Source organism: Arachis ipaensis, chromosome B2, assembly GCF_059453495.1.
Source record: "Arachis ipaensis isolate K30076 ecotype BB chromosome B2, ASM5945349v1, whole genome shotgun sequence".
In the NCBI taxonomy this organism is placed as follows: Eukaryota; Viridiplantae; Streptophyta; class Magnoliopsida; order Fabales; family Fabaceae; genus Arachis; species Arachis ipaensis.
In genome coordinates this window covers 38455373-38527461 of record NC_142437.1, presented here as the reverse complement: position 1 = coordinate 38527461, position 72089 = coordinate 38455373, and the positions used below count along the sequence as shown (strand labels likewise).

The 72089-nt window shown below is 38.2% G+C and overlaps 2 protein-coding genes and 1 non-coding gene across 3 annotated transcripts; 1 reads left to right on the top strand and 2 right to left on the bottom strand.

The window, feature by feature from the left end:
• The first annotated feature begins 13485 nt into the window (after window positions 1–13485).
• LOC148573650 (syntaxin-22-like) lies at window positions 13486–39602 on the top strand. Its single transcript, XM_088505811.1, has 4 exons — window positions 13486–13542; window positions 38704–38840; window positions 39039–39113; window positions 39515–39602. The coding sequence occupies exons 1-4, from the start codon at window positions 13486–13488 to the stop codon at window positions 39600–39602; spliced, it is 357 nt and encodes a 118-aa protein (XP_088361937.1).
• A 5284-nt stretch (window positions 39603–44886) lies between these two features.
• LOC148573649 (small nucleolar RNA R71) lies at window positions 44887–44994 on the bottom strand. Its single transcript, XR_015906613.1, has one exon. It is a non-coding gene; the product is annotated as a small nucleolar RNA R71 (small nucleolar RNA).
• An 11368-nt stretch (window positions 44995–56362) lies between these two features.
• Window positions 56363–56842, bottom strand: LOC107627178 (pathogenesis-related protein PR-1 type-like). The gene has a single exon (XM_016330032.1). It carries the CDS (start codon window positions 56840–56842, stop codon window positions 56363–56365), a length of 480 nt encoding a protein of 159 aa, XP_016185518.1.
• Between the last annotated feature and the right edge of the window lie 15247 nt (window positions 56843–72089).

Genomic DNA, 72089 nt, shown 5'->3' with positions numbered 1-72089 from the left:
GTAAGAGGATAGCTCATGAAAGCAGGGAACATAGAATCAAGCATTGAACCCTCACTGGTAGTGTATGCACTCTAATCTCTCAAGTGTCTAGGGTTAATCACTCTACTCTTCTCTAGTCATGCTTTCTAAAACTTTGTTCTTCATCTAACCAATCAACAAATATCTATTATAGCAATGCAAACATCAGGAGGTCTTTTCAGGGTTGTAATGGGGCTAAGGTAAGGGTGAGGATATATGTATGTGCAAGTGAGCTAAAATATGAATCTTTGACTAACCTAAGTTCTCACCTAACATACATACACTTTATATAATTCTAAAATCATGCCTAGCTACCCATAATTCCCACTTTTGTATCACATACTCATGTACCAAATTTTTCTTCAATTTCACCACGTATGCATTGATCTTTTATTAAACTTAGCATTGGGATAATTTTGTCTCCTTATTTATTTATTTACTTATAATTGTTTGAATAAATTTTTTTTGGAAGAGTAAAAGTAAATATAACATATCAATGTACATGGTATTTTAATTTTTTTTTTTTTGGTCTCACATGAGTAGGTACCCAAATTCCCAATATTTTGTCAATAAAATTCAACACTTTCTTATCAACCCAAGTTCCCACAGTTTCCCACACTTAATTGACACACAATCTCTATCTTAAGCAAACCAAAGATTCACTTGGGGTAATTAATTATTTTTTTGCTTAAGGCTAGTGATGTGGTAAAATATAGAACAAATGGGGATTAAAAGGCTCAAAGTGGCTAATAAGGGTAAATAGAATGGTAGGCTATTTGGGATAAGTGGGCTGATAACAAATGATGGCCTCAATCATATGTATGCATGCAAATACACTAAACAATGGACATATAGAATGGAGCAAAATATAGATTGCAATCATAGAGAAAAAAACACACAAGAATAAAATATTATGGTTAAATAATGTAACCATGTAATTAAGCTCAAATCTCACAGGTTGTGTATTCTTAGCTCAAAAATCATGTTCCAAATTAAAATCTTCAAACAAGTTTATCACAGAGTTTTAATTCGAATTAGTGAAATTTTTCTTTCAAAAATAGGGTCTTAAAAAGAAACTTATTATTTTTCAACCGAGTAGAGCATACATGCAAACACTTATTATTATGCAATCTATCCTATTTAACAAAAGAAAGAAAAAATATAACCTATTGGTGTTAAGAAAAAGAAATTACCTCTGGAAGTCAGGTACTGACCGACCTCCCCACACTTAAAGCTTGGCACCGTGCCATCAGTCAGGAACAAAGGGGGGCTAGTAACAGCATTTCCACAGTCGGGGTCATCATGGCTCCCAGTGCTGGTAGGTGAGGTGGAGTCCGGAGTTTCTGGATCTTCCTCAGGTGGGTGGTTGCCAACAATCAGCTCCTTGAGGTATGTAAATCGTCGCTTGTTACGGCGCTCCATTCGCTTTGCCTACCGGTCTAGCCGATCCAACCTCTGAAGTATCTGAAGGAGCAGCTGATTTGTTTAAGGTGCTTGTGCTTTTTGTTCTTCTCCTCACCGGTGGCTTGTTAGAGGCTCTCTCTGTACCCTTCCTGGTGGCCATCCTGAAAAGGGAGAAGAGAAAGGGACATGAAATCAAATATCTAGAACCGGGAGGAGGAAAATACAAGTGATAATCAATGCCAAGGTAAAGAAGAATTTCGTAAACACATGGTCACGATTCCATGCAGTTAGGACATCAATGGAAATATAGCATGATATATTGAGGCAATTAGATGCAAGATGTTTATTAGCATGCCGGCAAAGGCATGAGTATCATAGATCAAGCATTAATAGCTCAATTTGATTATCAAATGTAACAAACTAACAATCACGTTTGTGTTGACAATTATATTTAATCAATAAAAGATTGCAAGGGTTTTGTGAAAAATAGGCAGTATAGTAGAAGAATAGAATAATGAAGAATTCATAATGCCATACGAACTTTTCAAAAGCACTTGGTATGCATGTAAAGTATGTTAAGAAAAGTAAGAACTCCAAACATGCATGCAACCCAAAAATTGATATTAATTGTCAAATCACTCTCTCATATATCCACAAGCTCAATTACAATAAGGTAATATCCAAATAAAGCTCAAACACCAACAGAAAAATGCATAAAAAAGGAGTGAAAAAGAAACCAAAAGAAATTAAGCTAAGATGAAATTGAGAAGAAAGAAAAATAATTAAATACAATAATTAAATGAAGAATGAGAGAGTAAAGGGGAGAGAAGAAAAGAAACCTGATGAGGAAGATGGAAAGAGGAGGAAGAAGGAAGTAGGAAGTAAGAAGAAAGAAAGAAAGGAGAATTGAAAAACGGGGCGCGACGCGCGCGCGGGCATCACGCGTACGCGTCAAAACTGAGTTGGCCGTATGACGCGTAAGCGTCGCCCACACGTACGCGTGGGTGGTCTGGAAGCAAAAGGACGCACACGCGTACGCGTAGGTGATGTTGTGCCTCTAGCACAGTACTAGCCCCAGACCATCACAACTCTCTGTTCAACTCGCTTTTACGCCGATTTTTCATGCCCACGCGTACGCATCGCTGACGCTTACGCGTGGGTTGAACTTTTTGCAGGAGACGCGTACGCGTGAGGTACGCATACGCGTGGGGTGGCTTGTGCGCCACGCACCCCTCCCGCGCGTCCCTCGCTCAACTCTCTGTTCAGGTGCGCATACGCAAATGACGCGCGCGCGTTATGGACCTTTGCGCGTCGATTCCCCCTCCCCCTTTTATGCAGAATGCAAAATGCAGAATGTAGAATGTAGATAATTATGCAAAAATTATGAGTGAAACTGTGAAAAACAAAATAAAATAAAACTTGGAATGAAAAGGGACGATTATACCATGGTGGGTTGTCTCCCACCTAGCACTTTTAGTTAAAGTCCTTAAGTTGGACATTTGGTGAGCTCCTTGTCAGGGCGGCTTATGCTTGAACTCTTGTAGGAATCCCCACCAATGTTTGTACTTCCAGTAGCCTCCGGGGTCCCAAACTAGGCGCAAAAAGCTTTCAAGCAGGTTAAATCAAGTGACAAGACCCCAAGAGTATTGATTTCTAGACTGAATTCTGGGGTCCCAGACCTTGCTTTTGCACCCATCTTCTTGTTGATCATCATTTTTTCAACCGGGTGGCAAGCAATCTGAATTCTCAATGAAGTACCCAAACAACTCTCTAGACCCATTCAATCGAGCTCTGCACCAATCCTTACACTTAGACTTTGAGCTCCTAACCATAACGAACCTAGGATTGTGTTGCCAACCACCAACCATCTTCCTCTTACTCTTAAAGCCCCAAAGAGCTCTAAGTTGACCATCCGTTTCCAGTAAACCATATTCAAGTGGGAAAGTAAAGGTTAAGGATAAGAATTTTACCCACTTGAATGTTGTATTGGATGGTAATGGCTTTGGGGGGGAAGTCTCTAACAACTTTGGCAAGGTGATTTCAAGATTCATTCCCTTGTGCTCTTCCTTGACAACTTCCACCTCTTTGCAATCTTCTTCAATTCCTACCTCTTCCTCTTGGTAGCTTTCTTCCAATGTAATCTCTTTTTCATTGCTTACCAAGGGCATGGGTGGTTGTGCTTCTTCTTTGTTGATCCCTGTCTCTTGAGCAGCCTCTGAAAAGTCTTCAACCATGATATGCCTTGGAGGTTGTACATTGACATGGCAGAAATTAGCGAGTTAGAAATTATTATAAGAGATACGTTGCAAGTATAGTTCTTAACCAACCAAAAATCCACTTATCAATTTAGAAGGGGTTGTCACAAAATTAGAATTAAAATACTGGGAGTATGAATCCCAGGTCGTCTCCCAATGAGTTGCAGAAAGGTGTGCTATTTTATTAATAAGATGTTTTCTAAAATGGTTTGAGTTGATAAACAGGAAATTAAATCAGAGAAATTATGTAATTTAAATAAAAACCTTGACCGGGAGTAGATTAGTTGGAAGCCCTATCCTTGATGGAGTTCTCTCAAGATCAATTGATAATTGAAGGTTTTCTGCTCAGTTATCCTTTACCGGATAAAGGAAAGTCAAGCAAGTCGGAAGTCAGTTTCTATTCACAAGTTCTAATCTTCTCCCTTGGGAAGGACTAGTGTCAGTGATTAGAGGGCGACCCAACGCTAATCCCAATTATAATTTTACTCTTGAAGATCCAACTCAAGGTCTTCCTCTCAATCAACTCCCAATCAAGTTATGGAACTACTCGCTCATTATGAATGTAAACTTCACAAAATAAGAAAGGGAAATAAGGAAAGACATGATAGATAATAATCAAAAGGATTAATAAAAATAAAAATAGTTCTTGTATTAATAAATTCTAAAGATAATCCAATAGTAACTTTGAATAAATTGAGGATATGAAAGAGTAAATGACAAGTAAAGAAACAAACTAGAATGATGAAGTCTTGACGGAGGTAATAACTCTTCTCAATATCCCAATCCGAAAAGCAATAAAATCAAAATCCTAAGAACTATGAATGTGTAGAGAAAAAACCTAGAGGATGAGTAAAATCAGATCTAAAACTAGAATTATGCAGAATGAATGTTGTCTCTGGTCTCTGCATGTTCCCTGGCTCTAGTCTGCTTTTCTGGGCCAAAAACTGGGTCAAAACAGGGCCCAAAATTGCCCCCAGCGAATTCTACAGATTCTGCAGATCGCACACGTCACGCGATCGCGTCATCCAGCGTTTTGCCTTACCACGCGTGCGCGTCGTCCACGCATTCGCGTCATGTGTGCAGCTTACAATCCATGCGTTCGCGTCAGGCACGCGAGCGCGTCACTGCGATTTCTTCTATTCCGCGGGTCGCATGAGCCATGCGTCCGCGTCACTTCTTGCTGGTCATCTCCTCAGTTTCTTGTGTTCCTTCCATTTTTGCAAGCTTACTTTCCAATCTCCAAGTCATTCATGCCCTATAAAGCCTGAAACACTTAACACATAGATCACGGCAGCGAATTGAATAAAGGAGAATTAAAATACATAATTAAAAGTCTCTAGGAAGCAAGTTTTCAATCATGGGGTAATTTTGGGAAGGAATTGTAAATACATGCTAATTTAATGAATAAATGGGTAAAGATTTGATAAAACCACACAATTAAACACAATATAAACCATAAAATAATGGTTTATCAACCTCTCCATACTTAGACATTAGCATGTCCTCATGCTTAGTTGAAGGAGATGAAATAAATGAGTAGGAACATGTAAAACTCATGCAATGCAATGCAACCTATATATGTGAATGCATCTATATGATCCATGTCCACTTGGTTAAAAGTAAATAAGCTCTTCAATATAATCACAAATCAAATTCCACTAATTTAATTCTTATACAGTAACAACAGATAAAAATGCAAGAAGGTAGCTCATGAAAGCAGGGAACATAGAATTTAAGCATTAAACCCTCACTGATGATGTATGTACACTCTAGTCTCTCTAGTGTATAGGGTAATCACTCTATCCTTCTCTAATCATGCTTTCTAATTTTTTTTTGTTCTTCTCCTAACCAATCAACAACATTTGATATACCAATGCAAACATCATGAGGTCTTTTAAAGGTTGCAATGGGGCGAAGGTTTTTCAGTAACATCATGTGTGTTTTTCAGCTTAAGGCTAGTGATGTGGTAAAATGCAGAAGAAATGGGATTTAAAGGCTCAAAGTGACTAACAAAGGTAACTTAAGGGGTAGGCTTAATTTGGGTAAGTGAGCTGAACAAATAATGGCCTCAATCATATGCAAGCATATAAATATATTAAATATTAGACATATAGGATGAAACAAAATATAGATTACAATCATAGAGAAGTAAACACACAAGATTAAAATAATTATGGTTAAATAATGTAACCATGTGTTTAGGCTCAAAGTCTCACAGGTTGTGTGTTCTTTAGCTCAAAAATCATGTTCCAAATACAACTTCAAGCAAATTTAACATAAAAATTTTTAATTAAAATTAGTGAAATTTTGTTCTAAAAATAGGGTCTTAGAAGAAACTTACTGTCTTTTCAATCAAGTAGAACATGCATGCAACTAACCTATTACTATGCAATTTATCCTATTCTACAAAAGAAAAAAAACTATCTAAATATCCTATTTTATTGGTGTTAGGGAAGAGAAATTACCTCCGAAAAGTCAGGTACTGGCCGACCTCCCCACACTTAAGGCTTTACACCGTCCTCGGTGCCATCTGTCAGGAACAAAGGTGTGCTGGTAGCAGTATCTCCACAGTCGGGACCGTCATGGCTCCCTGTGCTGGTAAACGAAGTGGAGTCCGGGGTGTATGAGTCTCTGTATTTTCCTTTAAGTAGCTCCTTGAGGTATGTGAATCGGCGCTTGTTACGGTGCTCTCTTAGCTTTGCTTTGTGTTTCTGCTGATCCAACCTCTCAAGTATTTGATGGAGCAGTTGGTTTGTTATAGGTGCTTGTGATGTTGAAGGAGGAATGTCTTCAGTCGGGTCAGTAGGCTGGCTTGTAGTGGCTGCTGGAAGTATGATATATTTCCCGTAAGGGACGTACTGATCATCCCGTGGAAGCATGGCTTTGGTGTCCCCAGCTCTGTAAGAGACACCGGCTGCTGAGACAAGATCTGAGACCAGGGCGGGAAAAGGTAAGTTGCCCGCAATTTGTACGTATCCCATGGCATTCCGGATGTGTCTTGGTAGGTTTAGAGGCTGGTCTGTAAGGAGGCACCATAGTAGAACGGCCATGTCTGCAGTGAAGGAGGACTCGTGGGTTCTCGGAAAGACGTAATGGGACATAATCTGTGCCCATACGCGAGCCTCCAAGGTAAGTGCAGAAGCCGATATTCCCTTAGGGCGAGAACGATGGTATCCGTAGATCCATCTGCTGCCAGGTAGTGCGATAACTCTGAGAACAGCGTCCCAGTCAAATTGGTACATCTGGCGCTTGAGTGAGGCTTCTTGAAATGCGTCCAGTCCTTCTGGAGTAGGGGGAAGATCTAAAGCTCGCCGAATGACCTCTTCTGTAATGGGAACTTGCTTTTGAGGAACATAGACAGACTGCAGGGTTGGCAGGTGGAAATTAGAGTAGAACTCGACTACCCAGGAAAGATTAACTTGCCGTGGCTGTCTCTGTAGGAAACTCCATTGTCTTCGTTCAATTTGCGGCTCAACAAATTTAGCAATATGGGTCGGGAGGATAAGAAGGTATTCATTGTTGTAACTCCTTTCTGCCAGGATAGGGAACATCTGTTCACAGTAGCAATTGGTAAATCGTGCAGTGTCCTTTGCTGGGAATACTTTCTCTTTTTCATCAACCTTTACAATCCTCTTAATTCTTTTTGTTGAGGGCTTAACTGCAGTTGAAGATGGCTCTACCACTAAAGCTCATTTGGTTCCTCTCCTTACTGTTAATTTGGGAGTAGCTTTCTCCTTGCTTTTCTTGGTGGCCATCCTAAAAGAAAGAAAAGAGAAAGTATGTTAAAATGTCACGGGATAGAGCAAGGAAGAGGGCGGGGAAGGTGGTAATCAATGCACAGTAAAAGATGAATGATGGTAACACATGGTCATGACTACATGTGAAAAATCATCAACGGAAAATAGCAATTGCATCTGATGACAATTAAATGCAAGGTGTTTATTGGCATGCCGGCAAAGGCATGAGTAGCATAGATCAAGCATTCAATGTCTAAGTTAGATTACCAAGTCTGTCATACTAACAATCTGTTTGTATTAACAAATATATTTAACTAATGAAATATTAAAAAGGGTTTTGTGAAAAGCAATCATATAGAGTGGTAGATTAAAAGAAATCCAAAAATAGTGCACAATGCCATACGGGCGTTTTCACAAACACATAGCATGCATGATAAAAAGCTAATGAAAATAATAAATTGAACATGCAAGCAACCCTTAAAAATTAATATATAATTGCCAAACAAGTCCTTAACAATCCACGAGCAAATCATAAGGAATAATAATGATCCTAATAAATTTCCAACACCAATTAAAAGAAAAAGAAAGAAAAGGAAAACATGGATAATGCAAGTAAAAAGAAAAAGAAAAGGAGAAGAAAACATAAAAATAAAAAGAAGAATAGAAAAGTAAGGAGGGATGAAGAAAAGAAAAACCTTGATAATGGTGGTGAGAGAGAGAAAGTAGAAAGTGAGAAAGAAGGAAGGAGGAAGAAAGGGGAAGAAAATAATGAGGGAAAACAAAAAGTAGGATTAAGGGAAAAGAAAGATAAGATATTTTCGCAGATTAGGATAAGCTGTGTGGCGCTAGCGGCGCGGACGCGTGTGGTAAGCGTTCACGCAGATGGTGCTTATATGAAACGACGCGGTCGCATCGGTCACGCGGACGCGTGACTCGTTTATGCTACTGGCGCGAGGGCAGCCTCGCGCTCGCACAACTCACTGTTCAAAACTCATTGTTGCCAAATTCCAGGGTGACGCGGTCGCGTGGTTGACGCGATCGCGTGTGTGGCCAATACTGGAATACGACGCGGACGCGTGGGGTACGCGTTCGCGTGGTAAGGCTTGTGCGTCCAGCACCAGTCCAGCCTCACTCCAGCACAACTTTCGGCCATGCACCTTTTTTTACGTAGATTTTTAGGTCACGTGTCCGCATGGGTGACGCGGACGCGTGGGAGGCATTATTCCCATATGACGCAGACGAATTAGCGATGCAGTCGCGTGGGGCGATTTGTGCCTAAGGCACGACTCCAGCCACGCTCCCGCGTGACTCTCTGTTTGATTTCTTTTTCTTCTTTACTCACCTGCGACGCGGACGCGTCGGCAACGCTGTCGCGTCGCGTCCCTCTTTCTTTTTTTCTTTTTTTTTATGCAAATGAATATGTGAACTGAATGTGCTAATAATGAGAAGAGTTATTGAAAAAGAAAACTAAGAAGAAAGGAAGGAACGATCATACCATGGTGGGTTGTCTCCCACCTAGCACTTTACTTTAACGTCCGTAAGTTGGACGCTCCACTAGCTCAATCTTCTGCTGTGGGTAGATCCTTCAAGAGGAAGATCTCTAGCTCCTTGGGTTTCATTGCCTTCTCACCATGATATAGCTTCAAGCGATGTCCATTAACTTTGATGAATTCAGAGCTTGAAGGATGACTTAGGTGGAAGACTCCGTATGGCTCAGCTTTCTCTACTCTGTATGGACCTTCCCACCTTGATCTCAACTTGCCTAGCATGAGCCTCAGTCTAGAGTTGTAAAGGATGACAAAGTCCCCAGGTTGGAACTCTCTCCTCTTGATGTGCTTATCATGCACAGCCTTCATCTTTTCCTTGTACAGCCTTGAGTTCTCATAAGCTTCTAGGCGAAGGCTTTCTAATTCTTGTAGTGGCAACTTCCTTTCAGCTCCGGCTTTCTCAAATTCCATATTGCACTCCTTTACTGCCCAAAAGGCTTTGTACTCTACCTCAACTGGGAGGTGACAGGCTTTTCCATAAACTAAGCGGAAGGGGCTCATCCCAATGGGCGTCTTGTATGCTGTTCTGTATGCCCAGAGTGCATCTTGTAGCCTGGTGCTCCAGTCTCTTCTATGAGGTTTGACTATCTTCTGTAATATACTCTTTATCTCTCTATTAGACACCTCAGCTTACCCATTAGTCTGGGGATGGTAGGCTGTTGCCACTTTATGAACTATCCCATGCTTCTTCAGTAATCCTGTTAGTCTCCTGTTGCAGAAATGGGTGCCTTGATCACTCACGATTGCTCGTGGTGATCCAAAGCGACAAATAATATGGGTTCTAACAAAGGAAACAACAGTGTTAGCATCATCAGTGCAAGTAGGAATTGCTTCCACCCATTTAGAAACGTAATCTACAGCTAACATTACATAAAAATAACCATTAGAATTTGGAAAAGGACCCATGAAGTCAATGCCCCAAACATCAAAAATTTCACAGAAAAGCATAGTCTGTTGAAGCATCTCATCCTTCTTGGATATATTACCAAACCTTTGGCATAGGGAACAAGATTTACAAAATTCAGCAGCGTCTTTAAAAGGGGTAGGCCACCAGAATCCATAGTCTAGAATTTTTCTAGCTGTTCTTTGAGGGCCAAAATATCCTCCACTCTCAGATGAGTGGCAGGCCTCTAAAATAGACTGGAATTCTGATTGAGACACACACCGTCTAATTACCTGGTCAGCGCCACATCTCCATAAATATGGGTCATCCCATATATAATATTTGGACTCGCTTTTCAGCTTGTCTCTTTGATGCTTATTAAAGTTTGGAGGGAAGTTGCGGCTAACTAGATAATTAGCTATAGGCGCATACCAAGGGACTACTTCAGATACTGCTTGTAAGTTATCAAACGGAAAATTATCATTTATAGGAGTGGCAGTATCCTTAATGTGCTCAAGGCGACTCAAGTGGTCTGCCACTAGATTCTGGTTACCACTCCTATCCTTAATTTCTAAATCAAATTCTTGTAGTAGCAGTATCCAACGTATAAGCCTTGGTTTGGACTCCTTTTTAGCTAATAAATACTTTAGAGCTGCGTGGTCTGAGTACACTACTACTTTAATACCAAATAAATAGGCTCAAAATTTATCCAGAGCAAAAACAATAGCAAGAAGCTCTTTCTCAGTAGTAGTGTAATTAAACTGAGCTGTGTCTAAAGTCTTAGACGCATAAGCAATTACAAAAGGATCCTTACCTTCACGCTGAACCAGCGCTGCTCCTACTGCATGGTTGGAAGCATCGCACATGATTACAAATGGCTGGCTCCAGTCTGGTCCTCTCACAATTGGAGCTTGAGTTAGGGCAGTCTTCAGCTTATCAAACGCTTGTTTGTAATCCTCACTGAACTCGAACTTGATATCTTTTTGCAGTAGTCTGGATAAGGGTAGTGCTACCTTACTGAAGTCCTTAATGAATCTCCGGTAGAAACCTGCATTGCCAAGGAACGAATGGACTTCCCTCACAGAGGAGGGGTAAGGTAAACTAGAAATGACATCCACCTTTGCTGGATCTACAGAAATGCCAGTATTAGACACAACATGTCCTAGTACAATCCCTTGTTTAACCATAAAGTGACATTTTTCAAAATTCAATACAAGGTTTGTACTGACACATCTATCTAATACTCTAGATAAACTATCCAAGAAAAGGCTCACCATAAACACTAAAATCATCCATAAAAACCTCCATACAGTCCTCAATAAGGTCAGAGAAAAGACTCATCATGCACCTTTGGAAAGTAGCTGGTGTATTGCATAAGCCAAAGGTCATTCTCTTATAAGCATAAGTGCCAAAAGGACATGTAAAGGTAGTCTTTTCCTGATCTTCAGGAGCTATATGGATTTGAAAATATCCTGTATAACCATCTAAAAAACAATAATGGGATTTACCTGACAGGCGATCAAGCATCTGATCAATGAATGGCAAGGGGTAATGATCCTTGCGAGTGGCTTGGTTGAGACGCCTATAGTCAATGCAAACTCTCCATGAATTCTGCACTCTAGTTGTCAGAAGCTCTCCATGCTCATTTCTTATTGTTGTGATTCCAGACTTCTTGGGCACCACTTGTACTGGACTGACCCATTCGCTATCTGAGATAGGGTAAATGATATCTGCTTCAAGTAGCCTGGTAACTTCTTTCTTGACAACTTCTAAAATGGTGGGATTCAGTCTTCTCTGAGGTTGATGTACAGGTTTTTCTCCCTCTTCTAGGAATATTCTGTGCTCACAAACTTGAGGGTTAATGCCTACTATATCCGCCAGGCTCCATCCAATTGCTTTCTTGTGTTTCCTCAGCATACTGAGTAGCTGTTCTTCTTGTTGGGAAGTGAGTTCCCTTGCAATAATAACTGAAAACTTTTGCTTGTCCTCAAGATAAGCATACTTGAGGTGTGGAGGGAGGGGCTTTAATTCCAAATTCTGCTCATGGTCAGGCTCTGGATTATCTGGAGCTGGTGATAATGGCAAAGTGCCCTCATTATCCTCTGAAAGTGTCTCCACACTTGGACCTTGTCCTGTGTACTTCTCTTCTAATTCCTCCTGGTGAACTTCAGCCACGGTTTCATCTATGATGTCACACTGGAAGATAGAATGATCATCCGGAGGGTGCTCTATAGCTCCATTTAAACTGAACTTCACTATTCTGCCATCTATTTCAAAAGAATAAGTTTTGGAAAATGCGTCCAGCTTGAACTTTAAAGTCTTCAGGAATGGTCTTCCAAGCAGGATTGATGATGGCCTTCCTGAGTCATTAGGGGGCATTTCCAGAATATAGAAGTCAATGGGAAATGTGAGTCCCTTAATGCTCATTAATACATCTTCAGCAATTCCAACCACTGTAATAATGCTTTTATCTGCTAACACAAAACGAGCTGCTGACCTTTTTAAGGGAGGGAGCCTCAAAGTATCATATATAGACAAAGGCATTATACTAACACATGCTCCTAAACCACACATGCAGTCAGAAAATATCACACCATCAATAGTACAATTAACCATACATGGACCTGGATCACTACACTTTTTAGGTATACTTCCCATTAAAGCAGATATAGAACTACCTAAAGGAATAGTTTCTAATTCATTAATTTTGTCTTTATGTATACATAAATCTTTTAGAAACCTTGCGTATTTAGGTACCTGCTGAATAACATAAAAAAGGGGAACAGTTACCTCAACCTTTTTGAATATTTCTACGATTTTGGGATCAAGTTCCATCTGCTTCCTGGGCTTCCTTGCAATTTGTGGAAATGGAATAGGAAGGGCGTTTTCTGCAGGGTCTGCCTCCTTTGGTGCTTCCTTCTGTGGTTGAGCTTCTTCTTCTTCAACCATGTCTTGTATCTCCACTTCCTCTTCAGCATCCTCTACTTCCACCACCTCTTCAGCTGAGGCATGTTCTGATGGGATTAGCTCCTCCTGATTCCTCTCTTGCAGTGTGGTTCCAGACCTTAGGGTGATGGCATTGATGCCACCTTTTGGATTGGGTAAGGGTTGAGAAGGAATCCCACTGGAGCTTGCAGGTTGAGTATTTGAAGTATTGGGTGATGCCAGCTGAGAGATGAGAGCTTGTATAGCGGATGCTAGGCCATTAACTGAACTCTCCACATTCCTTTGTCCTTGCGCAATGGATTGAAGCGCCTCGTCACTCGGAGAGGAATTAGATTGAGTGATCTGCGGAACTTGTTGCTGGTTGTGCTGTGGTCCTTGGAACTGCCTCAGGTGAGGTGCTCTGTAAGGCTGGTTTTGGTTCTGCTGCTTGTTGTTGTTATTAATCCACCTCTGATATCCTTGATTGTCTCTGCCTCCTCTGTTATTGTTATCCCTCCAATTCTGGTTAGAATTATCTCTCCAACCTTGGTTGGAATTGTCCTGCCATCCATAGTTGTAGCTCCCACCTTGATTGTATCCTAGGTTGGGACGGTCATAGAAGTTATGAGTGGCTGCCACAGTGTTGTCTTCCTGCTGGAGATGCGGACATTCATCAGTATAATGGCTATAATCAGCACAGATCTCGCACACTCTCTATGGGACTAACTGTTGGCTTTGCTGCACTTGCTATTGACTCAACTGCATCTGCTTCAGTAAGTTGGTCATTTCACATATACTCTGAGTCAGAGCAGTAGTCTCCTTGCTAGAAGATACCTCTACAACAGCTTTTGATCGGCCTTGTTTCTGCCTGTGATTCCTAGTAGATTCAACCAAATCGCTGATCAATTGCCATGCCTCATCAATGGTCTTGTACTTTTTCATAGACCCATTGATAGCACTTTCCAATGTGGTCTTATCTTGGGACCTCATGCCCTGTGTGACATAGCCGAGCAACACTATCTTGTCAATCATATGGTGGGGACATGCTTCCAGAAGGTTGTTGAAGCGCTCCCAGTATTCGTAGAGAGTCTCGGACTCGTCCTGAACAATCATGGAAATGTCTTTCCGTAGTTTATCAGTAACTTCAGCTGGAAAGAATTTTTCCAAAAATTCTCTTCTAAGCGTATCCCAGTCAGAAACAGTTGCTGCAGGTTGAGTGTAGTACCACTCCATCGCCTTTCCCTCAAGAGAGAACGGGAAAGCTTTTAACAAAATAAAAATTTCATCTGCACCATCATGCCTGACAGTAGAGCAGGCTGCTTGGAAATCCCTAAGGTGCTTGATAGGCTCTTGAGCAGGTAAGTGATGAGCGGATAATTTATACGCTTTTTGGCATTGCTTTTACATAGTTTTTAGTATGATTTAGTTAGTTTTTAGTATATTTTACTAGTTTTTAAGCAAAATTCACATTTCTAGACTTTACTATGAGTTTGTGTGTTTTTTTGTGATTTCAGGTATTTTCTGGCTGAAATTGAGGGACCTGAGCAAAAATCTGATTCAGAGGCTGAAGAGGGACTGCAGATGCTATTGGATTCTGACCTCCCTGCACTCAAAGTGGATTTTTTGGAGCTACAGAAGTCTAAATGGAATGCTCTCAATTGCGTTGGAAAGTAGACATCCAGGGCTTTCCAGTAATATAAAATAGTTCATACTTTGCTCAAAGATAAACGACACAAACTGGCGTTCAATGCCAGTTCTCTACCCTATTCTGGTGTTAAACGCCAGAAACAGGTTACAAGTTGGAGTTAAACGCCTAAAACAGGTTACAACCTGGCGTTTAACTCCAGAAATAGCCTAGGCACGTATAAAGCTCAAGTCTCAGCCCCAGCACACACCAAGTTGGCCCCGAAAGTGGATTTCTGCACTATCTATCGTAGTTTACTCATTTTCTGAAAACCTAGGTTACTAGTTTAGTATTTAAACAACTTTTAGAGATTTATTTTGTATCTCATAACATTTTTTTTATCTGAACTTTGTACTCTTTGATGGCATGAGTCTCTAAACTCCATTGTTGGGGGTGAGGAGCTCTGCTGTGTCTCGATGAATTAATGCAATTATTTCTGTTTTCTATTCAAACACGCTTGTTTCTATCTAAGATGTTCATTCGCACTTCAATATGATGGATGTGATGATCCATGACACTCATCATCATTCTCAACCTATGAACGCATGCCTGACAACCACCTCCGTTCTACCTCCGATTGAATGAGTATCTCTTGGATTCCTTAATCAGAATCTTCGTGGTATAAGCTAGAATCCATTGGCAGCATTCTTGAGAATTCGGAAAGTCTAAACCTTGTCTGTGGTATTTCAAGTAGGATTCAGCGATTGAATGACTGTGACGAGCTTCAAACTCCCAAGGGTTGGGCGTAGTGACAGACGCAAAAGGATCAATGGATCCTATTCCAGCATGAGTGAGAACCGACAGATGATTAGCCGTGCGGTGACAGCGCACCTGGACCATTTTCACTGAGAGGACGGATGGTAGCCATTGACAATGGTGATCCACCAACACACAGCTTGCCATAGGAGGAACCTTGCGTGCGTGAAGAAGAAGACAGGGGAAAAGCAGAGATTCAGAAGACAAAGCATCTCCAAAACTCCAACATATTCTCCATTACTGCGTAATAAGTATCATTTATTTTATGCTATTTACTCTTCATAAATATAATCACTCTTATCATTGATTTCCTGACTAAGAATTACAAAATAACCATAGCTTGCTTCAAGCCGACAATCTCCGTGGGATCGACCCTTACTCACGTAAGGTATTACTTGGACGACCCAGTGCACTTGCTGGTTAGTGGTAGGAGTTGTGAAAAGTGTGATTCACAATTCGTGCACCAAGTTTTTGGCGCCATTGCCGGGGATTGTTCGAGTTTGGACAACTGACGGTTTATTTTGTTGCTTAGATTAGGAAAAATTTTTCTTTTTGGTTTAGAGTCTTCTATTATTGTTTTTGGTTGAATTTTTTTTTTAAATCCTTATTTTCTCTTTTTAAATTTTTTGAAAATTTTATAAACTAATAATTGAGTTTTTCTGTTTGAGTTTAGTTTCATATTTTAAGTTTGGTGTTAATTGCATGTTTTTATTTTCTTTTAAATTTTCGAATTTGTGTTCATTGTTCCCTCTTAATCTTCAAGTTGTTCTTGTTTATTTTTCTTGTTTGATCTTTAGTTTTTCCTGTTTTGTGATTTTTCTTGTTTTTCTTGTGTATTTTCGAATTATTAGTATTCAAAAAAAAAAGAAAAAGAAAAATAATAATAGTTTTTCTCTGTTTAATCCTTGCATTTGTTGAATGTGTCTATGTTCTTGTGAATAGTTGCTCCTTTAAGTCTTTCTTTCTAAAATCTTTTCAAAAATAATCTTTCTTTGATTAAATCTTGTGTCAAGCTTTAAGTTTGGTATTTTCTTGTTAGTTCTTAAAATAAGAAAATTTATTTTTGGTTTTCTAAAAATTTTAAGTTTGGTGTTCTTTTTTTATGTTCTTGAGTCCTTTGAGTCTTTGAATTTTTGTTCTTCGTGTTCTTGTGAATCTTCAAGGTGTTCTTGAGTCTTTCTTGCGTTTTGATCTTAAAATTTTTATGTTTGGTGTTTCTTGGTGTTTTTCCTCCAAATTTTCGAAAATAAGGAGCATTAGATCTAAAAATTTTAAGTTTTGTGTCTTTTTATTGTTTTTCTCTTTCCTCATTGAATTCAAAAAATATCTTTTTCTTTTATTTTAATTGATTTTTCGAATTTTCCTTTAAAAAATTCAGATTTTATTTTAAAATTTTTTATTTTATCTTATCTTAGTTTTAAAATTTCAAAATTCAAATCTTTTTCAAAAAAAATCATATCTTTTTCAAAATCTTATCTTATCTTATTTCAAATTTCAAATTTCAACTTCCAAAATTCAAAATTCAATTTTCAAAATTCAAATTTCAAAATTCGAATTTTAAAACTTTTTAATTTAAATTCCTTATCTTCTCTTATCTTTTCCAATCTCAAATCTTAAAATCAAATCTTTTTCATATCTTTTCTTTTTTTTTTCTTACAAGTATCTTTAATTTTAAGACATATCTTTTTCAAAACTTCCTAACCAATTTCTCTCTCTTCATTTTTTTCGAAAATCCTCACCCACATCTTTTTTTCAAATATTTTTAATTAATTAAATTAGTTTTCAATTTTCTTTTATTTCTTTTTCTTTAAATTTTCGAAATTATAGTCAATTTTTCATTTATTTTATTTTAATTTCGGTTTTCAAAAAAAATATTTTATTTGCAATCCGCATCATCTCCCTCTCTCCATCATGGACCTAAGTGGAAATGAACAGTCCAGAAGGACTCTGGGGTCATATACTAACCCCATTACTGCTGCATATGGGAGTAGCATCTGTATACCTCCCATCAAAGCAAGCAGTTTTGAGCTAAATCCTCAGCTCATTGTCATGGTGCAGCAAAATTGCCAGTATTCCGGTCTTCCACAGGAAGAACCTATTGAGTTTCTGACGTAGTTCTTGCAAATTGCTGACACAGTGCATGACAAGGAGGTAGATCAGGATGTATATAGATTGTTACTATTTTCGTTTGCTATAAAAGACCAAGCTAAAAGGTGGTTAAATAACCAACCCACAGCAAGCATAAGGACATGGAAACAGTTATCAGACAAATTCTTGAATCAATATTTCCCTCTAAAAAGGATGACACAACTAAGGCTGGACATCCAAGGCTTTAAACAAGAAGATGAGGAATCCCTTTATAATGCCTGGGAAAGGTACAGAGGGATGCTAAGGAAATGCCCCTCTGAAATATTTTCAGAGTGGGTGCAATTAGACATTTTCTACTATGGGCTTACAGAAGGAGCTCAGATGTTCCTAGACCACTCAGCTGGTGGATCTATACACATGAGAAAAACTATTGAAGAGGCTCAAGAGCTTATTGATATAGTTGCTAGAAACCAGCATCTGTACATAAGTAATGGATCCTCCATACAAGAAGAAGCCAAAGCAGTGTCTACTGAACTTGGTTCTCCAGAACAAGTTGCTGAACTCAATCAATAATTGTGCTTTCTAACAAAACAGCAAGTGGAATTCAAGAAGATGCTACAAGACACTAAAAATGCTAATAAAAATATGGAAGCACAATTGAATCAGACAAGACAGCAGTTATCAAAGCAGATAACAGAAGAGTGCCAGGCAGTTCAATTAAGAAGTGGGAAAACATTAAATACCTCACTTCAGAGCAGCAGAAAGCCAAGAAAAGAACAACTGACAGAAAATGAGCAAAATATTATACAAAATCCCTCTGAAGACAGTAAGAGCCCAGAGAGGAACAACTCTGGCGTTCAAACGCCAGAAAAGGATGCAAAGTTGGCGTTAAACGCCTAACCCACGCACAGTTTTAGCGTTCAAACGCCAGAAATAGGTAGGGAGTTAGTGTCAAACACCCAATGGAAGCTCAGTTCTGGCGTTCAAATGCCAGAAACAAGTAAGGAGTTGGCGTCCAACGCCAATCCAGCTTCTAACCCTGGTATTCAAATGCCAGTAAGGGATCAGACACACACAAGTGCTGATAACAACCCCTCTAAAAAGGCTTCTCCAACCACCTCTGTAGGAAATAAACCTGCAGCAACTAAGGTTGAGGAATACAAAGCCAAGATGCCTTATCCTCAAAAACTCTACAAAGAGGAGCAGGATAAGCAATTTGCTCGCTTTGCAGACTATCTCAGGACTCTTGAAACAAAGATTCCATTTGCAGAGACACTTGAGCAAATACCCTCTTATGCCAAGTTCATGAAAGACATCTTGAGTCATAAGAAGGATTGGAGAGAAACTGAAAGAGTTTTCCTCACTGAAGAATGTAGTACAGTCATTCTGAAAAGCTTCCTAGAAAAGCTTAAAGATCCCGGGAGCTTTATGATACCATGCACATTAGAGGGTAATTGCACCAAGATAGCTTTATGTGATCTTGGGGCAAGCATCAACCTAATACCTGCATCTACTATTAGAAATCTTGGTTTAACTAAAGAAGTCAAACCAACCCGGATATGTCTCCAACTTGCTGATGGCTCTATTAAATACCCATCAGGCGTGATTGAAGACATGATTGTCAGGGTTGGGCCATTCGCCTTTCCTACTGACTTTGTAGTGCTGGAAATGGAGGAGCACAAGAGTGCTACTCTCATTCTAGGAAGACCTTTCCTAGGAACTGGACGAGCTCTTATTGACCTCCAAAAGGGGAAAGTAACCCTGAGGGTCAATGAGGATGAGTTCAAGTTAAATACTGTCAAAGCCATGCAGCATCCAGACACAGCAAAAGACTGCATGAAAGTTGATCTTATTGACTCTTTGGTAGAGGAGATCAACATGGCTGAGAGTCTTGAATCAGAGCTAGAAGACATCTTTAAAGATGCTCATCCTGATTTGGAGGATTCAGAGGAAATAAAAGAGCCTCTGGAAATTCCTCAGGAAGAGGAAAAACCCCCTAAACCCGAGCTCAAACCTTTACCACCATCCCTGAAATATTTATTTCTGGGAGAAGGTGACACTTTTCCGATGATCATAAGCTCTGCTTTAAATTCCCTGGAAGAGGAAGTGCTACTTCAAGTGCTAAGGACACACAAGACAGCTCTTGGGTGGTCCATAAGGTAGCGTTTGGTGGAGAGACAGAGACGGAAAGACTGAGACTGAGAGACAGAGACTAAGAGACAGGGATTGAAATAAATCTTAGTATTTTGTTTGGTGCAAAATGGGAGACAGGAATTGAAACAAGAATGAAACTCTAATTTAATTTGCACAAAGGGTAAAATTGGAATTAATTAATTGAAATGAAAGTATTTTAGGTATAAAATGTTATTAAAGTTTCAGTCTCCATCTTTAAAAATTTCAGTCCCCTGTGTCCTTACTTTTTGAAGGTACTGAAATACTGAAATTTTAGAGACAGAGACAGAAATTTTAGTACCAGTCTCTGAACTAACAAACACGATACTGAGTCTCAGTCTCTTAGTCTCTGTCTCAGTACCTCAAAACAAACGCTACCTAAGTGTTCTTAAGGGCATCAGCCAAGCAAGATGCATGCACAAGATCCTATTGGAGGATGATGCTAAGCCAGTGGTTCAACCACAGAGGTGGCTAAATCCAGCCATGAAGGAAGTGGTGCAGAAAGAGGTCACCAAGTTACTGGAGGCTGGGATTATTTATCCTATTTCTGATAGCCCCTGGGTGAGCCCTGTCCAAGTTGTCCCCAAAAAGAGAGGCATGACAGTAGTTCATAATGAAAAAAATGAACTGGTTCCTACAAGAACAGTTACAGGGTGGCGCATGTGTATTGACTACAGAAGGCTCAATACAGCCACCAGAAAGGATCATTTCCCTTTACCATTCATAGACCAGATGCTAGAAAGACTAGCAGGTCATGATTATTACTACTTTTTGGATGGCTATTCAGACTACAACCAAATTGCAGTAGATCCCCAAGATCAAGAGAAAATAGCATTCACATGTCCATCTGGAGTATTTGCCTACAGAAGGAAGCCATTTGGGCTATGTAATGCACCTGCAACTTTTCAGAGATGCATGCTCTCTATTTTCTCTGATATGGTGGAAAAATTTCTGGAAGTCTTCATGGATGACTTCTCAGTATATGGAGACTCATTCAGCTCCTGTATTGATCACCTGACACTGGTTCTAAAAAGATGCCAATAGACTAACTTGGTTTTAAACTGGGAAAAATGTCACTTTATGGTGACTGAAGGGATTGTCCTTGGGCACAAGATTTCGAACAAGGGAATAGAGGTGGATCAAGCTAAGGTAGAGGTAATTGAAAAATTACCACCACCTACTAATATTAAGGCAATCAGAAGCTTCCTGGGGCATGCAGGATTTTATAGGAGGTTTATAAAGGATTTTTCAAAAATTGCAAAACCTCTGAATAACCTGCTAGCTGCTGACACGCCATTTGTATTTGACACAGAGTGTCTGCAGGCATTTGAAACTCTGAAAATTAAGCTGGTCACAGCACCAGTTATTTCTGCACCAGACTGGACATTACCATTTGAACTAATGTGTGATGTCATTGACTATGCCATTGGTGCAGTATTGGGGCAGAGGCATGACAAGCTTCTGCATGTCATTTATAATGCTAGCCGTGTTTTAAATGATACCCAGAAAAATTACACAACCACAGAAAAAGAATTGCTTGCAGTGGTTTATGCCATTGATAAGTTAGATCATACTTAGTAGGATCAAAAGTAAATGTGTACACCGACCATGCTGCTCTTAAATATCTACTTACAAAGCAGGATTCAAAACCCAGGCTCATAAGATGGGTGTTGCTTCTACAAGAGTTTGATATAGAAATAAGAGACAGAAAATGGACAGAAAACCAAGTGGCTGATCATCTGTCTCGGATAGAACCAGTAGAAGGGGCGTTCTTTCCCTCTATTGAGATCTCTGAAACCTTTCCAGATGAGCATTTGTTCGTCATTCAGGAAACACCATGGTTTGCAGACATTGCAAACTATAAAGCTGCAAGGTTCATACCCAAGGAGTACAGCAGGCAACAAAAGAAAAAATTAATTACGGATGCAAAGTACTACTTGTGGGATGAACCCTATCTCTTTAAGAGATGTGCAGACGGAATAATCCGTAGGTGTGTGCCTAGAGAAGAAGCACAGAGGATCTTATGGAATTGCCATGGATCACAATATGGAGGCCATTTCGGAGGTGAGCGAACAGCCACCAAGGTCTTCCAGTGTGGCTTCTACTGGCCTACCCTCTATAGAGATTCCCGAGAGTTTGTACGTAACTGTAACAGTTGCCAGAGATCTGGTAATCTGCCTCATGGTTACGCCATGCCTCAACAAGGAATCTTGGAGATTGAGTTGTTTGATGTATGGGGTATTGATTTCATGGGGCCTTTCCCACCATCATACTCAAATACTTATATTCTGGTTGCAGTCGACTATGTATTCAAATGGGTAGAGGCCATTTCCACACTCACTAATGATACTAAGACAGTGCTGAAGTTCCTCCAGAAACATATCTTCAGCAGGTTTGGTGTCCCTAGAGCACTAATTAGTGATGGGGGCACTCACTTCTGCAACAAACAGCTTTACTCTGCTATGGTCCGGTATGGAATTAGTCACAAGGTGGCAACTCCATATCATCCACAGACAAACGGGCAAGCTGAAGTCTCTAATAGAGAACTAAAAAGAATCATGGAACGGACTGTAAGTACCCGTAGAAAGGATTGGGCGAGAAGCTTGGATGATGCTCTGTGGGCTTACAGAACAGCATTCAAGACTCCTATAGGGACCTCTCCATACCAGCTTGTGTATGGTAAGGCCTGTCATCTGCCCGTGGAACTGGAGCATGAGGCCTACTGGGCAACCAGATTCCTAAACTTTGATGCCAAATTAGCTGGAGAAAAAAGATTGCTCCAGCTGAATGAGCTAGAGGAATTCAGACTCACTACTTTCGAAAATGCCAAGCTTTACAAAGAGAAAGCAAAAAGGTGGCATGACAGAAAGCTGTCATCTAGAGTCTTTGAACCAGGACAGAAGGTTCTGCTGTTTAACTCTAGGCTCATGCTATTCCCCGGGAAACTGAAATCCCGGTGGAGGGGACCATATATGATTACAAGTGTGTCACCATATGGCTATGTGGAGCTTCAAGACATTGATTCTAATAAGAAGTTCATTGTTAATAGACAGAGAATCAAGCATTATCTTGAAGGCAATGTTGAGCAAGAGTGCTCAAGGCTGAGGTTAGATTAAAAGCTCAGCAAGGTCTAGCTAAAGACAATAAAGAAGCGCTTGTTCGGAGGCAACCCAATGTTATTTAACTATATCTATTTAGTTTCCATTGCTATTTTATGTTTTCTGTAGGTTGATGATCATGTGAAGTCACAAAAACTACTGAAAAATCAAAAATAGAATGAAAAACAGCATTAAAAATAGCTCACCCTGGAGGAAGAGCTTACTGGCGTTTAAACACCAGTAAGAAGCAACAAGCTGGTGTTAAACGCCAGAAACAAGCACCAGACTGGCGTTTAACACCAGAACAGAGCATGGAATTGGCGTTAAATGCCAGAAACAAGCAGCAAGCTGGCGTTTAACGCCAGACATGCATTCTAAGGGCATTTTGCACGCCTAAATGGAGCAGGGATGCTAAGTCCTTGACCCCTCTAGATCTGTGGACCCCACAGGATCCCCACCTACCTCACCATTCAAATTCAAACTATTTTCCTCCCAAACCCACCCATTCACACACCTCCATCTCCTCCATCTTCTCCACTTCTTTCTTCTTTTGCTCGAGGACGAGAAAACCTTTTAAGTTTGGTGTGGTAAAAGCATTGCTTTTTATTTTTCCATAACCATTTATGGCACCTAAGGCCGGAGAAACCTCTAGAAGGAGGAAAGGGAAGGCAAAAGCTTCCACCTTTGAGTCATGGGAGATGGAGAGATTCATCACAAGGGTCCATAATTCAGCGGTAGAGCAATTGACTGTAGATCAAAGAGCTATGAGGGAAGAGCAACAAAGGCAAGGAAGAGACATAGAGGAACTTAAGAACACTATTGGTTCTTCAAGAAGAAGAAGACGCCACCCTCAATAAGGTGGACCCGTTCCTTAATCTCCTTGTTCTTATTTTCCTGTTTTTCGTTTACTATGCTTTATGTTTAATTATGTTTGTGTCTTTACTATATGATCATTAGTGTCTGAATGTCTATGTCTTAAAGCTATGAATATCCTATGAATCCATCACCTCTCTTAAATGAAAAATGTTTTAATTACAAAAGAACAAGAAGTACATGGTTTCGAATTCATCCTTGAAAATAGTTTAATTATTTTGATGTGGTGACAATACTTTTTGTTTTCTGAATGAATGCTTGAACAATGCATATGTCTTTTGATATTGAGGTTTATGAATGTTAAATATGTTGGCTCTTGAAAGAATGATGAAAAGGAGAAATGTTATTTGATAATCTGAAAAATCATAAAAATGATTCTTGAAGCAAGAAAAAGCAGTGAAGAACAAAGCTTGCAAAAAATAAAATAAAATAAATGCAAAAAAAATTAGAAAGAAAAAGAAAAAGAAAGCAGAAAAAGCCAAAAGCTCTTAAAACCAAAAGGCAAGAGCAAAAAGCCAATAGCCCTTAAAACCAAAAGGCAAGGGTAATAAAAGGGATCCAAGGCTTTGAGCATCAGTGGATAGGAGGGCCTAAAGGAATAAAATCCTGGCCTAAGCGGCTAAACCAAGCTGTCCCTAACCATGTGCTTGTGGCGTGAAGGTGTCAAGTGAAAACTTGAGACTGAGCGGTTAAAGTCGAGGTCCAAAGTAAAAAAAAAGAGTGTGCTTAAGAACCCTAGACACCTCTAATTGGGGACTCTAGCAAAGCTGAGTCACAATCTGAAAAGGTTCACCCAGTTATGTATCTGTGGCATTTATGTATCCGGTGGTAATACTGGAAAACAAAGTGCTTAGGGCCACGGCCAAGACTCATAAAATAGCTGTGTTCAAGAATCAACATACTGAACTAGGAGAATCAATAACACTATCTGAATTCTGAGTTCCTATAGATGCCAATCATTCTGAACTTCAGTGAATAAAGTTAGATGCCAAAACTATTCAAGAGGCAAAAAGCTACTAGTCCCGCTCATCTGATTGGAGCTAAGTTTCATTGATATTTTGGAATTTATAGTATATTCTCTTCTTTTTATCTTATTTGATTTTCAGTTGCTTGGGGACAAGCAACAATTTAAGTTTGGTGTTGTGATGAGCGGATAATTTAACAAAATAAAAATTTCATCTGCACTATCACGCCTGACAGTAGAGCAGGCTACTTGGAAATCCCTAAGGTGCTTGATAGGCTCTTGAGCAGGTAAGTGATGAGCGAATAATTTATACGCTTTTTGGCATTGCTTTTACATAGTTTTTAGTATGATTTAGTTAGTTTTTAGTATATTTTTATTAGTTTTTAAGCAAAATTCACATTTCTGGACTTTACTATGAGTTTGTGTGTTTTTCTGTGATTTCAGGTATTTTCTGGTTGAAATTGAGGGACCTGAGCAAAAATCTGATTCAGAGGCTGAAGAGGGACTGCAGATGCTGTTGGATTCTGACCTCCGTGCACTCAAAGTGGATTTTTTGGAGCTACAAAAGTCCAAATGGCGCGCTCTGATGGGTATTTTGGTGGAAAAATGAATTTCTCCCAAAACACACAGATCTAACCGGCAAGTGCACCGGGTCGCATCAAGTAATAATAACTCACGGGAGTGAGGTCGATCCCACAGGGATTGATGGATCAAGCAATTTTAGTGGGTGATTAGTTTAGTCAAGCTGACATTTAGTGAATTGTGTGAAATTGTAGCCAACAGAAAGTAAATGACAATGAATTTAAAGTTGCAGAATGTAAATTGGCAAGTAACTTAAAGAGCAAGAAATGTAAATTGCAAGAATCTTAAATGACAAGAAATATAAATTGCATTAAATGTAAAGGGAATTGGGAATTGGATTTGCAGAAATTAAACAAGAAAAAGTTAAATTGCAACAAGCAGAGAAGTAAAAGATGGATTTGATTGATTCGGAACCAAAACAGAAATGTAAATAAACATGAAAAGCAATAAACAGAGAATGTAAAATTGGAATTAAGATCTCAGGACCCAAGAGACTAGATAACCAAGTCTAGATCTCAATGCCTTCCTAGATCCAACAAGTACAATTGCAAAGGAAATGTAAATTGCAGAGAAAGTAGATGAAGAGCAATTAACAGAAAATTCGATTCAATTAAGCAGTAAAGAAAGCAGAGAGAAATCTCAGAGGGAGAATGAAACAGAACACCTTCAATTCTCCACCCAAGACTCAAAAACAAAGAAAAGAAAATTAAAGAGAGCTCTCAAATCCTCGTGCTCCCTAGTGGAGCCAGCCTCCTCACAAATATGAAAATGATGCCTTATATAGGCTTTACAAAATGGAAATGAAAATAAAATTAAAAACAAATTACAATTAAATGAAATTCCTATTGTATCTATTTCTTGTGCCTTTGAGTAATGATCATGGGCCCTTGCTCTTGATGGAATTGGGTTGATAGAGGCCTTAGTTGATTGCTCCTGGAGTTTGAGGAGGAACCGAAGTGAACCGGGTTTGAATTTGCAAAAGTTGGAGTAAAAGTTTGAGCAAAAACACCAAACTTAAACCTTGCTTGTCCCCAAGCAAGAAAAGAATCATGCAATAAAGATTGACAATCCAAGGCAAGAAGAATAGCAACTCAATGTTCATGGTAAGCTAGTTTTCTAAGCATGCTACAATCACAAAAGAAATGTAAATGATTGATGCTTCCATCTAGCTCAATTTATGAAATCTTTTTCTTATATTTCTTCCTTGAAACAAGCTTTTGATTTTCTTATTAGCTTCTCCTTTTGGGTGCTTTGCCCCATGAGTTGATAACAAAGCTACGACTTCTAAATGCTTTGTTTTCAAGTATTACCACTTGATACATAAGCACCACAAGCATTTGATTAGAGGACTTCATTAAGCTCATTTTTCTTTTCTTTTCTTGACTCTCTAATCATTGATGCTCAGAGCCTTGAGCTTTGAGGGAGTGCTTTTGCACTTTGAGCCTAACCTTGACTTCTAAGTGTTTTGTTTTCAAGCATTTGGCTTGATACATAAACACCACAAGCACTTAACAAATAAATTGCCATTGGTATTCAGAGCCTTCAGCTTTCTCATTCTTTCCCTTTTTCTTTTCTTGCTCTATTTTGGTTTTTCTTTCAAGGTTTTCATGATTTTCAAAAGATTTCACCAAATGTACTAGATGAAAACTTCAATTAAATAAAATCCAATGCAATTGAGCAACAATTAATCATACTAGCTTTCCAACACTTGTATGCACATGCTAAACTCTTCTTTAATTCCTTGTTTGTTTATGATCATGATACTTTGTTGCTTTTGAATTCACAAAACTCAAGTTGATAATCATAATGACACAGCACCATGTTACAAATCAAGATTCAAGCTATGCTTTATTCATACGCACATGTAAACAGAAAGGATAAAGACAATCATGCAATTTAAGTGTTGGAAATAAATGAGAGGAGAAGGAACTCTACAACCTTGTAGTTAATCTTTCGTCATTATTGTTGTCCTTTTTCCTCTATTCTTCCTCTTTCCCTTGCCAAAATCAGAATGCTTGCTCATCCTCAAGCAACAATTAGAACAATGGCTATGGGGCTAAGATGAATCATGAATGTCTCACACAATGAAATGTTAGTAGTACATGTGTTTCAAGCAAGCAAAACTAAAGATAGTAATCAAGGCATAAGAGACAGAGACATTATGATTGCATAGATAAGAAGGTGTGCATGATACATTGCATAAAGATATAAGTGGCACACCAAACTTAGTGTGACACTTTCATTTGGAATTAATGCAAGTATCTTGTAAGAATTGGAACCAAATTTTGTTGCATAGCAACACCAAACTTAGAATGCAACCATATGTCAATTTATTTGAACTAAAACTAAATAAAAGAAACTGTTATATGTTAAATACAATCACCAAATAAAGAGTCTATTATGAATAAGAATGTCTTGGTGATGTATTAACAAAAAACAGTTAATGAAGGAAAGCATTAAAAACAAGTGATTAAATGAAACAAAGAGAAAACAAAAATTATCCAACTAAGAAGAAAAATAACACTGTAAAAGGCAATATGATTATGCAGACAAGTGATGTTGCTGGATTGATTTGCATAGAAAAATAGGTGGCACACCAAACTTAGAATCTTGGTGTGTCACTTTCATGTAAAATTGATGCAATCATCCATGAAGATGGAAAACAGTTTGTTGCAGGGCAACACCAAACTTAGAATGTGATCATATGCCAATTTATTGAAATTTAAACAAAGCAAGGAGAAGAAATGTACCTACTGTCTACCTGTTCTTTACTTTCTTCCTCTTCTTCCAATTTGTTAAGAGGAATGACTTCAAAGGAGGAGAAGTTTCAGCTACTGTCCCTTGCCTTGGCTTTTCCTCAGCAAGCTTCCTTTTGCAAATGGCTTGATTGATCTTGCTTACTGGATTAGGGACAGGATTGGTGCTTTTGTTAGTTGCCTTCACTTCTTTGAATCCAAGTCTTGGTTGCTGTGTGATTATTGGAGTTTTGCATTCATTCAGAGCCTTTTGTATTTGTGGTTCCATGAACTCCTCCTTTATGTACTTCTCTGCCTCACTTGAGTTTGGAATGACTTCTTCACTTTCTTGCTCCTCCACTTCCTCTTTTACACCCAATATTTGTTTTAATAGCTCTATCATGGGGGAGGTTTGTTTATCTTCCCAACATTTCTTCATCTCTTCGTCATACCTTTCAATCATGGATTCAAGTGTTGAGGCGTTTTGGTCCAGGGGGGTTTGTGAAAGTTGTGAGTCTTCATGTACTCTTGTCATCTCAAGTGCAGTTTCAGGTTCAACCACCTCATTCTTCATTGAAAGTTCACTTGATGCAGTGGCCTCCTTATCTTGCTTTTCCACTTCCTCACCCACAAATTTGTCTTCATCCTCACTGTTTGATGGTTTTAAGTTTTCCCTTGTTTGCTCTAAGGGCCTATTCATCCTCTTGAAGATGATTTCTTTCTCTGCTTGCTCCAATTCTTCATTCATCTTATTGTAGAGGGCTTCTTCCCTTTTCCATGCTATTTGTGCTTCTTTCCCATATTTTTCGAGCTTGGACTCAAGCTCTGAAAGCTTTGAGTGGTTCATGAAAGTTTGTGTGGGTAATGAGTTTTGAAAGGGGCTTTCGGTTGAAGTATGATCAAGTGATGATATCTTTGGATGATTATCATATGGAGCACTAGAATTCCCTTCACAGCCACCATTAGAATCATGACTTGCATCATTTTGTGGTGGAGGGAAATATCCCATATGATTTTCTTTCTCATCTTGTGGTTCTGAAGCAAATCTCCATGAATTGGAGTGCTCAGAATGTGTATTCTCTTGGTGATATTCCCAGCCACCATTAGAGATTGGTGATGATGGGTAATATGCCATAAAATTTGTTTGATCATAAGATGAGTTGAACTCCATTTGAATTTTGTAAAACACAACACCAAGGAGAATTGAAATTCATATCTCAGAGATGAATTTCTTAGTGAGGCAATAACTCAAACACCTTGGTTTCAACTTAGAGCAGAGAACAAAAACAAAGAAAATGCTTAATCTAGACTTCTCACCCACTTAATCATTGTTGATCTAATCAATCCCCGGCAACGGCGCCAAAAACTTGATGGGTATTTTGGTGGAAAAATGAATTTCTCCCAAAACACACAGATCTAACCGGCAAGTGCACCGGGTCGCATCAAGTAATAATAACTCACGGGAGTGAGGTCGATCCCACAGGGATTGATGGATCAAGCAATTTTAGTGGGTGATTAGTTTAGTCAAGCTGACATTTAGTGAATTGTGTGAAATTGTAGCCAACAGAAAGTAAATGACAATGAATTTAAAGTTGCAGAATGTAAATTGGCAAGTAACTTAAAGAGAAAGAAATGTAAATTGCAAGAATCTTAAATGACAAGAAATATAAATTGCATTAAATGTAAAGGGAATTGGGAATTGGATTTGCAGAAATTAAACAAGAAAAAGTTAAATTGCAACAAGCAGAGAAGTAAAAGATGGATTTGATTGATTCGGAACCAAAACAGAAATGTAAATAAACATGAAAAGCAATAAACAGAGAATGTAAAATTGGAATTAAGATCTCAGGACCCAAGAGACTAGATAACTAAGTCTAGATCTCAATGCCTTCCTAGATCCAACAAGTACAATTGCAAAGGAAATGTAAATTGCAGAGAAAGTAGATGAAGAGCAATTAACAGAAAATTCGATTCAATTAAGCAGTAAAGAAAGCAGAGAGAAATCTCAGAGGGAGAATGAAACAGAACACCTTCAATTCTCCACCCAAGACTCAAAAACAAAGAAAAGAAAATTAAAGAGAGCTCTCAAATCCTCGTGCTCCCTAGTGGAGCCAGCCTCCTCACAAATATGAAAATGATGCCTTATATAGGCTTTACAAAATGGAAATGAAAATGAAATTAAAAACAAATTACAATTAAATGAAATTCCTATTGTATCTATTTCTTGTGCCTTTGAGTAATGATCATGGGCCCTTGCTCTTGATGGAATTGGGTTGATAGAGGCCTTGGTTGATTGCTCCTGGAGTTTGAGGAGGAACCGAAGTGAACCGGGTTTGAATTTGCAAAAGTTGGAGTAAAAGTTTGAGCAAAAGTTAGGGGTCTAACTTTTGCTCCAACTTTTCATATCAGCTACCATAATCTGCTGATACCAACGTTGGTGCCAAAGTTAGGGGTCTAACTTTTGCTCCAACGTTGGCTTTACCTTGTGCACTTATGGCGCCAACGTTAGCCCAAAAGTTAGGGGTCTAACGTTGGCGCAAACTTTCGCTCCCCCTTTGTATTTCCCATGTGCCAACGTTAGCCCAAAAGTTAGGGGTCTAACGTTGGCGCAAACTTTTGGTGGTCAGGGGGTATTTTCATGTGCCCACGTTAGCCCAAAAGTTAGGGGTCTAACGTTGGCGCAAACTTTTGGTGCCCAGGGAGTGATTTTCATGTGCCAACGTTAGCCCAAAAGTTAGGGGTCTAACGTTGGGGCTAACTTTTCACCCAAAAGTTTGTGCAAAAGTTTGAGGCTAACTTTAGGTCCAGCTTTTTGCTTCCTGGTTCAATTTCACTTATTCCATTGTCCTCCCTTTACTCCTAGCCATTCCTTCTTGCTTCAACCTTTCTCCAAGCTTTCTTCACCTATCATTAATCAACCAAACACATCAAAGCTATGCTCAAAATCATGAGATATTCATTCTTTCATAATATGTGATAATTATAGCATAAAACCTCATGAAATAGCATGAATTCACACATGGTTGATTAAATCAAAGGAAACATGAAAATCTACCCAATTGGCTTGCTTATGGCTCAAGAAAGTGCATAAAACCTATTGAAAACAAATGAAAAAGCATAGAAAAACATGACATGGTGACATGTCATCACGCTCTCAATTGCGATGGAAAGTAGACATCCAGGGCTTTCCAGAAATATATAATAGTCTATATTTTGCTTGAAGATAAACGATGCGAACTGGCGTTCAACGCTAGTTCTCTGCCCTATTCTGGCGTTAAACGCCAGAAACAGGTTACAAGTTGGAGTTAAACGCCCAAAACAAGTTACAACCTGGCGTTTAACTCTAGAAATAGCCTAGGCATGTATAAAGCTCAAGTCTCAGCCCCAGCACACATCAAGTGGGCCCCAGAAGTGGATTTCTGCACTATCTATCATGGTTTACTCATTTTCTGTAAACCTAGGTTACTAGTTTAGTATTTAAACAACTTTTAGGGATTTATTTTGTATCTCATGACATTTTTTTTATCTGAACTTTGTACTCTTTGACGGCATGAGTCTCTAAACTCCATTGTTGGGGGTGAGGAGCTCTGCTGTGTCTCGATGAATTAATGCAATTATTTCTGTTTTCTATTCAAACATGCTTGTTTCTATCTAAGATGTTCATTCGCACTTCAATATTATGGATGTGATGATCCGTGACACTCATCATCATTCTCAACCTATGAATGCGTGCCTGACAACCACCTCCGTTCTACCTCCGATTGAATGAGTATCTCTTGGATTCCTTAATCAGAATCTTCGTGGTATAAGCTAGAATCCATTAGCAGCATTCTTGAGAATTCTGAAAGTCTAAACCTTGTCTGTGGTATTTCAAGTAGGATTCAGCGATTGAATGACTGTGACGAGCTTCAAACTCACAAGGGTTAGGTGTAGTGACAGACGCAAAAGGATCAATGGATCCTATTCCAGCATGAGTGAGAACCGACAGATGATTAGCCGTGCGGTGATAGCGCACCTGGACCATTTTCACTGAGAGGACGGATGGTAGCCATTGACAACGGTGATCCACCAACACACAGCTTACCATAGGAGGAACCTTGCGTGCGTGAAGAAGAAGACAGGGGGAAAGCAGAGATTCAGAAGACAAAGCATCTCCAAAACTCCAACATATTCTCCATTACTGCATAATAAGTATCATTTATTTTATGCTATTTACTCTTCATAAATATAATCACTCTTATCATTGATTTCCTGACTAAGAATTACAAAATAACTATAGCTTGCTTCAAGCCGACAATCTCCGTGGGATTGACCCTTACTCACGTAAGGTATTACTTGGACGACCCAATGCACTTGCTGGTTAGTGGTACGAGTTGTGAAAAGTGTGATTCACAATTCGTGCACCAGTAAGCCATGAAACTTAGGCATCAAGTTGAGCAGTGCAGTCTTTATTTCAAAGTCTGTAGCCACCGCTGCGTGATGCGCTTGAAACGGTTGCATTATAAAATCAGGGGCTCCAGCCTCCTAGACAGTAACTCTTCTGGGTGCTGCCATGTCACCTGCACGTAAATCAACCGAATCAGTAGAAAGGGAGCTTGTTTCTTCCTTACGTGACGTTTCAAATTTGCCCTCGGGGAGGACTAACCGACGCCGAGCTTGCCTTATGCGTGAAATAGTTCTTTTGATCTCAGGATCAAATGTAGGCAAGCTTGGATCAGGAAGTGAACGCGTCATTTAACGAAAGAAACATGCAGCTCATAGTAGCAAAATTAAATAAAATGCAAATAAATAAATTCCAATCAATAACTTAGCACTCTATTGCAACTCCCCGGCAACGGCGCCAAAAATTGACGTGGCAGAAATTAGTGAGTTAGAAATTATTATAAGAGATACATTGCAAGTATAGTTCTTAACCAACCAAAAATACGCTTATCAATTTAGAAGGGGTTGTCACAAAATTAGAATTAAAATACTGGGAGTATGAATCCCAGGTCGTCTCCCAACGAGTTACAGAAAGGTGTGCTATTTTATTAATCAGATGTTTTCTAAAATGGTTTGAGTTGATAAACAGGAAATTAAATCAGAGAAATTATGTAATTTAAATAAAAACATTGACCGGGAGTAGATTAGTTGGAAGCCCTATCTTTGATGGAGTTCTCTCAAGATCAATTGATAATTGAAGGTTGTCTGCTCAGTTATCCTTTACCGGATAAAGGAAAGTCAAGCAAGTCGGAAGTCAGTTTCTATTCACAAGTTCTAATCCTCTCCCTTGGGAAGGACTAGTGTCAGTGATTAGAGGGCGACCCAACGCTAATCCCAATTATAATTTTACTCTTGAACATCCAACTCAAGGTCTTCCTCTCAATCAACTCCCAATCAAGTTATGGAACTACTCGCTCATTATGAATGTAAACTTCGCAAAATAAGAAAGGGAAATAAGGAAAGATATTATAGATAATAATCAAAAGGATTAATAAAAATAAAAATAGTTCTTGTATTAATAAATTCTAAAGATAATCCAATAGTAACCCTGAATAAATTGAGGATATGAAAGAGTAAATGACAATTAAGGAAACAAACTAGAATGATGAAGCCTTGACGGAGGTAATAACTCTTCTCAATATCCCAATCCAAAAAGCAATAAAATCAAAATCCTAAGAACTATGAATGTGTAGAGAAAAAACCTAGAGGAGGAGTAAAATCAGATCTAAAACTAGAATTATGCGGAATGAATGTTGTCTCTGGTCTCTACATGTTTCCTGGCTCTAGTCTGCTTTTCTGGGTCGAAAACTGGGTCAAAACAAGGCCCAAAATCGCCCCCAGTGAATTCTGCAGATTCTACAAATCACGCACGTCACGCGATCGCGTCATCCACGCGTTCGCGTCATCTAGTGTTTTGCCTTACCACGCGTGCACGTCGTCCACGCATTCGCGTCATGTGTGCAGCTTACAATCCATGCGTTCGCGTCAGGCACACGAGCGCGTCACTGCGATTTCCTCTATTCCGCGCGGTCGCGTGAGCCATGCGTCCGCGTCACTTCTCGCTGGTCATCTCCTCAATTTCTTGTGTTCTTTCCATTTTTGCAAGCTTCCTTTCCAATCTCCAAGTCATTCATGCCCTATAAAGCCTGAAACACTTAACACACAGATCACGGCATCGAATGGAATAAAGGAGAATTAAAATACATAATTAAAAGTCTCTAGGAAGCAAGTTTTCAATCATGGGGTAATTTTGGGAAGGAATTGTAAATACATGCTAATTTAATGAATAAGTGGGTAAAGATTTGATAAAACCACAAAATTAAACACAATATAAACCATAAAATAATGGTTTATCATACACCCTCCTCGACATCAACATCAAACACCTTAGAAGGAGGCTCTATGATTGGGCTTTCCCATGGAGGTTCCGCATCTCCTAAGTCTGTAACCACTTCTTCCTCTTCAATAATTACTGCTTTGTCTAGTTGTTTTAGTATAAAATCGTACTTTTCCTTGATGATTTCCTTTCCATGATAACTCCTTTCAACTATTCCTTCATCTTCAAGGGTCTCTCCTACCTCCACATTTTGGGCCTCCTCTTGCTCCTCTGGAAATAAGGCTGCGTGTAACCGATCATTGCGATCCTAAAGCGATCCCTTCTCTTTTGTTCCATGTCACTAGCATAATTGGGATCTTGTTGCTCCTGGGTTGATGGATGTGGGTGTTCTTCCATAGAGGGTGGTGGTATACTAGAGCTTGAGGGTTGAGTATTGGGGGTAGAGGTTTGGTCTCTGTGGGATATAAGATTTTGAAGTTTAGAGGTGAGACCAATGAGATTAGAGATAAGTGTGTTGTTTAACAATGGAGGTTAGGGTGGATAGGAGGGTTCATTTGTTGGGAGGAAGGGCTCATAATACAGAGGTTGTTCTTCTTGATAAGGATATGGAGATGGTGTATATTGAGGTGGTGGTTCTGGGTATGGTTCATATGGTTCGTATGGTGGTTGGTGTGGTGGATAAGAATTGGGGTCATATGAAGGTGAATGGTGGAAAGGGGCTTGTGAGTAGGGTGGTTCAAAGCTATATTGAGAAGGTGGTTCACAAGCATATGGTGGGGCTTGTTGGTAACTACAAGGAGGTCCACCATATTCATCATCTTGGTACGCACCCTGGAATGGCTCTTGACCATAGTAATTTGGTGGAGGTTGGTTTTCACGAAAAGGTCCACCATAACTATTGTCTTGGTATGCATCATAGAATGGTTGTTGGTTATAGCGCATTGGAGGGGGTTGTTGCCAAAAGGGTTGATCAAATGCTTGTGGCTCCTCCCATCTTTGATTGTTCCAACCTTCATGCATGTTCTCATTATAGCGTCCATTCTGTGCAACATAATTTGAACTAAACTCGGAGCCAAAGGGGTGAGAATTCATAATAGCAAGTAAAAACAAAAACTAATAAAAATAAGCAACTAAGTCCTAAAACTAACAAAAAATAACAAATAAGCAAAAAGCAGATATTTACAATAACCAATAATAAGGCACACGTTTGCAATTCCCCGGCAACGGCGCCATTTTGATGAACGGACTTTTGCTAGTAAAGAATTCACAATAAATTCTCGTTGCAAGTATAGTTTCTAAACTAACAATAATCCTTTCATACAAAAACTTATTTGTCACTTAAGCAAACCCAATAAAAATAAACCGAAGTATTTAAACCTCAGGTCGTCTCTCAAGGAATTGCAGGGAGGTATAGTTTATTATTGGTTGTGGAAAATTATCTTTTTGGTTTTTTGAAATATGGAACAAGGAACGTAAATAACAAGGAAATAAAATAATAATTAAGAAAAGTCTTAGCAAGGATTGATAATTAGAATTCCCATCCTTATTATCAATGTCAATTGTGAATGGTAACTGCCTTTTACTATCACTTGGTTAACCTCTGACAGTGAAGGAATGTCAAGTGAGTCAAGTTAACTTAAGTTCACAAGTCCTAGTCAAAGACTAGCGTTAGTGAAGTTCAAGCCAACTAGCAAGTCTCAATCACCAACCAACAAGGGACTTTGATGATTCAAGAGTCTCCAATTAATTAATTCAAGTTAAGAATATAAAAAATCTAACTTAAAATCCTCCCAAGCATTCTATCAAACACTTGGAAGGCACAACATAAAAAAACATAGAAAAGTAATAAGAGGTAATAAATTCCAAATAATCAATTGCAAGCATTAAGAACATAAATTGAAGAAAGAAATCATAAATCTAAAATACCTCAAATTGCATTAAATGAAAAATCAAATCTAACAAGGAGTTCATAAACTAAATTGGGAAAAATAAACAAACCAACAAGAGAAATAGATAAATTAAAGTGCTAGAATAAATAAGAGTAGAAGAGAAACAAATTAAACTAAGATGGAATCTGAAATTAAGAAAAGCTAATCCTAAAATCCTTAAACCTAAGAGAGAGGAGGGAGCCTCTCTCTCTAGAAACTACATCTAAACCTAACTAATGTGTGAATGATTCGATGATGATTGATTCCCCCACTCTGCAGCTTCTATTCTGTGTTCTCGGGCTTGGAATTGGGCCAAAAAGGAGCCCAGAAATTTTTTCCAGCGCTTTCTGCATTTTCTGCACGTGGCGCAGGTCATGCGTACGCGTAGGTCATGCGTGCGCATTGTTTGGAAAAATTTCTTGTCACGCGTATGTCTCAGTCACGCGTACGCGTCGTCCACGCGTGCGCATCGCTGCCAGCTTCTCAAAACTTCATTTTCGCACATTCCTTCTACTTTTGCATGTTTCCTTTCCATCCTCTAAGTCATTCCTGCCCTATACAGCCTGAAAGCACTTAACACACAGATCACGGCATCGAATGATAATAAAGGATAATTAAAATTGACAGTTTAAAGGTTCAAGAAACATGTTTTCAACTATATCATAGAATTAGGAAGGATTTGTAAAAACATGCAAATTATATGAATAAGTGAGCAAAGAATTGATAAAAACCACTCAAATTAGCACAAGATAAACCATAAAATAGTGGTTTATCAGGGACATTTATTGTTTTTCACTTAAGGCTTGAAATGTGCGAAAATTAAGAACAAATGGGTTTAGCATATGCTCAAAATTGGCTAACAATGGAAGATAAAAGGTAAGGCTATTTGGGTAAGTGAGCTAATTGAAACAATGGCCTCAATCATATAAATACATTCATATACAAAATAATGGATATAAATAATCAAACAAATCAAAGATTACAATCATAGGAAGAGAATAATGCACACAAGAATGAAAATAAGTGGTTATATGATGTAACCACGCAATTAGGCTCAAAAATCACATGCTTGTGTTCTTAGCTCAAAAACCATGTTCCAAAATACATTCTTTCAAGCAAGTTCAACCACAAAAATTTTTCAAATTGGTAGGGTGCCCTAAAAATAGTTTCTTGGAAAAGAAATCATCACCCTAACCAAGTAGTCCTAACAAGAAAGAAGTGGTAAAATATATATACATATTCTAACCAACATGCAACTTATCATGCAATGCAACAACTAACTAACAAAGAAAATTAAGAATTGGTGTTGAGAAAAAGGAAATTGTTACCCATGGAGATCGGTCATCGACCGAACCTCCCCACACTTGAAGATTGCACCGTCCTCGGTGCATGCAATGAAGAGCAAGGTGGACGAGCTGCTACAACTGATGAGCTCCTTCAAAAGGTTGTGCAGATGACATGTTTGTTGCCCCATTTTGAAGCTTTTCCTTTCCCTTTTGGTGGCCAGCCTAAAAGGAGAGAAAAATAAAGACAATTAAGCCTACAACAAAGATATCAAAGCAAATAGAACATACGCGGGGGCTAATGCCAAAGAAGAGTGGTATTCTCAACTACATGGTAGCTACAACATGTGAGTGAGAGAGCCATGTAAGTTAAGGCATATCAACTAATACTTGATGTAAGAGTAAAATTAAAGCATAAGTAAATGCCATGAAGAGCATGTTGAGCATCAAGTTCAAACAAGAAAGAGTGGGTTATGAAAGACAAGCAAGCTCATATCAATGCAGAAAGAACTAAGGGTGTAAGTTACCGAACCGGACCAAAAATTACCGCAAAACCGAACCGAAAATTACAACAACTGACTTGAAAACTAAAAAAACCGGTTTTTTTGGTTTTTTCTGACCAAACTGATCGGTTCGGTTCAGTTTTCGGTTGGCTCGATAAAAACCAAACCGAACCAAACCAAACCGAAGATATACATACATCTCTTTTTTTTTTTGGCATTTACCCAACCCTCCCCCCAAGGGCCAAGGCCCAAGTTACTCACCATCTCAAGCACTTAGCACCTCCCCTAACCCTAATCCCTCATTTTTTGCTTCTGAGTTCTCCATTCTCCATTCCCCTGCTCGGCTCCTCCATCCATACCGCCTCGCCGCCTCCCTCCGTCAGTCCGACCCTCCCTCATCCACAGTGCCTCGAACCTGCCGTGGACACTTTACTGGCCTATCTAAAGAGAAAGCATTGGGACTCCTTCTTCCTTGCCCGATCTGCTGGCTTCCCTTGGTGGCCCTGGCTGCAGGAAAGATCCAGTACAAAGATTGGTTGATAAGGTTTCTTAATTAAATCATAATTATTTTGAGCAAGTTTATTTCTAACTTTCTATCTACAAATCTCTAGTCTTGCAAACTTTATGCTTTGGGTGGTTAGCTTCAATTATGTTTTCTTCATTTTTATATTGTCATTCCCCCTTCTTTTTTCAAGTAGGATTTCTCAATTATTTTGTTATCATGAGTTTCTCTGGAAATTGTGCTTTTTATTTCCCAAATTGTTTTGGGGGATGGTTTCGCTAGGATTCGTTTTTGAATGAATGTTTTTGTTGGAAATTTTTGGGATAGTTTTAGTTATAATTATATGTTAATGTATTAGTTGCTAACTTGCTATGACCTTGAGTTCTTTTACATTGACCAGAATAAAATAAAACAGGCATTTAATGTCTTTATTGTGTGTGTTTTCAGGTAAGCAAGAAGATAGCAGATGCTAAACTCGCGAAAGATTTTCAGGCAGTGTTGAAAGAATTTCAGAAGGTACAGCGTCCTGCAACAGAGAGGGAAACTGCTTACACCCAATTTTTTCCACAAGTTGCTCCATCCAGGTGACTAATCAACCATTAGTGGAATCTAACAGTGGAAGACTTTGTTTATTTGTGTGGCGTAATGCTTATGTTGATACGATTTTATATATTGAACTCATTCTTAAAGAAGAATATGTTACTGTTGATTATTAATTTTGCTTCTCTACTGGCTATCATCTATGCACATAACAATTATTATTTGGGCTTTTCTTTTTGCAGCTATACAGCTAATGAAGCAGATGCTAATTCTGGTAAGACTCCAGAACAGTGTGCCCTTCTTGTGGAATCCAGAAGGTAATTTTTATATATTACATGAAACTAAAATACAATTGATAGTGAAAAGCACATTCATTTTTTCTTTTTTCTTCTGGTGCTATGGAGGAATTTACATTATAAATGACAGACAAGACTATGTGAATTTGATGAAAATCTGAAAACTTTAACATGAATTAATGTATATCAGAATAATTGAAACACACTGCATTTCAATGATCATATAATGAATGCCCAAGCTTCCAAATGGAAGTACTAACTTGTTATAACATTTTTTATTTTAGGGTTGAAGGTATTAGCAAATTCTTTTAGGGACTAATATTGAATTCCAATTTTGTCATGGACCAAAATGTATTTTGACAATTTTAAATTTGACCTGATGCAATATTTAGTATCTCAGCTACTACATTATCTTGCTGTAGGTATGAGGTCTTGTTTTTAGATAATGAGATTGCCTTCAATGAGGCTATCATTGAAGAAAGAGAGCATGGCATTCAAGAAATTCAGTAGCAAATTGGTGAAGTAAATGAAATTTTTAAAGATCTTGCTGTGCTTGTGCACGAACAAGCAATTATGATTGGTTTAGTTGTTATTTAGTTGTTATATCTCATCCTATGGTTTAGTTGTTATTTAGTTGCTAAGTGTGTTTATTGGTTTATTTAGTTTTAAGATTGTATTTGTTAGACATTTTTAAGTGTTTGTTTTATGTTTATTTGTGTGTTTGTTTTATGTTTAGTTATTAGAATGGATTGAAAATGTATTGAATTTGGATGTAATGTACCCTTGTTATTTCAGTTTATTAACTATTTTAAACCTCTAGTTATTGTGGTTCTTATTCTGTTCATCATGAATTAAAAATCGAAAAAACCGACCGAACCAAACTGCTATTGGTTCGGTTCGGCTAGGTTCGGTTGTTGTAAAAGCAGCAAACCAAACGGTTGTGTGTTTATAGGAAGCGAATATATCGGTTCGGTTGGTTTTTGGTCCAAAACCGAACCAAACCGAACCGATAACACCCCTACAAAGAACACAAGAGTCATAAAAGGTTAAGCATTGATTTAAAAGTTTCATCACCCAACAATACCAAACAAGTCAAGAAGCACCAATATAACTAAGAAATTCTCAACAATTGAGTAGGAAAATTCAACACCATTGTTAAAATAAGAGACTTAGAAAAGAAAATAAGAATAAGCTATAAAAACAAATTTAAAATTCAATGAATAAAAGTATGCAAATGTAATAAACAAAAGAAAATGAAAGAAGAGAAAAAAAATAATTTATTTATTATTATTATTATTATTATTATTATTATTATTATTATTATTATTATTATTATTATTATTATTATTATATATTTTGAAGAGAGGAAAAAGAAGAAAGTAAGAAAAGAAGAAGAGAGAAGAAGAAAGGTAGAAAGAAAGAAAAAAGAGAGAAGAAAGAAGAAGAAAGGAGAAAGGAGAAAAATAGGGTGCAATCCACGCATAAGCGTCGGCCATGCTAAAGCCTAGGTTGCAGCAGGGACAATCCACGCGTAAGCATGATTTCATTATTTTAATCCAAGTGTATAGGGTTGATTCACTCAATTCTCCCCTAATCATGCTTTCCAAGATTTATTTTTCATCTAAGAATCAACAATTATTTCATGCATGCATACAATCATCATGAGGTCTTCCACAAGGTTGTAATGGGACTAGGGTCAAGGTAGGATGCATATGATCAAGTGAGCTTGAAATTTGAATATTTGATCAACTTAAACTTTCCCACCTAACTGATGAGCGGATAATTTATACGCTTTTTGACATTTTTTAGTATGTTTTTAGTAGGATCTAGTTACTTTTAGGGATGTTTTCATTAGTTTTTATGTTAAATTCACATTTCTGGACTTTACTATGAGTTTGTGAATTTTTCTGTGATTTCAGGTATTTTCTGGCTGAAATTGAGGGACTTGAGCAAAAATCAGATTCAGAGGTTGAAGAAGGACTGCTGATGCTGTTGGATTCTGACCTCCCTGCACTCAAAGTGGATTTTTTGGAGCTACAGAACTCGAAATGGCGCGCTTCCAATTGCGTTAGAAAGTAGACATCCAGGGCTTTCCAGAAATGTATAATAGTCCATTATTTGCCCAAGTTTAGATGACGCAAACTGGCGTTCAACGCCAGCTCTCTGCCCAATTCTGGCGTCCAGCACCAGAAACAAGTTGCAAAGTGGAGTTCAACGCCCAAAATAGCACAAAAGCTGGTGTTCAACTCCAAGAATGACCTCTGCACGTGTAACATTCATGCTCAGTCCAAGCACACACCAAGTGGGCCCCGGAAGTGGATTTATGCATCAATTACTTACTTCTGTAAACCCTAGTGACTAGTTTATTATAAATAGAACTTTTTATCATTGTATTCAGAGTCTTGGTTACTCTGGTTCCCCTCTGGGGCTGAGACCAATGAACTTCATCATTACTTATGTATTTTCATACGTTAGAGTTTCTGCACTCCATAGATTAAGGTGTGGAGCTCTGCTGTTCCTCAAAGATTAATGCAAAGTACTACTGTTTTCTATTCAATTCATCTTATTTCGCTTCTAAGATATTCATTTGCTCTTCAACCTGAATGTGATGAACGTGACAATCATCATCATTCCCTAGAACGCGTGCCTGACAACCACTTCCGTTCTACCTTCGACTGAATGAGTATCTCTTAGATCTCTTAATCGAAATCTTCGTGGTGTAAGCTAGAATGATGGCGGCATTCAAGAGAATCCAGAAAGTCTAAACCTTGTCTGTGGTATTCCGAGTAGGATTCAATGATTGAATGACTGTGACGAGCTTCAAACTCGCGATTGCTGGGCGTAGTGACAGACGCAAAAGGATAGTAAATCCTATTCCAGCATGAACCGACAGATGAATAGCCGTGTCGTGACAGGGTGCGTTGACCACTTTCACTGAGAGGATAGGATGTAACCATTGACAAGGGTGATACCTCCAGATGATTAGCCGTGCCGTGACAGGGCATTTGGATCATTTTCTCGAGAGAAGACCGAAAGTAGCCTTTGACAATGGTGATGCATTACATAAAGCCATCCATGGAAAGGAGTAAGACTGATTGGATGAAGACAGCAGGAAAGCAGAGGTTCAGAGGAACGAATGCATCTCCATACACTTATCTGAAATTCTCACCGATGATTTACATAAGTATTTCTATCCTTGTTTTCTTCTCTATTTTCGAAAACTATATAATCAATTATTATCCGCCTGACTGAGATTTACAAGGTGACCATAGCTTGCTTCATACCAACAATCTCCGTGGGATTCGACCCTTACTCACGTAAGGTATTACTTGGACGACCCAGTGCACTTGCTGGTTAGTTGTGCGAAGTTGTGAACCATGGTATTGGCATCATGTTTTTTTGGCGCCATTATCAGGGAAAGAAAGAGCAATGAATTTTACATAATCAAAGTGTAATCACAATTTCTGCGCACCAAGTTTTTGGCGCCGTTGCCGGGGATTGTTCGAGTTTGGACAACTGACGGTTCATCTTGTTGCTCAGATTAGGTAATTTTCTTTTTGTTTTGTTTTCAAAAATTTTTCAAAAAAATCTTTCAAAAATTTTTCCTTTGTTTTCGAAAAAAAAATTTAAAATAAAAATGTTTTCAAAAATATATTTTTCTTCAGAATTTTTAAGAATGAATTCTAGTGTTTCATAAAGCAAGTTGAAGCCTGGTTGGCTGTAAAACCACGACTGTAGGGCATGTTAGACGTGTCATGTCTGAGTACATACTGAAGCTTGGCTGGCTATTAAGCCATGCCTGACCCTTTGATTGGAGCTTTAGACTAAAGAGCATAAGATTCCTGGAATTCATATTTAAAATTTTAGAATCCTTTTTTTTCTTTTTCAAAATGATTTTCGAAAAAAAATTAAAAGAAAATACAAAAAAAAAATCATAAAATCATAAAAATCAAAAATATTTTGTGTTTCTTGTTTGAGTCTTGAGTCATGTTATAAGTTTGGTGTCAATTGCATACTCATCTTGCATTTTTCAAAAACTCTCATGCATTCATAGTGTTCTTCATGATCTTCAAGTTGTTCTTGGTAAGTCTTCTTGTTTGATCTTTGCATTTGCATGTTTTGTGTCTTTTCTTGTTTTTCATATGCATTCTTGAATTCTTAGTGTCTAAGCATTAAAGAATTCTAAGTTTGGTGTCTTGCATGTTTTCCTTGCATTAAAAATTTTTCAAAAATGTGTTCTTGATGTTCATCATGATCATCATAGTGTTCTTGGTGTTCATCTTGACATTCATAGAATTCTTGCATGCATTCATTATTTTGATCCATAACTTTCATGCATTGCATCATTTTTCTTGTTTTTCTCTCTCATCATAAAAATTCCAAAAATCAAAAAAATATCTTTCTCTTTTTCTCTCTTAAAATTTCGAAAATTAGATTTGACTTTTTAAAAAATTTTTAAAATCTAGTTGTTTTCATGAGTCAAGTCAAATTTTCAATTTAAAAATCTTATCTTTTTCAAAATCTTTTTCAAAAATCAAATCTTTTTCATTTTTCTTAGTTATTTTCGAAAATTTTAAAAATATTTTTCAAAAATCTTTTTCTTATTTTTGTATCAATTTTTCGAAAATAACATCATCAATTAATGTTTTGATTCAAAAAATTTCAAGTTTGTTACTTACTTGTTAAGAAAGATTCAAACTTTGAGTTCTAGAATCATATCTTGTGATTTCTTGTGAATCAAGTCATTAATTGTGATTTTAAAAATAAAATATTTTTCAAAAACTAATTTCAAAAATATCTTCTTATCTTATCTTTTTCAAAAATTTGATTTCAAAATATCATTTCTAACTTCCTAACTTCTTATCTTTTCAAAATTTGTTTCAACTAACTAACTAACTTTTTGTTTGTTTCTTATCTTTTTCAAAACTAACTAACTAACTCTCTCCCTCTGATTTTCGAAAATATCTTCCCCCTTTTTCAAAATTTCTTTTTAATTTACTAATTATTTTAATTTTTTATTTTAATTTTCGAAAAAAAAACTACTAACCTTTTTCAAAAACTATTTTCGAAAATCACTAACTCCTTTTCAAAAATTATTTTCGAAAATTCTCCCTCTCTCTCATCTCCTTCTATTTATTTATCTACTAACATCTCCTCATCTTCACCCCTATTCCTTTTCTTCTTCTACTAACAATAAGGAACCTCTTTACTGTGACATAGAGGATTCCTCTTCTTTTTTTTTTCTCTTCTCTTTCTTATAAGCAGGGACAAAGAAAAAGGCATTCTTGTTGAAGCTGATCCAGAACCTGAAAGGACTCTGAAAAGGAAACTAAGAGAAGCTAAATTACAACAATCCAGAGACAACCTTATTGAAAATTTCGAACAAGTAAAGGAGATGGCAGCCGAACCCAACAACAATAATGCAAGGAGAATGCTTGGTGACTTTACTGCACCTAATTCCAATTTACATGGAAGAAGCATCCCCATTCCTGCCATTGGAGCAAACAACTTTGAGCTGAAACCTCAGCTAGTTTCTCTGATGCAGTAGAACTGCAAGTTTCATGGACTTCCATCTGAAGATCCTTTTCAGTTCTTAACTGAATTCTTGCAGATCTGTGATAATGTTAAGACTAATGGAGTAGATCCTGAAGTCTACAGGCTCATGCTTTTCCCATTTGCTATAAGAGACAGAGCTAGAATCTGGTTGGACTCTCAACCCAGAGACAGCCTGAACTCTTGGGATAAGCTGGTCACGGCTTTCTTAGCCAAGTTCTTTCCTCCTCAAAAGCTGAGCAAGCTTAGAGTGGATGTTTAAACCTTCAAACAAAAAGATGGTGAATCCCTCTATGAAGCTTGGGAAAGATACAAACAATTGACCAAAAAGTGTCCTTCTGACATGCTTTCAGAATGGACCATCCTGGATATATTCTATGATGGTTTATCTGAGTTATCAAAGATGTCATTGGATACTTCTGCAGGTGGATCCATTCACCTAAAGAAAACACCTGCAGAAGCTCAAGAACTCATTGACATGGTTGCTAATAACCAGTTCATGTACACTTCTGAGAGGAATCCTGTGAATAATGGGATGCCTATGAAGAAGGGAGTTCTTGAAATTGATACTCTGAATGCCATATTGGCTCAGAACAAAATATTGACTCAGCAAGTCAATATGATTTCTCAGAGTCTGAATGGAATGCAAGCTGCATCCAACAGTACTCAAGAGGCATCTTCTGAAGAAGAAGCTTATGATCCTGAAAACCCTGCAATAGCAGAAGTAAATTACATGGGTGAACCTTATGGAAACACCTATAATCCATCATGGAGAAATCATCCAAATCTCTCATGGAAGGATCAAAGGCCTCAACAAGGCTTTAATAATGGTGGAAGAAACAGGTTTAGCAATAGCAAGCCTTTTCCATCATCCACTCAGCAACAGACAGAGAATTCTGAACAAAATACCTCTAATTTGGCAAACTTAGTCTCTGATCTGTCCAAGGCCACTGTAAGTTTCATGAATGAAACAAGGTCTTCCATTAGAAATTTGGAAGCACAAGTGGGCCAGCTGAGTAAGAGGATCACTGAAATCCCTCCTAGTACTTTCCCAAGCAATACAGAAGAGAACCCAAAAGGAGAGTGCAAGGCCATTGACATAAGCACCATGGCCGAACCTGTAAGGGAAGGAGAGGACGTGAATCCCAAGGAGGAAGACCTCCTGGGACGTCCAGTAATTAATAAGGAGCTTCCCTCTGAGGAACCAAAGGACTCTGAGGCTCATCTAGAGACCATAGAGATTCCATTGAACCTCCTTATGCCCTTCATGAGCTCTGATGAGTATTCCTCTTCTGAAGAGAATGAGGATGTTACTGAAGAGCAAACTGCCAAGTTTCTTGGTGCAATCATGAAGCTGAATGCCAAATTATTTGGTATTGAAACTTGGGAAGATAAACCTCCCTTGTTCACCAATGAACTAAGTGATTTGGATCAACTGACATTGCCTCAGAAGAGACAGGATCCTGGAAAGTTCATAATACTTTGTACCATAGGCACCATGATCTTTAAGGCTCTGTGTGACCTTGGTTCAGGGATAAACCTCATGCCCCCTCTCTGTAATAGAGAAACTAGGAATCTATGGGGTGCAAGCTGCTAAAATCTCATTAGAGATGGCAGACAATTCAAGAAAACAGGCTTATGGACAAGTAGAGGACGTGTTAGTAAAGGTTGAAGGCCTTTACATCCCTGCTGATTTCATAGTCCTGGATACTGGAAAGGAAGAGGATGAATCCATCATCCTAGGAAGACCTTTCCTAGCCACAGCAAGAGCTGTGATTGATGTGGACAGAGGAGAATTGATCCTTCAATTGAATAAGGACAACCTTGTGTTTACAACTCAAGGATCTCTCTCTGCATTCGTGAAGAGGAAGCAGAAAAAGCTTCTCTCAAAGCAGAGTCAAACAAAGTCCCCATAGTCAAACTCTAAGTTTGGTGTTGGGAGGCCACAACCAAACTCTAAGTTTGGTGTTGAACTCCCATATCCAAACTCTAAGTTTGGTGTTGGAGAGTCTCAACAATGCTCTGAACATCTGTGAGGCTCCATGAGAGCCCACTGTCAAGCTATTGACATTAAAGAAGCACTTGTTGGGAGGCAACCCAATTTTTATCTAACTATATTTTTCTTAGTTATATGTCTTTATAGGTTCATGATCATGTGGAGTCACAAAATAAATATAAAAATTGAAAATGGAATCAAAAACAGCAGAAGAAAAATCACACCCTGGAGGAAGCATCTGCCTAGCGTTCAACGCCAGAACAGAGCATGGTTCTGGCGCTGAACGCCCAAAATGGGCAGTATCTGGGCGCTGAACGCCCAAAATGGGCATCATCTGGGTGCTGAACGCCAAAATTGCACCCTGGAGAGGAGCTGGCGCTGAACACCCAGAACAAGCATGGTTCTGGCGTTCAACGCCAGAAATGGGCAACAAATGGGCGTTGAACGCCCAAAATAGGCCCAACCTGGCGCTGAACGCCCAGAGTTGTGTGCAAGGGCATTTTGCATGCCTAAATTGGTGCAGGGATGTAAATGCCTTGACACCTCAAGATCTGTGGACCCCACAGGATCCCCACCTTCCTTCCTCATAATCCTAGTTTTTTTTTCCACATCTTCTTCTTCATCTATTTCTTCTTCTTTTGCTCGAGGGCGAGCAACATTCTAAGTTTGGTGTGGTAAAACAATTATGTAAAGGATCTATAGCTCAGTGGTAGAACATGTGGCTGCAAATCAAGAGATCCCTGAGACACCTCAGGGGATGCACTTCCCTCCACATAGTTAACGGAAGCAACTGAGGATAGAAATACCAAAAATCACTAGGAATCAAGCAACAAAGACAAGGAAGAGACTTAGAAGAGCTCAAAGACATCATTGGTTCCTCAAGAAGGAAACGCCACCATCACTAAGGTGGATTCATTCCTTGTTCTTATTTCTTCTGTTTTTCGTTTTCTATGTTATGTGCTTATCTATGTTTGTGTCTTCACTACATGATCATTAGTAGTTAGTAACTTTGTCTTAAAGTTATGAATGTCCTATAAATCCATCACCTCTCTTAAATAAAAACTGTTTTAATTCAAAAGAACAAGAAGTACATGAGTTTTGAATTTATCCTTGAACTTAGCTTAATTATATTGATGTGGTGACAATGCTTCTTATTTTCTGAATGTATGCTTGAACAGTGCATATGTCTTTTGAAGTTGTTGTTTAAGAATGTTAAATATGTTGGCTCTTAAAAGAATGATGACTAGGAGACATGTTATTTGATAATCTGAAAAATCATAAAAATGATTCTTGAAGCAAGAAAAAGCAGCAAAGAACAAAGCTTGCAGAAAAAAAATAATAAAATAGGCGAAAAAAATAGAAAAAATAAAGAAAAAGCAAGCAGAAAAAGCCAAAGCTCTTAAAAACAAGAGGCAAGAGCAAAAAGCCAATAACCCTTAAAACCAAAAGGAAAGGGCAAATAAAAAGGATCCCAAGGCTTTGAGCATCAGTGGATAGGAGGGCCTACAGGAATAAAATTCTGGTCTAAGCGGCTAAACCAAGCTGTCCCTAACCATGTGCTTGTGGCGTGTAGGTGTCAAGTGAAAACTTGAGACTGAGCGGTTAAAGTCAAGGTCCAAAGCAAAAAAGAGTGTGCTTAAGAACCCTGGACACCTCTAATTGGGGACTTTAGCAAAGCTGAGTCACAATCTGAAAAGGTTCACCCAATTATGTGTCTGTGGCATTTATGTATCCGGTGGTAATACTGGAAAACAAAGTGTTTAGGGCCACGGCCAAGACTCATAAAGAAGCTGTGTTCAAGAATCATCATACTGAACTAGGAGAGTCAATAACACTATCTGAACTCTGAGTTCCTATAGATGCCAATCATTCTGAACTTCAATGGATAAAGTGAGATGCCAAAACTATTCAAGAGGCAAAAAGTTATAAGTCCCGCTCATATGATTGAAGCTATGTTTCATTGATAGTTTGGAATTTATAGTATATTCTCTTCTTTTTATCCTATTTGATTTTCAGTTACTTGGAGACAAGCAACAATTTAAGTTTGGTGTTGTGATGAGCGGATAATTTATACGCTTTTTGACATTGTTTTTAGTATGTTTTTAGTAGGATCTAGTTACTTTTAGGGATGTTTTCATTAGTTTTTATGTTAAATTCACATTTCTAGAATTTACTATGAGTTTGTGTATTTTTCTGTGATTTCATGTATTTTCTGGTTGAAATTGAGGGACTTGAGCAAAAATCAGATTCAGAGGTTGAAAAAGGACTGCTGATGCTGTTGGATTCTGACCTCCCTGCACTCAAAGTGGATTTTCTGGAGCTATAGAACTTGAAATGGCGCGCTTCCAATTGCGTTGGAAAGTCGACATCCAGGGCTTTCCAGCAATGTATAATAGTCCATACTTTTCCCAAGTTTATACGACGCAAACTGGCGTTCAACGCCAGCTCTCTGCCCAATTCTGGCGTCCAGCGCCAGAAACAAGTTGCAAAGTGGAGTTCAACGCCGAAAATAGCACAAAAGCTGGCGTTCAACTCCAAGAATGATCTCTGCACGTGTAACATTCATGCTCAGCCCAAGCACACACCAAGTGGGCCCCGAAAGTGGATTTATGCATCAATTACTTACTTCTGTAAACCCTAGTGACTAGTTTATTATAAATAGAACTTTTTATCATTGTATTCAGAGTCTTGGTTACTCCGGTTCCCCTCTGGGGCCGAGACCAATGAACTTCATCATTACTTATGTATTTTAATACGGTAGAGTTTCTGCACTCCATAGATTAAGGTGTGGAGCTCTACTGTTCCTCAAAGATTAATGCAAAGTACTACTGTTTTCTATTCAATTCATCTTATTTCGCTTCTAAGATATTCATTTACTCTTCAACCTGAATGTGATGAACGTGACAATCATCATCATTCCCTATGATCGTGTGCCTGACAACCACTTCCGTTCTACCTTCGACTGAATGAGTATCTCTTAGATCTCTTAATCGGAATCTTCGTGGTGTAAGCTAGAATGATGGCGGCATTCAAGAGAATCCGGAAAGTCTAAACCTTGTCCGTGGTATTCCAAGTAGGATTCAATGATTGAATGACTGTGACGAGCTTCAAACTCACGATTGCTGGGCGTAGTGACAGACGCAAAAGGATAGTAAATCCTATTCCAGCATGATCAAGAACCGACAGATGAATAGTCGTGCCGTGACAGGGTGCGTTGACCACTTTCACTGAGAGGATAGGATGTAACCATTGACAAAGGTGATGCCTCCAGACGATTAGCCGTGCCATGACAGAGCATTTGGATAATTTTCCCGAGAGAAGACCGAAAGTAGCCTTTGACAATGGTGATGCATTACATAAAGCCAGCCATGGAAAGGAGTAAGACTGATTGGATGAAGACAGCAGGAAAGCAGAGGTTCAGAGGAATGAATGCATCTCCATACGCTTATCTGAAATTCTCACCGATGATTTACATAAGTATTTCTATCCTTGTTTTCTTCTCTATTTTCGAAAACTATATAATCAATTATTATTTGCCTGACTGAGATTTACAAGGTGACCATAGCTTGCTTCATACCAACAATCTCCGTGGGATTCGACCCTTACTCACGTAAGGTATTACTTGGACGACCCAGTGCACTTGCTGGTTAGTTGTGCGAAGTTGTGAATCATGGTATTGGCATCATGTTTTTTTGGCGCCATTACCAGGGAAAGAAAGAGCAATGAATTTTACATAATCAAAGTGTAATCACAATTTCTGCGCACCACTAACCTATGACAACCTATACAATTTAAGTGCTAAACTAACTACCATTCTTCACTTTTTCACACACTCGTGTATTCTCTTTTGATTACCACACATATGCATTGATTCTTATTGAACCTTACTTTGGGACATTTTGTCCCCTTTTTATTGCTTTTCTTTTTCTTTGTTTCTTTTTCTTTTTCTTTGTTTCTTTTTCTATATTTTTCTTCTTTTTATTTTTCTTTTGTTTTTCTCTTTTTCTTTTTTTTTTATGTAATTATATACAAAGGTATCAAAGCATATGGTTTAAACATTTAATTAACACCGTTTTTCTCAACCAATGTCCCAAGTTTTTCCACACTTGAATGATACACACACTCACTAGCCTAAGCTAATCAAAGATCCAAATTAAGGACATTTATTGTTTTTCACTTTAAGGCTTGTAATGTGCTAAATTAAAGAACAAAGTGGGTTAATCGTAGGCTCAAAGTTGGTTAACAATAGTTGATGAAAGGTAGGCTATTTAGGTAAGTGAGCTAAATGAAATGATGGCCTCAATCATATAAATGCATGTATACATGGAATAATGGATATAAAGAATCAAACAAATCAAAGATCACGATTATAGAAAGAGAATAATGCACACAAGAAGGAAAATGAGTGGTTATAAGATGTAACCACACAATTAGGCTCAAAAACTCACAAGCTTGTGTTCTTAGCTCAAAAATCATGTTCCACAATATATAATTCAAGCAAGTTCAATGAAAGGTTTTCACTCAAATCAATTGGGATGTCAATGCCCTATTAAGAATGTTTTTCTTGGAGAATTTCATTATTTTAACTAAGCTTATTATATGTCAAATGCGGAAATTGTTCGCATGGTATAGAATTTCACAAATGAAATCTCCTTGCAAGTATAGTTCTAAACCAACAAACAATTTCCTCAATCAAAAATTTGGTTGTCACAAGAACAAACCCCAATAAAAATAAACCGAAGTATTTAAACCTCGAGTCGTCTCTCAAGGAATTGCAGGGAAGTGTTCTTGTTATTGGTTAGGAGGTATGTTTTGGGGTTTTTGGGATAATGAACAAGAAATGTAAATGGTAAAATAAATAAACTAACATAAGAAAGCTCTTGGCAAGGTGTGAGAATTAGAAGTCCTATCCTTGCTATCATCATCAATTGTGACAAGAATTGTCCATTGCTCCACTTAGTTAACCTCTAACTATGAAGGAAAGTCATGTGAATATAATCAACTTGAGTCTACAAGTCCTAGTCAAATTATAGTGAAAGACTAGCTTTAGTGAAATTCAAGTTAACTAGCAACTTCCAATTATCAATCAACAAAAGAGTTTGATAACTCAAGAGTCTCTAATTACTCAACTCAAGCCAAGAGGAGAAAAATCTAAGCTATGACTAAAAGAAACATTTCATCAAATACCTAATGGGCATAAACATAAAACATGGTAAATTGCAAGAATTAAAGGAAGCTATAACTACTAAGGCAAGAGATCAACAATAGAGAACTAAAGCAAATATAAGAAGACATGGAAATTATAAATTGCATTAAGAGGAAATAGAAATCTACATAAGAGTTCATAAACTAAAATTGACAAAATAAAGGAAACAACAAGAGAAGTAAAATGCTAGAACAAGTAAAGATAAAAGGAAAATTAAAGCAAGGAAGAAGCAGATCTAGATTTAAAAGGAAGAAAACTAAAAACCCTAATCTAGAGAGAGGAGAGAGCCTCTCTCTTTCTAGAATTCTACATCTCCCTCTAAAACTAAGTGTATGAATGATCTCCCCCTCAACCCCTCTTGAATTCTGCATGTAATAGCCTCAGAAATGAGTTGGATCTGGGCTTGGAAAGCTCAGAAATCGCCCCCAGCGTTTTCACTTTAATGAAGTCACGTGTGAGCATCGACGCATACGCGTCGCTAGGCATTTTTCCATCCACGTGTACGCGTCGCCTTGCGACTTCATCTTTCATGCGTGTGCGTCTGTTGCGCGTGCGCGTCGATGTATGCACTCCAAATCCTTGATTTTCCATGAGTTCTCCACTTTGCATGCTTTTCTCTTCACTCCTTTGGTCCCTTCCTAGTCTTTTCAACCTGAATTCACTAACAAACACATCAAGGTATCTAGTGGAATCAAAGGTGAATCAAAATTAGCAAATTAAGTTCTAAAAAGCATGTTTTCACACTTAAGCACAAATTAAGGGAGAATTACAAAACTATGCCATTTCATAGGATAAATGTGAGAAAAGTTGATGAAATCCCCTAAATTAAGTACAAGATAAATCCTAAAAATGGGTTTATCATTATGTGGATCAAGCGGAAGAAAAAATGGTATCTCAAGCGGGAGTAGTAACTCGACCCCAATTTCGTAGACTAGTTATGGTTGCTTTTTGTTGTTTTTGGTATACATTAGAGAGATACATAAGTCTTGTATTTTGTTATGCATTTTCATGGTATGTCTTAGATATGACTTAGTTATGCATTTTTTGAGGCTGTGATTTGAGTTGCCAATACTTGCCTTCTTTGGCTTATGTGACAATGTTTGGAACCTGCAGCATCTATATATATAAGTCTCAGCCAACTGATTGTTAATTTTATCACTCTTATTATAGCACTTTGTTCTTAATTTGGAACAAATTCATATATTGAAAAGCAAAACCATCAGGTTATAATTTTACGAATACAACTTATTATTGGATCCTTAAGGAGAAAAAAGAGATTCATGTCCATTTTCAACAGCATTGTCTACATATAAACGTTATCAAAATCATTTCAGATTGCAGCAACAAGTTCAAAGCCTGCGTATCTACATCAATATATCACATGTAAACTAAACCAGAATAGATTAGAAACAAACCATATCATGCCAATATCAGGAGAAAATTTAACTATCATGAACAAAGATCCCCAATTTTACATGTCTTATAATTTCATCACCAAATACAACTCACAGAACAAACAAAACGCTACCCTCAGTGCAACGGTTGAAATCAACACTCTAATTTCTCTAATTTTACCCCTAATTTCAACCCTATATTTGTCTATCTTCCTAGCCATCATTGAGGATGCTTGCTGATTTCCCCCTCTGCAGTGACGGTCAATCCATCATCATGCCTTGCATACGAATGCTCCGACTATCTCTTGGCTAAACATCTTGCCAGGCCCTCCCATCCTTGTTCGAGTTCATCCACCCAAACAAAGTATCTGCAGTCTCTTGTTTGAAAAAACAAAAAAAAAAAATGCCCCAAAATGTCAACTAAAACTCAGAAATAATTTTCTCACCTCAACAACAATAGCGTCAGGCCCTTACCGCCCATAGAGGACATCTGATGAACCATCTATTAGGGTTCGTAATCGTGCCAGACTCCATCAACACAACATCCCTCCCACAGAAACATTTTCCGTCGAGCTTCTTCTCCTTTATCTTCTTCAAACTTGAAGAACTGCTACGACTTCCATCATTTGCATCAGAGTTAAATCTGCATAAAGACATTCCTGGGGTTACGAGATAATTCTTTCATATTGTGGGTGCACTTGAATCTCATCAATATTTCATTTTGGAGGTATGGTTCGAATTGGGGAAGACAATATGCTAGGGTTTTGATTTCATGCATAAGGCCATTTCTACCTACATATACAAACGTTCACATCCACGTAGATAGGGCTTTAGGAGGTTCGGAAAGCCACGTAGGATCGTATATCCACGAAGCAAGTGTCAATCCAAGACAGACTACTTTTGTCACACGGAGACCATCTTGCATGGGTACAAAGTCAATTTTGATCTACGATGGACACAAATATCAGAGTTCTGAACTCTCATGGGTACAAATGGTCATTTATTCTAATCTTATATGACTGTTTTAATTTGACAATCAAAACTTAAGCAAAAATTAACAATTATGAAAAAAAACTTTTGTTATTATTTTAAAAATTCAACTATAAATTTTTTTTTTAATGTATTCACAAAGGGTAAATAACCAAAGTATCGGATATTGATATTATGCTAATAATTCAAACAAGACTAATTCATTATTATATTTGGCTCAAAAATTTGAAGAATAAAACATAATTTTTGTCTCTAATATTTATAATTTATTTATAAATATCTCAATTTAATTTAGTTTTGTTCTTAGAATTTTTAATTTATTCAATTTTATTCTTAACATTCAACTGTTGTTTATGAATATTATTATCCAACTTTCTTCTATAAATTTAAATGTAATAATATAATATCATAATAATTTTATCTTTTATTACTAATGATTTAATTTTTATGATGCTCCACGCATCACTCGAACATAGACGCTAGTATACATAATATAAAGTGACATGTAGCATGATCATCTAACATGCCACATGCTTATATTATAGGCATGACACATTACTTAATGTAACACACCAATTGACACATGATTGTCAAATTTGATTGTCTGGTATTTGAGATTAAGAATCCGTCTGGGGAGTAGTAAATGTTTTTTTTATATTTATTTTTTTATTTTTGGATTATGAGAAGTTATATTATGCATGTTTAGCATTATTTTTGAGAAATCTTTTTAACTTTTGAAAGTTTTTAAAATATGTTTTTTTTTTTTAAGTTATTTTATCATTCCCATTAACAAAAGATATTAATATTGTGCTACTTTCATTCTTAGGTTTATGAAGAAATATTGGTCATCTACCATTATTTTCACGCAATGGTCTATCTACTAGAAGTACTGGCTTTCTACTATTTTCACCTAATAGTTCAATATTAAAAATGTATTTGTTATCATCGTTATTTTATTATTTATTTTTTTGTATATAAAAAATTATATTTTTTGAGTCATTTATCCAAATACTACAATTTTAAAATAAACACTTTTATAACTAAAATCTAAATACAAAATAATTTATTCATAAATTTTTAGTAATAAAAGTCCTTATATTTTAATTTTTTTTTAAAAAATTTATTTAAAAAATTTATCCAAATTGAGCTTAAAAATATTTATTTTAAGATGTTGAGAAATAAAGAATTATGCTTATAAACTTAAAGATTGTTTTGACACTTCATTTTTTCTTATTAAATTTTTTCATTGGTGATTTAATTACGAATTAATCAAGTATAGACTTGTAGTTATATTAATAATTAGTATTATTACCCATATCACTTAGTGATTAATGTAAGCCGAACAAAATATTATATCAATCACCGAAATTATACTCAATTATAAACTAGTTTAACATTTAGCTGAATGCTACGGTGTCTATCATTTTATACTTAAGTTACTAAAAAAGGTAAATAAATAATATTTAATAAATTTTACATGATTTACTTTTTATTTTAAACATTTTATTTTTTACTTTAAAAGGAAAGTTAGGCAATTTAAGCACCATAACAAAAGCACCATAAAACTCACCTAACATTTAATGGTTAGGGAAACGGGTGATTTTAGTATTTAAATCAGTGAAATCACAAATAGAGAACTAACTAGAATGGATGGCTTTTAAGTATGTGTTGAGACGTACTGTCCGCAGTTATCCTCGTTGATCTAGGTTAGGTCTGAATTAGTCGAGACGAAATTTTGAGTACTGGGCTAACATCAAAAAAATGTATGGCATTTAAAATATAATTTTTTATGCTAACTTTTTTTTTAATGATAAAATCTCAGGTGCAGTCGACTTTACCTGAAGTTAAAGTTGAGAACAATTAAATAATTTGACTGATTTGACTAAATAGAATACCATCAAGGAGATTCAAATTACATATAACAATATAAAAGTAATATTGTATCAAAAACAAAATTGTCAGCATCTTTGACAAAACTGAAAACTCACAATGATGATAAAACAAGACAAAGTAATAAGATGTGCGTATTTATCTAAATATTGATATTATATTACATATCCATTATCACAATATTTTTACAGCGTAAGAAAGGTTTCTCTTTTTATAAGAAACTAGACACACCAATGATAAGCTAAATATGTTGTTCTAAAGGGTTCTCATTAGCATAGTTACCAGGAGGGTCATATTCACAAGCAATGAGCATGCCAGCATTACGATCATTGCAATGTTGTAGGCCACACCCAACACGCAATGAGTCTCTCCATACAATTTGTGTGAAATGACCACACATTTTTGGAGGACGATTTGGTTTTGATGGTGGTGGTGGAGTGCAAGTAAGCTTGTTAAAATCATACCAATCTTTTTCTGTGTACCAAAAATATATAACATCAGAAGGGGTCCAATGTAACTTCTTTCCCCAAAACAAGTTCTCACCGTAGCCATATTTTGAATGGATAACCCTGCAATCATCATATCGCTCCATGAGATATTTGCGAGCGATACTTTCAAGATTCTCATCCCACGTGTATGGCGGTAGATTGTACTTGTTTCTCACCCAATTGTGTGCATGAAGAAATTCATCTGCCAATAAAGCTTTACTATCAGAAGCCATTATTCCATTTTTTGGAGTCCATCCAAATAATTTTCCAGGATTTTTGTTATTTTCTTCATCATGGGTATCCAAATTATTTCCCTTGAGTGGAAGATTTTGGCTTTCATCTAAGGTTTGATTTTGATTTGAAATTGGATTTGGGTTTTGCTTTGCAATTGGGACTACCATGCCATTTTGTGGTGACGCACGATTATTAGGGTCGCTTGCTTGATTTTGCATAACTTTGGTTGGATTTTGATTTACACTTTGGTAGTTTTGGTTTTGATTTATTGTTGGATTTAGATTTGAGTTTGGTATTTCCATGGCATTTCTTGGTATTACAAGACGGCGTTGGTGATGTTGAAGTGATCCATGTTGGCCAATAGCACGAGATAATCTACGATCTGCTGGTGATGGCGACAATGGTTGTGGTTGAGGTTGAGAAAATACTTTGGTAATTGTGAAGAAGAGAAGTGCATTGCATAAAATGGTAGCAACAATGATTGAATGCATTGTGAGAGGGTTTGTTTGTTGTTTGAGAATAATAAGGATGAATGTAGAATGAATTAGCCACACTGGTAGTAACGAAAACCACGGGTTAAATGGCAGCAAATAAACTTTTTTACTTTCTCAACAAGAACCTTTTGGTACCACCATTTTTATCATATTATTGTTGTGCTACATAATTACTATTTTTAATTTTGTTATTGCATATATGGATAAGCTTTGCCTATATTAATTTTCATAAACCACAAGACAATGTGTATGTTTTGGTAAGAAAATCTTAATTATTGGGTAACCACAAAAACTAATATCATATTCTTGTTTTCTAGTTAATTAGTATGCATTAAATATATAAGGCTTTGTTTGTTTGAATGGAAAATAGACGGAAGAAAAAAGAAAAAAAGTAGTAGAAAAAAATATCAATTACACCTTGTTTGTTTGAGTAGAAAACTTGAAAGAAAAATTTGCATAATAATTTAAGTGTGAAAAGAAAATGAGTGAAAATTAAAAGTTGATGAATTTTTTTATGTTGTTTTTTTTAAATATTTTTTTTGTTTTATTTTCTTTCATTTAAACACACTAAATATTTAGTTTGATTGAGAGAAAATGAGAATGAAAGAAAAGAAAAAAAAAGAAAATTAGAAGAAAAATGATTTTTTTTATTGTTTGGTTAAGAAGAGAATTAAAAAAAAAAGTTGAGTAGTGTAAAAAAGTAGATGGGACTCATTATTTGTTTTTTCCAATATTAAAAGGAAAAGGGAGAAAAAACTAATTATGTTTTTCTGCTTTAATTTCAATATATTTTATATGTGATGACTTGCATCATCTACCCTTTCTTGTATAAAAAGGACCATAAAAGGGCATAATCTCATTAGATCATTGCAATTGATGCATTATTTGATGAACATTATAGTACATTGCTTTGAAATGAGTTTGTGCTGAATTTCAGGTAAAAAAGACATCAAAAAGGGGAAGAAAACAACAAAACAAGCTGGGCGTGCAGAACGGGCATGCCACTTAAAGCAAACGCCACAAAATTGCACTGGCGTGGCACGCCAGTACTAAAGTCCAGAGAGGATCCCCCAAGCATATACATGGGCGTGGCATGCCAGGAGCTGAGCGTGGCACGCCAGTACACTTTTCCAGAGAACAACAATGAAGGCCACCAAAGGGGCGTGGCACGCCAGGTTGGGCGTGGCACGCCAAACCCACCACTTGAGCCATGGGCGTGCCACTTGAGGAACCAGGTCTAGCACACCAAGCTAAGAAGGACACAAATGAATGGGCGTGCCACTTGAGCAGCTTGGCGTGGCACGCTGGTACAAAATTCCAGAGAGGAAGTTGAAGGCTAAAAAGGCTGGGCGTGCCACTTGAGCATCTGGGCGTGGCACGCCAAGGTACAAAGAAGGCCAAAGCAAAGGCTGGGCGTGCCACTTGGTGTCGAAGGCGTGGCACACCAGCTCAAGATTCCTAACTGGGCGTGCCACTTGAATGCTAGGCATGGAACGCCAGCTACTGGAACCAAGGCAAATGATGGGCGTGGCATGCCAACACTTGGGCGTGGCACGCTGGTTATATTTTCCAGAGAGGGAGAAACAAGGCCAACCATATGGGCGTGCCACTTGGTATCGAAGGCGTGGCATGCCAGCTTTAAAAATTACTTGGGCGTGCCACTTGAGTCCCAGGCGTGGCACGCCACCATCACCAACCACCCAAGAGAAGACCTGGGCGTGCCACTTGAGTTCTGGGTGTGGAACGCCAAGCAGAGGAGCCAAGCACATGAAGAGTGTGGCACGCCAAACCCTGGGCGTGCCACGTTAGTTTAACTTTCCAGAGAGATAGATCAAGCACATAGCATGGGCGTGCCACACTAGTTCAAATTTCTAGAAGCTAACAATGAGAGAAAAAGGCTGGGCATGCCACTTGGGCTCGAAGGCGTGGCACGCCAGGCTAACCAAGTCTTTAAAAAGGCCTGGGCGTGCCACTTGGGCTCGAAGGCATGGCACGCCAGGCTAACCAAGTCTTTAAAGAGGCCTGGGCGTGCCACTTGGGCTTGAAGGTGTGGCACGCCAGGGTGGTCAGTAAAGGGAGGTGTGCCACTTGAGGATTGGGCGTGGCACGCCAAGGCAGAATCAGAGCAAGGCGTGGCACGCCACTGAAGCGCCAATCACACGCCAGCTGTGAGATCACATTTTATGAGTTTATTTTCCCTCCAAAAATGTAATTTTACTTTCACTTTTGTATTTTCTTTATTTGCTAGTGCTAGGAGTAGTATAAATACCCCTTGGAAGTACTGAAGAAGGGGTTAAGCAGTTGAGCTATTAGTTGAAGCATAGTTAGATTCACTTTTTCCATCTTTTACTTTTTCTTGAGCTATGAGTAGCTAAATTCCCTCTCATTGAGAGAGGGAGCTCTGTTGTACTTGATGGATTGATGATAGTGAATTTCTTCTTCTCTTCATCTTCTCTTTGATTTGCTAGAAGGAATTTCGTTCTTCATGCTAGTGTTCAATCATCTTAGAAAAGGGGTTGAATGCAAAATGGGTTTCATGGGAACCTTGGAAAAGGAAACATGAAATCATGCTAGAAACCCCTTCTCACACTTGAGTAGGATCTGGATTTTGGTGTTTGGATATGGTGACATAAAATCCTCCATCTACTTGGACCTATGATGATGTGTGGTATAATCAGGAACCAAGCATATCTCTCTTCATGAGTAATTAGACCAAGGAATTGGCTATTGATCAAGATCTAAGATATTGAGTCACCAAGGGATTGGGGCTCAATCAATCATGACTGCCAAGAGGTCAATGAGTTGCATGATTGGAGAGGATAAGAGGTAGATTTAATCCAAAGAGACAACATCTCCTGATCTCAATGAATTCCCTTATTCTTATCTTCCACCTTCTTTATAGCTTTCTTTACATTCTGCTATTCCCCCATTCCCATTTACTATTAAGTCATTTAATTTTCTGCTCTTTATCTTTGTTGCCATTTTCAATTCTGCTATTTACTGCTTTCCTTTACTTTTGAGTCATTTATATTTATGCACATTTACAATTCTGTAACCACAATCTATTCTGCTTAGCTTGACTAATTCACCAATTGATTAAAATTGCTCAAATCTATCAATCTCTGTGGATACGATCCCACTCCACTGTGGGTTATTACTTGACGATAATTTTGGTGCGCTTGCCAAAAGAACGGATTCACAAATTTTATAATGGGGTGTGAATTCGGCTCATCAATAAGTCAAAGATAAAATTATTTTTTTTATAACATTTCTTTCCTTCTTATTTTTCTTTCATTCAAACACATCTAAGAAAAATAAAAATTCATGCAATTTCTTTCCTTTCTACTTCCTTCCTCTTTATTTCTTTTCTTTCAACCAAACATAGCTAAAGAATTTTAGAAATTCATCCGCTTCCTTTCTTTTCTCTTCCTTTTTTTCATCATCTTTCTTCTCCACTTTTATGCTTCCATCCAAACAAGCTCTAATAGTATTTTCTTTTAAGTTTTAATACATCTATTAAATTAGTATTCATGACTTGTGTAACTATTAGAAAAAATGTGTAACATATTGTTACTTATGGCAGTGTTTAGATAGTGTCTTTGAGACATAAAGACAGAAACACAAATACACAAGAAGACATAGACATAAAATACACAATTTTTTTTACTATGTTTGGTGATGATGTACAAGACACATTGATATGAACCAAATGTCATATTTATCACTATGTTGTATTCACTGCAACACCACTACTAACATTGCTTTCCATCATCACTGCCATTAATTTTTCAACCTCAATCCAAATAACTATGAACTATCATCAAAATCTTTAATCAAATAATCAAATCAATAATTTTTTTATATATAAAAAAAATTGAAAGAAAAATTTAGACAAGAAAAAAAGAAACTTGAACATAATATATCTGGTGAAAAAGAATAATGGGCAACAAAAAAAATATAGGAAGCAAGCACAATCTGAAAAACAGATATGAAGGCAACGAAGACAGATCTATATGCAAGGAGAGGCGATGGAAGCGTCAGCGCCAGCGCGAGCCAAGGAGAAAAAGAGGTAGGTGAAGGCAACAGAGACGTCGACAAGAGCGACAGAGAAGAGAGGCGGGCCAAGGCAGATTTGGAGGTAGCACGACGATAGGGATCATAACGGTGATGGCAGAAGGCGAGAGGGAGGCAGTGTAACACCCTAGCTACTAGAATATCATGCTTCTGGTTGCGCCACTCTGATAGCTCGATATTACAGCGACTTTTAAAGAATTTAATACTAACATAGGAGCCTGCTTAAGTCTTAAAACCGAATTTTTCAGAAGACCATTTATATACTGAAGCATAAATCCATACATACAAAGAATATATATATACACATAATATTAATTTACAAACATATCATATCAAGTTCCTATCCCTCTAACAAAAACTTGTAAAGATAAGGGCAAGGAAAACCTAATAACTAAAACAATACAAAAATATCGTGTAAACAGAAAATGAAATAAACTCTTCACGACTTCTTTGTCCATACCCTGAAAAGAAAATACCTATAGGAGAGTGAGAACATCGTCCTCGCTGGTTCTCACTATAGGGTTAGAAAATTGCTATAATAAGATACGTAAAAGTAAAACTATTTTCAATATACTGTGATCGTTGCCCGCCTTAAGTATTCTTTCAAAAACCAGAGATTTACATTAAAAATTCGAAATCCTTTTTAAAAGAGAAATCCGTTACTTTTTCAAAAATCCAAAACATTTTCCTTTTGTATATTTTATTAAAAGTTTTTCCTGGACAGTATGAATGACCATGTGATAAACCACTATTTTATGGTTTATCTTGTACTAAATTGAGTGGATTTTATGAAGTCTTTACACACTTATTCATATAATTTGCATGATTTTACAATTCCTTCCCTAATTTGTTCTATAATTGAAAACTTACTTCCTAAGCCTTTAAATTGTGTATTTTAATTCCCCTTTATACCATTCGATGCCGTAATCTGTGTGTTAAGTGTTTTCAGGCTATATAGGGAAGGAATGGCTTAGAGGATGGAGAGGAAGCTTACAAAAATGGAAGGAACACAAGAAACTAAGGAGATGACCAGAGAGAAATGACGCACGCGCGTACCTGACGCGTGCGCGTACCTAACGCGTACACGTGACTGACGCGTACGCGTGACGTGCGCCACGTGCAGAAAATGCAGAAGATGTTGGGGGCGATTTTGGGCTGAGTTTGGACCCAGGTTTCGGCCCAGAAACACATACTAGAGTCAGGGGACAAGAAGAGACTCAACACACATTGACAACATTCACTTTTAGACAGTTTTAGTTTTAGTTTTTGAATCTTAGAGAGAAATCACCACTTCCTCGAGGGTTCTTCATATTCATAGTTTTAGAGTTTTATGCTTTTGATTTGGATATTGAGAAGAGTTACTACCTCCGTTGAAGTTTCCATTATTCTAGTTTGTTTCCTTATTCTCTTACTCTTTTAATCGCCCATTAACCCTGTTCAGATATGGATGTTTATGGTTTTGGAATTTATTAATGCAAAGAATTATTTTTTACCTTTAATTAATTTTCTATTATTACTTTATTTGAATTATCATGTCTTCTTTTTATTCCCTTTTATGGTTTATGAAAATGGCATTCATATCAATGGAGTAGACTCCCAACTTGACTTGGGAGTTAATTAAAAGGAGATCCTTGAGTTGGAATACTCAAGTGTTAATTTTAATTAGAAGTTGTTGGCTAACTCTCTATTCACTAACGCTAATCCTTCCATAGGAGAAGATCAGGACTTGTGAATAAGAGTTGCCTCAATTACTTGACTTTCCTTTATTCGGTAAAGGTTAACTAAGTAAAAACAACAACCTCTTACTATTACACTTGGGAAAATTCAACAAGGATAGAACTTCCAATTAATCTTCTCCCGGTCAAGGCTTTTATTTTAATTATATAAATGCTCTCGTTAATTTTCATTGCTTTAATTTACAATCATTTATTTTTCTGTTCTCCAACTCTTAAAATTTCTCAGAAAATTCTTGACCAATAAATTGCACCCTTTTGTCAACTCGTTAGAAGAAGACCTGGGATTTCTACTCCCAGTATTTTATTCTCAATTTGTGACAATTCTTTCTAAATTAATACGCAGAATTTTAGTCGGTTAAGAACTGTACTTGCAACGCTGTTATTTCTATATTAATTTCTTAATCGGCAATTTTCCACCACATCAATTTTTGGCGCCGTTGCCGGGGAGTTACAACAGTGTGCTAAATTATTGGTTGGTGTAAATATTTTAATTTGACATATTTGCATATTTTATTTTATTTTATTACCATGAGCTGTATGTTTCTTTCATTGAATGACGCGTTCACTACCTGATCCGAGCTTAGCCACATTTGATCTTTAAATCGAAAGAACTATTTCACGTATTAGGTGAGCTCGGCGTCAGTTAGCCTCTGAGGGTGCTGAAGTGGTTACTACCAATTCACCAGTCTTATCTGAGAGTGAATTTGAGGCGCCATTTGAGGAAGAAACAAGCTCCTCTTTTATTGATTCTGTTGATTTACGTGCAGGTAATATGGCAGAGCCCAGAAGGATTACTCTCCAGGAAGCAGGAGCTCCAGACTTTACATTGCAACCGTATCTAGCGCGTCATCCAAATCTGGCTGCAGAATTTGAACTGAAGACTGCGCTAATCAACCTAATACCTAAGTTTCATGGCTTACCTGCTCAGGAGCCTATCAAGCACCTTAGAGATTTTCAGACAGTCTGCTCAACTAATAGGCGTCATGGTGCAGATGAGACTACTATTTTGCTGTCTGCCTTTCCATTTTCTCTTGAGGGAAAGGCAAGGGAGTGGTTCTACACTCAACCTAAAGAGGTTAATTGGGATTTGCTTAGAAGGGAATTTCTGGATAAATACTTTCCAGCTGAAGTTACAGATAGACTGAGGAAAGAAATTTCCTGTATTATTCAAGGCGAATCAGAGACTCTTTATGAGTATTGGGAACGCTTCAGGAATCTCCTAGACTCATGTCCCCACCACAAGATTGACCAGATGGTGTTGATTAGCTACTTCACACAAGGCATGAAGCCTCAGGATAAGACTACATTAGATGCTGCGAGTAATGGCTCTCTGAAGAAGTACAAGACGGTGACAGAAGCATGGCAACTGATCACCGATCTAGCTGAGTCTACCCGGAATGTCAGGCACAGGAACAACCATCCCAAGGCTATTGTGGAGGTTTCCTCTAGTAGTGAGACTGCTGTTCTCACGCAGACTCTGGGAGAGATGACCAACATACTGAAGCAGCTACAGCTGAATCAACAACAACTTCAGCCTCCCCCACAACAACAGTGTTAACAGTTGGTTCCTCAGAGAGTGTGTGGAATATGTGCCTGCTATACTCATTACACTGATGAGTGTTCGCAGCTCCAACAAGAAGATAACACCTTGGCAGCTACTCATAATTTCTATGACCGCCCAAATCAAGGATACTATCAACAAGACGGCAATTATAACTAAGGTGGAAACTACAATCAAGGTTGGCAAGACAACTCCAACCAGGGATGGAGAGATAATTCTAACCAAGGATGGAGAGACAATTCCAACCAAGGATGGAGGGACAACTATAACCGAGGAGGCAGAGACAATAGTGGAAATCAGAGGTGGGACAATAATAACAGATAGCAGAACCAAAACCAGCCTTACCGAGCACCTCACCAAAGGCAGTCCCAAGCGCCTCAGAACAACCAACAGCAGGCCCCTCAAATTACTTACCCCCATTCTTATTCTAATGATGAGATGCTTCGCACTATTACGCAAGGACAAGACATTCAGAATACAATTAACTCTTCCATAAATGGTCTTAGCTCCACTATACAAGCTCTCCTCTCCCGGATGGATTCACTAATTACCCCCAACAATCAACCTTCAAACTCCAGTGCACTTGCTTCTCAACTCTTACCAAACCCAAAGGGTGGAATCAATGCCATTATTTTGAGATTCGGAATCATACTGCAAGAGAGGAGTCATGAGGAGCCAAGCTCAAAGGAAGATATTCAAGTTGAAGACATTGTTGAGGTAGAGGATGTTGAAGAAGAAGAGGAAGTACAAGACATGGTTGGAGAAGAAGCAGCTCAACCAAGGCATGGAGCACCAAAGGAAGATGAAGTTACAAGAGAAGTAATTCCCATTCCATTTCCACACCTTGCTAGGAAGTCCAGAAAGCAGATGGAGCTCGATCCCAAGATGGTGGAGATCTTCAAGAAGGTTGAGGTAAACTTTCCCCTTTTTGATGCTATTCGCCAGGTACCTAAATATGCAAAGTTTCTAAAAGATTTATGCATGAATAAAGATAAAATACAGGATTTAGAAACTATTCCTCTAGGTAGCTCTATTTCTGCTTTAATGGGTGATATACCGAAAAAATGTAGTGATCCGGGTCCATGCATGGTTACTATTACTATAGAGGGTGTAAAATTTTCTGACTACATGTGTGATCTAGGTCCGTGTGTGAGTATTATACCGTTATCTGTATATGATGCCTTGAGGCTCCCTCCTTTAAAAAGGTCGGCAGCACATTTTGTTTTGGCAGATAAAAGCATAATCTCGGTGGTAGAAATTGCTGAGGACGTGCTGGTAAGCATTAAGGGGCTCACATTCCCTATTGACTTCTACATCTTAGAGATGCCCCCTAATGACTCAGAAAGACCATCATCCATTCTGCTGGGAAGGCCATTTCTGAAGACTTCAAGGTTCAAATTGGAGGCCTTCTCAGGGACTTACTCTTTTGAGATAGATGACCGAGCAGTGAGTTTCAACCTGGATGAAGCTATGAAGCACCCTCCGGAAGATCATTCCGTCTTCCAGTGCAACATCATTGATGAAACTGTAGCTGTAGTTCACCAGGAAGGAGTAGAAGAGATGCACATGGAGTAAGGTGCAAGTGTGGGGAAGCCCCCTGAACAAGATGAAGACACCTTACCCCCATCACTAGCTCCAGATGATCAAGTGCCTAGCCATGAGCAGAAAATGAAATTGAAGCCCCTTCCACCCCACCTCAAGTATGCTTACCTTGAGGATAATCAGAAGCTCCCAGTTATTATTGCAAGGGAACTCACTTTCCAACAAGAGGAGCAGCTGCTTAGTGTGCTGAGAAGACACAAGGAAGTGATTGGGTGGAGCTTAGCGAATATAATAGGCATCAGCCCTCAAGTTTGTGAGCACCGGATATTTTTAGAAGAGGGAGTAAGGCCTATCCATCAGCCTCAAAGGAGATTGAACCCCACCATCTTAGAAGTTGTCAAGAAAAAAGTGACCAGGCTGCTTGAAGCTGACATCATCTACCCCATTTCAGATAGCGAATGGGTTAGCCCAGTACAAGTGGTGCCCAAGAAGTCTAGAGTTACAACAGTGAAGAATGAGCATGGAGAGCTCCTGGAAACTAGAGTGCAGAATTCCTGGAGGGTGTGCATTGATTATAGGCGCCTCAACCAGGCTACCCGCAAAGATCACTACCTCCTACCCTTTATCGATTAGATGCTTGATCGCCTGTCAGGTAAATCACACTACTTTTTAGATGGTTACACTGGCTATTTTCAAATTCATATAGCTCCTGAAGATCAGGAAAAAACTACTTTTACATGCCTGGTGCACGAAATTGTGATGTCCAGGCTCGAACAATCCCTGGCAACGTGAGCAACTTGGTACGCGTAATCGTGATTACACTTTAATTATGTAAAATTCATGGCTCTTTCTTTCCCTGGCAATGGCACCAAGAACATGGTGCCAATACCATGGTTCACAACTTCGATACAACTAACCAGCAAGTGCACTGGGTCGTCCAAGTAATACCTTACGTGAGTAAGGGTCGAATCCCACGGAGATTGTTGGCATGAAGCAAGCTATGGTCACCTTGCAAATCTCAGTTAGGCAGATATAAACTGATAATGGTGTTTTCGAATAATAAATAATAGAATAGGGATAGAGGTACTTATGTAAATCATTGGTAGGAATTTCAGATAAGCGAATGGAGATGCTTTTCGTTCCTCTGAACCTCTGCTTTCCTGCTATCTTCATCCAATCAGTCTTACTCCTTTCCATGGCTGGCTTTATGCAAGGGCATCACCGTTGTCAGTGACTACATCCCCTCCTCTCAGTGAAAAATATGCTCACATGCTCTGTCACAGCACGGCTAATCATCTGTCGGTTCTCGATCATGCTGGAATAGGATTCACCCTCCTTTTGCATCTGTCACTAACGCCCAACAATCGCGAGTTTGAAGCTCGTCACAGTCATTCAATCATTGAATCCTACTCGGAATACCACAGACAAAGTTTAGACTTTCCGGATTCTCTTGAATGCCGCCATCATTCTAGCTTACGCCACGAAGATTCTGGTTAGGAGATCTAAGAGATATTCATTGTAGCTTATTTCATGTAGAACGGAAGTGTTTGTCAGGCATGTGTTCATAGGGGAGAATGGTGATGAGCGTCACACATAATCATCACCTTCATCACGTTCTTGGGTGCAAATGGATATCTTAGAAGCGAAATAAGATGAATTGAATAGAAAACAGTAGTACTTTGCATTAATCTTTGAGGAACAGCAGAGCTCCACACCTTAATCTATGGAGTGTAGAAACTCTACCGTTGAAAATACATAAGTGAAAGGTCCAGGCATGGCCGAGATGACCAGCCCCCAAAGTCTAAGAACAATGCGTTCAAAGATGATCCTAAGATCCTAAGATGATCAAAAGATGCCTAATACAATAGTAAAAGGTCCTATTTATAATAAACTAGCTACTAGGGTTTACATGAGTAAGTAATTGATGCATAAATCCACTTCCTGGGCCCACTTGGTGTGTGTTTGGGCTGAGCCTGAGTGTTGCACATGTAGAGGTCCTTCTTGGAGTTGAACGCCAGCTTTTGTGCCAGTTTGGGCGTTCAACTCTGGTTTTGGCTCCTTTTCTGGCGCTGGACGCCAGATTTGGGTAGAAAGCTGGCGTTGAACGCCAGTTTACGTCGTCTATTCTTGGCCAAAGTATGAACTATTATATATTGCTGGAAAGCCCTGGATGTCTACTTTCCAACGCAATTGGAAGCGCGCCATTTCAAGTTCTGTAGCTCCAGAAAATCCACTTTGAGTGCAGGGAGGTCAGAATCCAACAGCATCAGCAGTCCTTCTTCAACCTCTGAATCTGATTTTTGCTCAAGTCCCTCAATTTCAGCCAGAAAATACCTGAAATCACAGAAAAACACACAAACTCATAGTAAAGTCCAGAAATGTGAATTTAACATAAAAACTAATGAAAACATCCCTAAAAGTAACTAGATCCTACTAAAAACATACTAAAAACAATGTCAAAAAGCGTATAATTTATCCGCTCATCACAACACCAAACTTAAATTGTTGCTTGTACCCAAGCAACTGAAAATCAAATAGGATAAAAAGAAGAGAATATACTATAAATTCCAAACTATCAATGAAACAGAGCTTCAATCATATGAGCGGGACTTATAGCTTTTTGCCTCTTGAATAGTTTTGGCATCTTACTTTATCCATTGAGGTTCAGAATGATTGGCATCTATAGGAACTTCAGATTTCGAATAGTGTTATTGACTCTCCTAGTTCAGTATGATGATTCTTGAACACAGCTTCTTTATGAGTCTTGGCCGTGGCCCTAAGCACTTTGTTTTCCAGTATTACCACCGGATACATAAATGCCACAGACACATAATTGGGTGAACCTTTTCAGATTGTGACTCAGCTTTTCTAAAATCCCTAATTAGAGGTGTCCAGGGTTCTTAAGCACACTCTTTTTTTTTTTTGCTTTGGACCTTGACTTTAACCGCTCAGTCTCAAGTTTTCACTTGACACCTACACGCCACAAGCACATGGTTAGGGACAGCTTGGTTTAGCCGCTTAGACCAGGATTTTATTCCTTTAGGCCCTTCTATCCACTGATGCTCAAAGCCTTGGGATCCTTTTTATTTGCCCTTGCCTTTTGGTTTTAAGGGTTATTGGCTTTTTCTGCTTGCTTTTTCTTTCTATTTTTTTTCTATTTTTTTTCGCACCTTTCTTTTTTTTTTTCTGCAAGCTTTGTTCTTTGCTGCTTTTTCTTGCTTCAAGAATCATTTTTATGATTTTTCAGATTATCAAATAACATGTCTCCTAGTCATCATTCTTTCAAGAGCCAACATATTTAACATTCTTAAACAACAACTTCAAAAGACATATGCACTGTTCACGCATACATTCAGAAAACAAGAAGCATTGTCACCACATCAATATAATTAAACTAAGTTCAAGGATAAATTCGAAACTTATGTACTTCTTGTTCTTTTGAATTAAATCATTTTTCATTTAAGAGAGGTGATGGATTCATAGGACATTCATAACTTTAAGACATAGTTACTACTACTAATGATCATGTAATGAAGACACAAACATAGATAAGCACATAACATAGAAAACGAAAAACAGAAGAAAGAAGAACAAGGAATGAATCCACCTTAGTGATGGTGGCGTTTCCTTCTTGAGGAACCAATGATGTCCTTGAGCTCTTCTATGTCTCTTCCTTGTCTTTGTTGCTCCTCCCTCATTGCTTTTTGATCTTCTCTTATTTCATGAAGCATGATGGAGTGCTCTTGATGTTCCAACCTTAGTTGTCCCATATTGGAACTCAATTCTCCTAGGGAGGTGTTGATTTGCTCCCAATAGTTTTGTGGAGGAAAGTGCATTTGAGGCATCTCTGGGATCTCATGGTGATGAGCTTCCTGCGCCTCTTGAGCTCCATGAGTGAGCTCTCTTGCTTGCTCCATCTTTTTCTTAGTGATGGGCTTCTCTTCCTTAATAGGAATGTCTCCTTCTATGAAAGCTCCAGCTGAGTAACATAGATGGCAAATGAGGTGAGGGAAGGCTAACCTTGCCATAGTGGAGGACTTGTCAGCCACCTTGTAGAGTTCTTGAGGTATAATCTCATGAACTTCCACCTCTTCTCCAATCATGATGCTATGGATCATGATGGCCCGGTCTATAGTAACTTCAGACCGGTTGCTAGTGGGAATGATTGAGCATTGAATGAATTCCAACCATCTTCTAGCTACAGGCTTGAGGTCCAATCTTCTTAGTTGAACCGGCTTGCCTTTGGAGTCAATCTTCCATTGAGCTCCTTCTACACATATGTCCATAAGGACTTGGTTCAACCTTTGATCAAAGTTGACTCTCCTTGTGTAGGGGCGTGCGTTCTCTTCCATGTATGGCAAGTTGAACGCCAACCTCACATTTTCCGGACTAAAATCTAAGTATTTCCCCCGAACCATTGTAACATAGTTCTTTGGATCCGGGTTCTTACTTTGATCTTGGTTCTTGGTGATCCATGCATTGGCATAGAACTCTTGAACCATTAGGATGCCGACTTGTTGGATGGGATTTGTTAGAACTTTCCAACCTCTTCTTTGAATTTCATGTCGGATCTCCGGATACTCATTTCTTTTGAGTTTAAAAGGGACCTCAGGGATCACCTTCTTCTTGGCCACAACATCATAGAAGTGGTCTTGATGGGCTTTGGAGATGAACCTTTCCATCTCCCATGACTCGGATGTGGAAGCTTTTGTCTTCCCTTTCCCTCTTCTAGAGGATTCTCCGGTCTTAGATGCCATCAATGGTAATGGAAAAACAAAAAAGCTATGCTTTTACCACACCAAACTTAGAATATTGCTCGCCCTCGAGCAATAAACAAAAGAATAGAAGAAGAAGAAGAAGAAATATAGAGAGGGAGAGGGAGATGTGGTTTCGGCCAAGAGGAGTGTAGAGGGGTGTGTTGTGTGAATTTGATGAAGAATGGAGGTCTTTATATAGGGAAGGGAGGGGGGGCTAAGGTTCGGCTATATGGGTGGGTTTGGGTGGGAAATTGGTTTTGAATTTTGAAGGTAGGTGGAGTTTATGAAGTAGGTTTATGGGGAAGAGTGGATGGATGTGAGTGGTGAAGAGGTGATGGGGAAGAGAGATTGAGGTGATTGGTGAAGGGTTTTTGGGGAAGAGTGTTTATGGGGTTGTGTGAAAGAGAGTGGTGAGAAGAAGTGAATGGAGGTAGGTGGGGGTCCTGTGGGGTCCATGGTGCACGAAATTGTGATCTCCAGGCTCGAACAATCCCTGGTAATGGCTCCAAAGCTTGGTGCTCTGATCTCAATACATAATTGTCACAACTTCGATACAACTAACCAGCAAGTGCACTGGGTCGTCCAAGTAATACCTTACGTGAGTAAGGGTCGAATCCCACGGAGATTGTTGGTATGAAGCAAGCTATGGTCACCTTGTAAATCTCAGTCAGGCAGATATAAAGTGATAATGGAGTTTTCGAAATTTTATAGTAAAATAGGGATAGAGACACTTATGTAATTCATTGGTAGGAATTTCAGATAAGCGAATGGAGATGCTTTTCGTTCCTCTGAACCTCTGCTTTCCTGCTATCTTTATCCAATCAGTCTTACTCCTTTCCATGGCTGGCTGTATGCAAGGGCATCACCGTTGTCAGTGGCTACATCCCCTCCTCTCAGTGAATAATATGCTCACGCACCCTGTCACGGCACGGCTATTCATCTGTCGGTTCTCGATCATGCTGGAATAGGATTCACCCTCCTTTTGCGTCTGTCACTAACGCCCAGCACTCGCGAGTTTGAAGCTCGTCACAGTCATTCAATCATTGAATCCTACTCGGAATACCACAGACAAGGTTTAGACC

What these genes read in the sequence shown, in the direction of transcription:
- LOC148573650 (XM_088505811.1), top strand. Translation starts at nt 13,486, where the DNA reads ATGGGACTAACTGTTGGCTTTGCTGCACTTGCTATTGACTCAACTGCA. An exon ending in ACTCAACTGCATCTGCTTCA is followed by an intron (nt 13,543 to 38,703) that starts GTAAGTTGGTCA and finishes GTGTGTTTTCAG; the next exon opens with GTAAGCAAGAAGATAGCAGA. An exon ending in CTTCTTGTGGAATCCAGAAG is followed by an intron (nt 39,114 to 39,514) that starts GTAATTTTTATA and finishes ATCTTGCTGTAG; the next exon opens with GTATGAGGTCTTGTTTTTAG.
- LOC107627178 (XM_016330032.1), bottom strand. Translation starts at nt 56,842, where the DNA reads ATGGCTTCTGATAGTAAAGCTTTATTGGCAGATGAATTTCTTCATGCA.